Below are 72,089 nucleotides of genomic sequence, written 5' to 3'. Positions count from 1 at the left end.
GTAATATCATTTATATATAACAAAAATAAGAGAGGCCCCAAAACTGAACCCTGGGGCACTCCAAAGGTCACCGCAGCAAGATCAGACGAGATGCCGTTGAGAACCACAGACTGTTGTCTAATTTGAAAGGTATTCAAATATCCTTGTAATTACCTTTTTGTTCAATTTGTAGGCGTGTAATTTCCTAATAAGTAGACCATGAGCCACAGCGTCAAAAGCTTTTCGGTAATCTAGAAGATGCAATCAATTATCTGCCTTTTGTCAATTGCTAGTACCAAGTCGTGTGTGAATTCCACAAGTTGTGTGGAACAAGAAAAACGTTGCCAACAGCCCTTCTGGTTTATATTTCATAGGTTAAGTTTAACAAGATGTGGCATAATACAACCGTATATAACGTGCTCCATTACTTTACATCTAATACTAGTCAAAGATACTGGTCTGTAGTTCTCAACACAATGTTTAGTGTCCACTCTTATATACAGGCACAACATTGGTTAATTTCCAGTCGGCAAGTAGGGCGCCCATATCTAAACACTTTTGGAAAAGGCGACAAAAATAGAGACATAAAGATTCAGAACAATTACTAATGATTGCTGCTGCTATATCATCTGGCCCATTTGCCTTTCTAGAAGAAATATTTGCTAATAGCTTCCGCACACCTGCCAAGCCAAACTTAACCTCGGGCATTTCTTCATTCCCCAAAGAAAAATCCACAGCTTGAGTACGAAATTGGCATTGACTAAATACGGAACAGAAGTAACTACCGAATAATTCAACTTTGCGCTTGTCATCACCTTTGACTTTGTCCAAGTATTGTAGAGGGGGGAAAGAATTTTCGTCCTTACCATTTCGCCGGATATACTTCCAAAATTCCTTTGGATCTTCTACTCAGCGTTCCCCAAGCCTAGAAAAATAGGATTGCTAACCTGATTTAGTTAAGTTCTGAAAATCACACTTCAGCCTCTTTAGTTCAGATGAGTTTTCTGGGGACCTGCGTTTTTTATACTTTAAGTACACCCTTCGCACCCTGCGCAGCAAGATGCGCAGTTGCTGATGAAACCACGGCTTATCTTTATCTCGTCCAGATGAAAGCATCCGCGTTGGCACGAACTTATCACGAAGATAGAAAAGCTTTTCTTTAAACTTTTCCCACAATTGTTCAGCGCTCAGATCATCCGCTAATGTGTCAAACGTTGAGAAATAGGATTCCAACGACAGATTTATGGAACCGTAATCAGCCTTAGAATACAAGAACACTTTCCATGGCGATTTCTTCGTCACGGAAGCATTTTTTTACACTAGCATCAGCAACAACAATATTATGGTCGCTCAAACCAGGTAAAGCATGCACATCTGATACAACACCAGGCTCATTACACAACAGCAAGTCCAAGACATGGCCCGTACCATCATCTCGCGACGCACTAAGAGCGTACTGTTGAAATGCATGAGCGTCCATTGGGTCAAAAAAGGCGGAGTATAAACAACCACTAACGATATTTCTGGGAATCTCACATGACCAGTCAATTTCAGGAAGGTTAAAATCACCTCCGATCAAGACACGGTAATTTTCTATACTCTCAAGAAACTCAGAAAGCCCAATGAACTGCTCATACGACGCGTTTGGCGGCCGATAGTACGAGCCAATCACCAAGCCCTTGCCGTTCGCCAGCCGCATCTTACAAAAAACCGTCTCGACGTCAAGAAGTGGGCATGCCAAGTGGACACAGGGTATGCTATTTTTCACAAGAATAAAGACACCTCCTCCGTGAGAATTTCGATCGCGTCGAAAACAGTGGTAGCCTGCCGGGAAAATTTCTGAATCAAAAATAGAAGAATCTAGCCATGACTCCGTCCCCAGAACAATCGCAGGCTGAAGAGTGCATAGAAAGTATTGAAAGTTGTCAATTTTATTCTTTATGCTTCGGAAATGTATCAACAAAACTCTGAGCGCCTGCTCTGTTTTACGCAACTGCGAAGGTCACAGCTGTGCTACATCTCCCGTTGCATTATCGAGTCAAAAGCGCTTTCCCCGTAGATAAAGCGTATCATACTTCAAGAGAGCCCTCTCACCTTCCTGCTTGTTTAGCCTCGCATAGTCCCATAGCTTCTTTCTTTTGTCCCTAATTGAGCGTGAAAAATCTTCAGATATGCTGTAACTGGTGCCTTTGAGTTTATAAGCTTTCAACAGCACCGATTGACGGGATTTGAAGGAACATAATTTTGCTATGACTGGACGTGGTTTGCCTGCCTTATATGCCCCTATACGGTGCGTATGTTCAATACACAGGCCTGTGATACCAAGCGTGCTTCTGCATAATTCCAAAATAACTTCTTCAGATTTGGCTGCTCTATCGTTTGCAGTAGAATCTTCTATACCGCAGAAGACCAAATTGTTCCTTCTTTGTCTGTTCTCGATATCGTCAATCTTTTCGGTGAGAGCCGTCAATGCGGCACGATCATCCCGTTGTTGGTCTGCAATTGTCGCGAGGGCGTTGCGTACGTCATCAACTTTGTCGAGCTTAGCTTCTAGTGCTAGAATACGACCCTTCAAGTCTGTAACGTCTAGAGTAAGTTGGTTTTGTTTTTCTTCAATCGAATTTAGCTTTGACATCATTTTACTCTGGCCGGCTAGAAGCTTTGAAAATTGCTCTTCAGTTGGCCCTGGGTTCATTTCGATATCCCCACCACACAGCAACAAAAGCAATAAATAAAGCGCTGAACTGCGAAAAATTACAATGCTATTCACTGTATTAAAGCTCTTAGACTGGGAAGGCTTGGGAGTGAGGATCAACGGCTAATACCTCAGCAACCTTCGGTTTGCAGAAGACATTGAATAACGGTGACGAATTACAGCAAATGATTGAGGACCTTAACCGAGAAAGTGTAAGAGTGGGGTTGAATATTAATATGCAAAAGAGAAACATTATGTTTAATAGCCTGCAAGAGAGCAAAAGTTCAGGATCACCAGCCAGCATCCAGAGTGTAAAGGAGTACATATATCTAGGTCAATTACCCACAGGGGACCCTGATCATGAGAAATAAATTTGCAGAAGAATAAAATTGGGTTGGGGTGCATACGGCAGGCATTGCCAAATCCTGACTGGGAGCTTACCACTGTCGTTGAAAGGAAAAGTGTGCAATCATTGCATTCTACCGGTGCTAACATATGGGGCAAAAACTTGGAGGTTAACAAGGAAGCTCCAGAACAAGTTAAGGACCGCACAAAGAGCTATGGAACGAAACATCTTAGGACTAGCGTTAAGAGACAGGAAGAGAGCGGTGTGGATCAGAGAACAAACGGGGATTGGCGATATTCTACTTGACATTAAGCGGAAGAAATAGAGCTGGGCAGGCCATGTAATGCGTAGGATGGATAACCGGTGGACTATTAGGGTTACAGAATGGATACCAAGAGAAGGCAAGCACAGTCGAGGACGGCAGAAAACTAGGTGGGGTGATGAAGTTAGGAAATTTGCAGGCGCAAGTTCGAATCAGCTAGCGCATGACAGGGGTAACTGGAGATCACAGGGAAAGGCCTTCGTCCTGCATTAGGCGTAAATATAGGCTGCTGCTGATGATGATGATTCTAAGCACACGAGCATTCGTGAATTTCGCCCCCATCAGAATGCTGCCGGGAACGCAAAACGCCAACTCCTGCTTAGCATGCTTAGCAGCGCAGCGCCATAGCCACTAATCCATCACGGCCGGCGATGTCGAAGTTACCTCTGACTCAGAAACAAGGGTCATCGCTATGCTCAGCCTTCTCTTCATGCCACCACTGAGCTTTCTCGGCAAGCTTGAGACCTTGTCTTCCAGCCCGACCAAACGCAGAGTTTTCACGCAGGATTTCACGAGCCCCTCGGACGACTTTGGTCCCTTGAGCTGCAAGAAAATGGAATATAAAGTGTGGGCGATCTACATTCTTATCGTTTGAAATACTACAGTGACAGTAAGCAACAATTATAAATCCATTCGATTATGTGGACTCCCATCCAGTTGATACCTACGTAATGCGAATTATGGTTGGTGTCGAAGATAATGCTTGCTATGAGTCATATAAATGTCTTGATGGATGTATAGATTTATAAGCCCATACCCAGCGGGTACTGGGTATGCGCGTCTCCAGGTATTCTCAAGGCGCCTAGGGTGTACCGAGTGCAATGTAGTGCCTCTACAAAGGGAAGATACCAATCATAAATGGCGGGACACGTCTCTAAATGATCTCATCAACCGCTTGCAGTCTGGCTGGTCGGACCGGTCACTGCGCCTGTTCGTCATTCTAAATGGCACATTATATTCTGTTACATATTCTGTTGTGTCTGCGATATAGCAGTTTCGGAAACGCTGCCTGTCGGCTCTGCCCTTCAAGCCCAATGCGGCTTTGACAGGCCTATTATGTACTGATGCCAATGAAAGTCTGCTAATCAATTATTATTATTGTAGTGAAGAAGAGGGACGATGCAGTGGGGCATCCTTACCAGCGCTGTCTAGTGGGTCAGTCTCTCCAGCGCATCGCTCGGACTACGCCGCTCGCGCTCGCGGTTCCCTGAACTGATCGAACGGTCAGCCCTAACGCTTGCGTGCAATAAACGCCTTTACAAGTGGTGGAGGTGCTGGGTAATACGTCGGCGATTTCTTGCTCGATGGCGCGGCGGAGCGGAGGCACGATAGTCGAGGCGGGCTGTGGGACATGCGGCGGCGGAGCGAAGGTTACCAAGGAGAGTTGGCGCGCTACTTCCTCCCGAATGAATGCCTTCATTTCCGCAAGCAGTGCGGTCTGGTCGAAGGTGGTAGCCAGACCAGCGATGTGTTCGTCGCGTGAGGAAGACCGACGAGTCATAGAGCGCTGCCTGCGTTGCTCCTCGTAACGTTGGCATAACGTAACAATCTCTGTGACGGATTGTGGGTTCTTGGCGAGCAGCATGTTGAAAGCGGCGTGCCTCGATTCCCTTCATAACGTTTCTGATTCTGTCTGATTCCGACATCGTCACGTCCACGCGCTTACACAAGTCCAGGATATCTTCGATATAGCTAGTGAAGGACTCTCATGACTGTTGGGCTCGTTCTCGCAAGCGGGATTCTGCTCGCACCTTGCGCGCAGCAGGACGACGAAACACAGCTATTAACGAGGTCCTGAACGCGGACCATGTAGGAATTTTTGTCTCGTGGTTGTTGTACCAGAGGATTGCCACGCCGGCGAGGTAAAAGAGCACGTTGCTTAGTTTCGCGGCATCGTCCCATTTATTGACGACGCTTACTCGCTCGTACGTGGACAGCCAGTCGTCCACGTCGTTATCGTCTGTGCCGCTGAAAACAGGAGGATCCTTGTGGCGAGGTAGACCAGAGCACACGACGGAGGGCGTAGGAGGCGTTTGCTGGGTCGTCGGCTGAGATGCGTCCTGAGACATGGTTGAAGAGAGGGTACGGGATCGAAGCTCCAGGATGCGTTCGAGCGTAGAACTCTCCACCACTTGTAAAGGCGTTTATTGCACGCAAGCGTTAGGGCTGACCGTTCGATCAGTTCAGGGAACCGCGAGCGCGAGCGGCGTAGTCCGAGCGATGCGCTGGAGAGACTGACCCACTAGACAGCGCTGGTAAGGATGCCCCACTGCATCGTCCCTCTTCTTCACTACAATTATTCACTATTATTATTATTATTATTATTATTATTATTATTATTATTATTATTATTATTATTATTATTATTATTATTATCACCGGAACATGCACCCCGAGGGGCAGGAACTACTGCTCGTCGTTCCCGCACATCTTCGGGCGACCGTACTCGAGCAACTGCGTGATGTCCCTACAGCCGGCTGATGAGGTCATTTAGCGACGTGTCCCGCGCTGCTCGTCACCTATGTGTCTGAAAGCGGAGAGCGAGAAAAGGCCTATGTATCCTGTGTGGTAGCCTCGAGGGCGTCAACGGGGTGCCTAGACAAGCTGTCGGGGTCCTGGTGTAGTCGGCCGGACTTGTACACCACAGTGTATACGGTTTGGTGATACTGGTATTGAAATAATGCGTGATCTCAGCAAAGGTGCCGGGTGCATACCGATCCAAAGTAGAAGAGGTTCTCGGCGCAAGTCATGTCTTCGAAAAAGATGTCTCTCTGCTGACAGAAGCTGACCCGCTGGCGCACCTGGTGGCGCTGGGTGGAAACATCGTAGCCGCAGACTGTGGCCGCACCACTAGTTGGAGCCTGCATTCCTACGCAATTTAAACAAATCGCGGAATAAACCATTACCCTAATAAGAACACGGCATACCAGCATTAAAAAACCAAGACAATTAGGCAAATTTTATTCGAAGAAGGCATTTACTGCTTTGGGCAGAATATAGGTCGAACCATGTTCAAGGTTTCAAAGTATATAAAGCTTAGCCTATCCCATCATTCAAGTAGTGCACCACCAGGTATGGAGCTGGAACAGATAATGGTTCCGGACTTCAATCCATGGAATATACTGTGGCGGTGTGTAATTAGGGTTAAAACTGAGGCTACAAGAACTAACTAATATAGGATTTGAACTATTGGGCGAACTCGTAGAAATTGTGCACGAGTAAGAGTGCCACACATCATAAGAGACAACGATGACGGAATGAAATAACACTGATAAAATCCTTGAGTTATTCAGTGCGCGTCATCGTACATTCCGGAGCAACTGCTAGTGCTCGCGTGGGTTCGAGATTGTACACCCCCATTTACTTCGCGCTACAAGAATCTTGTTCGACATGGCTGTTCCACTGTCGAGCTAGCGAAAATGTTCACGACTGGCCCAATTGATTACGCAGGTCTCACGCGAATGCAATAACTCGAAAACAGTGAATACTGGGAAAAAAGGTCTCTGGCAAAAACATCATTTCAAGAAGCTCTGTTGAGTGAACCAACGGCATATATAGCGGCAGTCCATCTGGGACGTCGGCGACCTCACCGTTACATCTTTGTCGCCCCGCAGGTACGCTAAATTGCTAAATATTTTTAAAAATAGCGCGGTGATAGATCTAAAGGAGAAGGTGTCAATGAGGCGCTGTAACAGCGACACTAAAAGGTGTTTGTAGTGGGCGAACCGAAGCAAGAAGTGGTAGCAGCGCTCTCGCCAGCGAAGGTAGCTCAAGCCAGCGTTTTCGAAAGAGCATTTCCCACCGTGAGGGCGGTAATTGCCCTGACGACGAAAACTTTCCTTGTCGAAACATTTTCAAATAATACTATGTCCTAATTTTACCGTTGATCTATCGAAAGACCAATGCCATGAAATTGTGCTCCTGATGCAGTCTTTAAATTTTAGAAATGGCATATCCGAACACACGCGTTTCTCGGAACGTTCTGCGACACTTATCGAACACATGCTGTGTGGTTTCGATACAAATGTAGAAGCTGGGGTCTACGATTGTGCTATAGCTGATCACAGCCCGACTTTTCTTGGAAGGATGGGAGTTTGGGCTAGTTGGTATTCCATAGTCTAATAAGTGTAAAAGCGCAAATGAAGACGGGAAAAGAATCACAGACAAGTGCTTACTCCTCTACGACGTCGAGGCAAAACAATCTGAGAAGGTAGGACAGCGCTAAATGAGTATTAAAAATCATGTGATTGTGTATTGAAGTAGCTCTTTCTATTTAAAAATGTAATTGATGTACTGTAAAATATAGAGCAGTGGAGCTGTGGCTATGAGAGAGAACGACGACGAGGGAGATAAGCCTTGCTTCGGTGCTCGATCGGCTGTGCTACCTTCGCTGCTATATGGTTCTTGTCGCGAACGCTTACTTCCAAGTGCTTCGCGACATTTGGTGGAAGGGGCTGGACCTTTTGCAAACCTGGAACTCTGAAGCCAGATGATCTCTGTCACATCTCCCATGCCTGAGGAGGCTGGTCCTCCAGATCCACCCCAGGCACCGCCTCCGGTCGTCTGTCCTGGTGCGCCACGCCAACGGGATCCTCCCACTATTGAATGGCACTGACGATCATAACGTAGAGGACTGGCTGTCATTGTACAACCGAGTGAGTGCCCACAACAAATGGACTGAAGTTGACAAGTTTGGTTACGTACCATTCTACCTTTCCGGGGTCCGCCATCTTTGCTTCCGGAACCATGAGGCTGACTTTTCCACCTGGACAGCTTTCCGAACGACACTTCGAGAGGTCTTCGGTCACCCTTCTGTGCGCAAACTTCGGGCTGAACAATAGCTTCGCTGTCATGCCCAACAAAAGGGCGAAACCTTAACCAGCTACATTGAAGATGTAGTTGACATTTGCCGGCGTATCAACCCAGATATGACCGAAGACGACAAGATCAAGAACATCTCGAAAGGCATAGAAGATGACACCTTCCAAATGCTCTTGGTAAAGAATCCTCAGACGGTCAACGACCTCATAACGCTTTGCCAGAGCTATGAAAATCTACGCAAACAACGGCTTTCTACCCGCCGAGTTCTCGCTCCGGACGTCGCGCTTTCAGCTCTGAGAGACGGTGTCAGTGCTCCTTCATGCAGTTCAGCCATCTTCGACCAAATCAAGCAATTTCTACGAGAAGAAGTGGCACGTCAACTCTCTGTTCTGCCAGCCAGTCAAGCGTCAGAGTCGCCCTTGTCTCCCGATCTCCGTCAGGTGATACAGGAACAAGTCGCTAACGCCGTACCCACTTGCTCATCAACCGCCTCCTACACCTGTTCCACTTACGTACGCTGCCGTTGTCGCGAATCCAAGGCCCCCGTCTGCAGCTATTCAGTCCAGACCAACCAGCGCCTTTCCCTCACCTTCGCACTTAGCTGCAACGTCTGCCCTACAAGCACCTACTGGCCGCCACAGCAGCCCGTGCGCTCAACTCGCCAGTATTTCCATCAGTCTCAGCCCACTGCTCTCAATCCATGGCGCACCCATGACAACAGCCCTATCTGTTATTCGTGCGGCCTGCCTGGGCATGTAGCACGGTATTGCCGCCGGCGCGGATGGTATCCTTCGGAATTCTCCGAGTGCACAAAGCAACAGTTTCGACTCTCCATTCCGTTCCGCTCCTCACTTCCTGCTTCCCGAACCTTCAATACCCGTCGGTCTGCGTCGCCACATCGGCGTTCTCTGTCGCTGCTTGTCCGTCGCCCTGAAGCTATCCGAGAGGAAAACTAGGGAACGCCGTTCCGGACGCAAGCACTGCAATCTCAACGAACTCCTCAAGACCTGATTTATTTCCTGCGACTGCCGTTCCGCACGCAAGCACTGCAATCTCAACGAACTCCTCAAGACCTCATTTATTTCCTGGGAACGTCCTTGAAGTTTATGCAGAAGACATTGCCGTTCATGCGCTTGTATACACGGGAGCAGCAATATCAGTGCATTCGGACCAGCTTCGTCTTCAACTTAGAAAAGTCTCGACGCCATATTCTGCCGTTTCATTACGTACAGCAAGCGCTGCGCCGATTGAACCCTTAGGGAAGTGTACCGTGCGTGTTGTTATAACTGGCACTTTATACCGGGTTGAGTTCGTTATTCTGCCTCGCTGCTCCCATGCCATGATTTTAGGACGGGACTTTCTGTCATCTCATCATGCCGTTATAGATTGTGCCCGTATGGAACTCGCTCTGTCGCCATTCGACAACAACGTTCTTGAATATACTGACGACGCTTCCGGTCGTGTGTTCGTCATCGCCATCACCGAGATTCCTCCATACTCTGCCGCACTTGTACCCGTTTCCTGCGTCGGGTTTTCCGACTCCACAGTTCTTTTCACGCCGTCTAAACTTGTTGCTCGCCGTCATCCCTTCATGCTTCCTTTTGCCCTTCTTGCCATTCGACAAGGCTCCAGCGCACTTTATGTCTCGAACCTGTTTCCTTGCCCTGCTAGCCGGATCCACGATGAGTGTCTTGGTTATGCTGACGAAATCAAACCAAACTTCATTTATGATGTGCCTGACGACCCGGCTTTGCCTCAGGTAGGCGCTATATTTCTCCTCCGACGCCGCCGTGTGACCCACCATTTTCCCTGTGTATGGATCCCAACCTCACTCCCGGTCAGCACGCCCAAATCGTCGATCTCCTTGACCACTTTCGCACGTCATTCGACCTACAACAATCTCGCTTAGGCCGTACTTCCACTGTTGTCCATCACATCGACACCGGCTACCATGCGCCCTTACGCCACAGGCCGTATCATGTATCCGCCACGGAGCGTAGTGTCATCGCTGAGCACGTTGGAGACAACATGCTCCAGCGCGGTGTCATGCAACCTTCGCACGGTCCCTGGGTTTCTCCTGTAGTGTTTATCAAAAAGAAAGATGGCACAATTCGCTTTTGCGTGGACTACCAGCGCCTCAATAAGATCACCAGCAAGGACGTTTATCCACTACCCCGTATTGACGACGCGCTAGACTGCCTCCAAGGCACCGAATTCTTCTCATCTTTAGACTTACGATCCGGGTACTGGCAAGTGCCAGTGGCTGAATCATACCGTCCAAAAGCGGCCTTCATCACACCTGACGGTTTATTTGATTTCGCAGTGATGCCATTTAGTCTGTGTAACGCGCCTGCCACATTTGAAAGACTGAAGCACGACATCTTGCGCGGCCTCAAATTGCAGATGCCTGTGTTATCTGGACGACATCGTTATCTTTTCACCGGACTTTCTTTCCCACTTCGAGTTGAACGCGTTCTCAAATGCATCGCCGATGCTGGCCTCCAGCTTAACTTGAAGAAGTGTCACTTCGCCGCCCGGCAGCTGATCACCCTCGGCCATGTCGTGTCGAAAGAAGGTGTACTTCCTGATCCGGCGAAACTACAAGCTGTTGCCCAGTTTTCACGACCGCAGACCTTGAAAGAACTGCGCAGCTTCATTGGGTTAGCGTCATACTTCCGCCGTTTCATCCGCAATTTCGCCAGCATCATAGCATCTTTAACGCAGCTTCTTCGTGGTGGCCACAACCTTTCGACCTGGTCACCGGATTGCGGTGCCGCATTCACAAAGCTGCGTCGCCTCTTGACATCTCCACCAATCCTGCATAATTTCGACCCAAGCGCTCCAACTGAAATCCACACGGATGCCAATGGCGTCGGTCTTGATGCTGTTCTCGCTCAGAGAAAGGCTAGCTTCGATGAGTACGTCGTCACCTTCGCCAGTCGTGCACTCACTAAACCTGAATCGAACTATTCTGTAACAGAAAAAGAATGCCTCGTTATAATTTGGACCATAACCAAATTCTGTCCGTATCTGTATGGCCGCCCATTTGAAGTGATAACTGATCACCATTCGCTGCGCTGGCTGTCGTCCTTAAAAGAACCATGCGGTCGCCTCTCTCGATGGGCGCTTCGACTGCAGGAGTATGACATTTGAGTGCTGTACCGTTCTGGCCGAAAACACTCGGATGCGGATACCTTGTCTCGTTCGCCACTAACAGGCGAGGTTAGCTCCCGAAGGCCTAATTGTCCGAGTCTTCCCTTGCTGCCACGGATATTCTTCTGGAGCAGAAGAAATACCCATGGATTGTGTCCATGCTGAGTTTCTTGTCCAACCCATCGCCACCCACTTCCAATCGCGCAATACGTCGCCAAGCACATCACTTCTCCATTCGCGACGGGCTTTTGTACCGTCGTAACTACCTCCCGGACGGCCGCAAATGGTTGCTTGTCATCCCTCGGCATCTACGTTCGGATATTTGTGCAGCGTTCCACGACGACCCCCAGTGTGCGCATGCAGGTGTACTGAAGACATACGCGCGTCTACGCCTTCATTACTACTGGCGGGAGATGTATCGATTCATCCGTCATTATGTCCGCTCCTGTCTCATTTGCCAACGGCGCAAAGATCCCCCTCGTCGTTCCACCGCTCCACTGCCGCCTTTGCCTGCCCAGCACGTGCTTTCGATCGAGTAGGCATCGACATTTATGGACATCTGCCAATCACATCAGACGGCAACCGCTGGGCAATCGTGGCCATCGACCATCTTACGCGCTATGCGGAAACTTCCCCATTACACAGCGCTTCTGCACGTGACGTCACCTGGTTTCTCCTGTGCCACATCATCCTTCGCCACGGAACTCCCAGGGAATTACTCAGTGACAGAGGCCGCGTCGTCCTCTCCGACGTCATCGAGGCTCTCCTCAAAGAATGCCGCATCATTCATCGCACCACTACTGCATACCGTCCGCAGACTAATGGCATGACCGAGCGCTTTAATCGCACTCTTGGTGACATGCTGGCCACGTACGTTGCAACCGACCAAAGCAAATGGGACCACGTTATACTATTTCTGATCTACGCTTATAATACCACTGCGCAGACTACCACGTGGTTTTCGCCCTTCTTTCTCCTGTACGGACGCGAACCTTTTTCCACAATGGAAACTATCCTTCCGTACCGCCCTGACACCCCGGAAGCCACTACCTTGTCTGAAGCTGCTGCACACGCAGAAGAGTGTCGCAAGCTATCTCGTATATTTACGTCAGAAGGCCAGCAACGCCAGAAGCGCCATCGAGAAACTTCCCATGCTCCTGGCTCGCTAGTGTGGCTTCGGGTTCCAGTCCCTACCCCTGGACTGTCACCGAAACTCGCGTCGAAGTACCAGGGCCCATACCACGTGATCAACCAATCGTCTCCAGTCAACTATATCGTGGAACCTAGGGAGCCTACATGCAAGCGCTGTTTTGTGAACTGCATTAAGCATTGTTGTTGCCTTCCAGTTGTACATAATATATAAAGGGTGTTTTTCAAAGTGTGCTGCAATAAAGACTGTCCTTACTGATCTGTTTAACTAAAACGTAGACGTTCCGTGGACGGCGCTCAGACGTGCCATTTGTCTCTGGTTGCTGAGGCCAAAGTTTATTGAAAGAAGTTAACTTCACGTCAACAAGGGTTGCGGTAAATGTGGTCTGTCAGCTGGTCTTTCGCCATTTTGTGCCCCAGATTTAACCCGCCAACTTAGCTGGCGGCGGCCAGTGCCCTTACAAAGGCTGTCACCACCCTAAAACAGCGCTTGCATGTAGGCTCCCTAGTGGAAACCCTCGAGCTACCTTTGGATCATCGCCGTCGAGGACGCGAAATTGTGCATGTCCAGCGTCTCAAGCCGTACTATGATCCGCCTGTGTTGTCGTACCCATAGGTCGCCGGGACGGCTTCCTTTTCCGCGGGGGGGGGGGGGGGGGGGATAACTGTACTGTGAAATAAGGAGCAGTGGGGCTGTGGCTATGAGAGAGTGAACGACGACGAGGGACATAAACCTTGTTTCGGTGCTCGATCGGCTGTGCTACCTCTCGCTGCTGTATCGTTCTAGTCGCGAACGCTTACTTCCAAAGTGATTCTCGACATTAAGAACAAGTTACTGCATAGTGTATTAATGTTTACGTCGGTTTCCATGTTACACTCACATGCCTCTGTGCAGCAACACAATGTTGGACATACGCAATAATCACGCATGCCTCCCACCAAAGAGTGCTTTTTGTGAATTGAAACCGTGAATCAAATGGCATGGGGTTTACTTCTAGTTGCAGGTAAACTTGCTGGCTGCTAGCACTAAGGGCATGAAATAAGAAAAAAAAGATGACATTGGCTAGGTGCTTTTTTTAATGCAGTGAAACATAACTAATCTCCGAGTACGCATTCACAAGACATCTGCGCATGAACACGCCACTGAAATACTTCAAAGGCTGACCAAGCAGAAAATGTGAACATATTTTTTAATTCATTTTATTTGTCGCCTGGAGCACTGGTCAAACTTATGCAATACAAAAGACTACGAATATGCAGTTAGTGTGTCAATACAGAAGAAACATTGTACGCTGTGACTACCTGAAACTTGTTAAACCAAATAACATGATTGCTAATGCGCAACCTTCTGAATGTATAGACAATTTGATACAAGTAAGTGCGGGTGCAGATTTACCAATGAAAATGCATGCAGTTTGAAGTTTATTTCACAGTACTGATAAAATGAACATAATTGTATGCATACGCTGTGTCTCCATTTAACATAGAAACAGGCTGTTCTCATTGTTCACGTTACATTTGTCGCCTTAAACATTATGTTGTGACACAAATCGTTCTTCGGGTGTCTTTTATACAACCTATATCGACACTTAGGGCCAAAGGGTGAGACACACTGATGACCAAATCCAACACTCGTTGACCCGTCATGCTTGCTTTGGCGTTGTACTTAGTACTAAGCACGAGGTCGCAGGATCAAATCCCGGCCCTGCACTTCGAGGGGGGAGAAATGCAAGAAAGCCCGTGTGCCGTGCATTGGGTGCACGTTGAAGAAGCCCAGGTGGTCAATATTCATCCGAAGTCCCCCACTACGGCGTGCCTCATAAACAGGTCGTGGTTTTGGCATGTAAAACACCACCAACAAAAGACCCTCTTTGACTAAAGCTTGGCTGAGGTTCAACTCTCGTAAACCTAGTTATCCGGTGGAAAAGGTCTGTTTGGCTTAATTTTGCAGACTATACATAGTGTTTCATTAATGCACGCTTCCGCGCTTTCTCTTTGCTGTACATCGGATCTATACATGATAGTCCGAAAATAAACAAACTTCAAACTTCAAACTTCAAACTCGGGTGTTTCAGCAGCCAACTTTGCTTAGATTTCGCAGCCTGTCGTCTAGCTATATTTACTGGACGATTGGATACTGCCTGTCGCTTGCGCTGAAGCACCCGCACAGACGGCCCAGCTGACGCGCCATCCATAGCGAGAGTGAGCGATCAAGCGCCGGCGAACCGGCCGTTAAACCCTCGCCTAGCCACGTGGTACCGCAGCGGTGAGGCTCCGAGCGAGCGCAGCTGCAACGCCCCTCCGCAGCGGATCACGTGGCGTGACGTCACACCTGCCACACTTGCCCTCCGGCGGCTCAGGGTCATTGCGACGCGATGAATGACCTTGCGAGACATGGCGTAGTAGAGCTTTCGCTCTAAAAGATAGCGGAAACCACTAATGGCTGCACTAAGATCTGTGTGGCAACAGTTCCTTTTATCCGAACAGTCTGAGACAGCAGCGGACCAATGGGTCTCAACATGCGTCATAAAAGATTTCAGCATTACGCGCATAGCGCATTGGGTGCACGCCATACGCGAACACTCACCATCACAGCAGAAAAAAAAGGCCGAGTAAAATAAAAGGGAAGGTAATTGGGTTAGTGGTAATCCGAAACGCGCTGTTTCCAAAGCAGTCGACGCCATACACGCTCCGAAATTGGAAAGACTGTGGGCGAGGTTTCACTAGCCGCTTGCATTTCGTGGCGCAGTGGGGAATGCTCCGAGCACGGCCGCGCGGAGAAGCTCCGAAGTGTATTGCAGTACCAGCTGGTAGTACAGAGCTCACGAAAAGGCGAATGGCTTCTTGGCGGCCGATCACCGGCGTGCTTTGCACCGGTGCAGCTAGGTAGTTCTTTTGTGTGGCATAAAGATACCACAGTATACAAAAAAGCTTTCCGACGGTCGCCGAAGTTCTTTCGCAAGCACACATACAAACACACACGCGTAACCACGAAGAGCAAGACGGGTGCCGTCACCAGTGCCGACGACAGTGGCTCTTCGCGGGCGCCATTTCAGTTTAACCTTTCAGCTGATGTAACGAGGGCATTCTGCGGCCGAAGCCGTCGCAGTGCTGCATGGTCCCACTTCCGAAGTCAGATGTGGGGGGCGTTCCTGCAGCGCGACAGGACGTTGTGATCGACGAGATTAACAAATCGGCTATTATATCGCCTTGAGGAACCTCACCTGCACTCTGGATCTGTCTAATTTTGCAGGAAAGCAAATACCATTTCGGCAATGCATTTCTCATTACTCGTTTTCTTCTCACACCATGTGTAAAATAAAATAAGACAGAGAATGAGAAATGAACTGCGTTTGCGCGAATGGGAGCCTTCTCTCTTGTACAGCTCCTCATAAAAAGAATGTAAGATTGCGGCTCTCCCTGCTTCTCTCACGCCCATTTTGCGAGGGAGCTAAATGTAAGACGCTGAACATTTTTACACCACTGTAGAGGAGCACGGTTTTCAGGCATGTAGTCTCAAGGGAGGGATTTTCGGCTTATTTCCGTTCACTGTGTAAAGCCCGGATTTACTAGAGAAGGGGGGGGGGGGAAGCAGAGAGTAAAGCGATACCACAAAAACCAGCACCGCTTGGGCAAGTGAGAAATTTCTGCATCACGCAGATGGAGCACCCAGTTGATACTACAGCAGTGACGAGGCACTGTGCGTTCTTGGCGCGTTGGATTGCTCTTTTTGCACGTACTGCTAGTGCGGTGAATGTCGCGCTAATTCTTTTCCGTACCTTGTACGTCGCACATTTTTTTTTCATAGAACCACAGCCAGTTTTTATCGCTTACCTGTCAAAATGTTCATGAGAGTCGTCTTCCCGGCTCCATTGTGGCCTAGGAGCACCGTGATTTTCTTTGCGCACACTTTCAAATTAAGGCCGTTCAACGCTGGCTTCAGGCCAAATACCTGTTCAAAGGGTATAAGACCGATATTTAGGATTTTTTTTTCATTGCTACACTCTGCGAGGTGCACGTTAGAATTTATGTGTGCTGTAGGCAACGTCCAGAATTTGGGCTTTCTTCATCTGCTGATTTAATAAACGTCACAGGTCTTGAAACACAGAATGACCTACACAGCGACGCCCTGACAGTGGCGTGCGGTTGCACGAGCAGAATAACCAAAACAGCAAAACTAGAGAACAAAAGAAAACAAAATATAAAATATATGTGCTTCACGAAATATAAAACACTGTCGCATCTGTCCATTTGAGCAACTCTGTTGCTAGTACAAAGCAAGGTGCTGTCCGGCAGGTCCGATTTTGGGGGCTTTCATGCGCCCAAATGAAGGGCTGCTGCTGTTTTTTTTTGTCGTATACTGCAGTTGCCGTCACTGACTCAGCCGGGAAGCAATTTTATTTACACTGCCGGCACCACAGTAGCTAACATCGAACAGTGGCGTAAACCGCATTGCAAGATCAAAAATGTATTCACTGTTGAATAAATCGGAGGGCCAGCTATAGCAAACCTCGCTATAATGAAATGAGATATAAAGGAATAATCATTATAACGATGTTAAGGATATTCCTCTGGAGCACTGGAGTGGAAAGTACTTATTAATGCGAAAACATTATATGGCTCATGAGGCGGAAAATTTGGCGTTGGCGTTGTTTGCGCGACCAGCCATGGTCCAAAAAGGCAACGAATCCTCGACTTTGGTGGGAGTCGAGGACCACCAAAGTCGATGATTCGTTGACCTCACAACGTTTGGTGTTAATGAAGGCAAAACTAACTAAGGTACAGTTAATTAAGGTCGAGTTAATTAAATCTCAACCATGACCTTTGGTGCGAGTCGAAACCACGACCTTTGTGTAAATTAAGGCGAAGTTAATTGGGGCACGGTTAATTAAGGTAGAATAGTAAGTCAAACCCGCTACCTTTGATGTTAATTTAGGCAAAGTTAATTAAGGCACAGGTAATTAGGGTATAGTAAAATAAGGCACTAGGAACCACAACCCTTCGTGGGAGTCGAACCCTCGACATTTGATGGGAGTTGATGACTCGACCTTTACTGTTATTAAGGAGAAGGTAATTAAGGCACGGTTAGCTAGGGTAGAGTTACTTAGGGCAATCGAACCCACTTCCTTTGGTGGGAGTGGAACCCACGACCTTGCGTTTGGCGCAACTTGTGACAAACACCGTTAGGCACGTCACTGCGCTTCTGCTGACGTGCCGCTCCAGTCACGTGACTCCGCCAGTGGCGCCACCGGGTGTAACCGCGCTTCTGCTGAAGTGATCGCAATGCTTTCGCATTCATCCATGTGCGGATAACTAAGTGCCCCTCGAGTTATTGTAACGGCAATAGCGTCGCCAGCCAAGAAGTGTGTTGTGAACGCCCTATATTTTTTGCTCTCTTATTAAAATGTCATCGCATACGCAGCCATTCCAGGAACCGCAAAGGCTTATTCTTCTATGCATGTTTAAAGTTGGGCACCCTACGGGCATATCTTGCAGTAAAGAGCAATATTGGATGTAGCTAAGTAATCGATATACCAAACTAATGGGATGTCTACCTTCGATTTCGTCATAAAGTGGTTTTACAGTACAGGACACGTTCGGCTAATCTGTTGGCTCGTTCGCGCTCAAACATTTTCACAGAGGTAGCATTTGGCAGTGAGTTTAGTTTACTACCACGTTTTGTGGCAATAATTACAAGTTTCCCCCACAATCATTCCGAAGTGGGCGTCCCCTGGAACGACGCCATTCACATTTCGATTCCATTGCAGCGGCAGGACGGCGCCAACTGTCATGACTGCGCTGAACACAGTGATTTTTCTGCAGTCGCGACTCATGGTGCGAAACTTTCGTTGCAGCAGAAAAAAAAGTTCAGTAGCACCTGCACACACGACAACCACTGTGTGTGTGTGTGTGTGTGTTTTTTTTTTTTTTTACGGTGAACGAAAGTTGCTATGTTGTTGCTAGGCAATCACCCTTCTTCGTTGATAGGAAGCACGGATTTCCGGACGATAATTAGTGCATGCCAGAAGGACAGGACGAAAAAGCAGTAACAGTTTCAACCGAGATTACGATGTGCGTCCTTGCTTGGTGGTGAATCTTTCCATTACATCGCTTATCTCCGTACCTTGGTCAGATTGTCGGTGGCGATGATCACCTCGTCGTCTGGTTGTAGTTGCTGAAATCGATTGGCGTTTTGCTTGACTGTCAGTTCTTCGGCTGCAACTTCTGCGGGTTTCTCTCTCCAATAGCTGGGCTGGGAGGGCGAAACACAGAACAGACACACAAATTCCAAGCGTTCAGAAAAATAGAGCAAAGCTTATTTTTACTCCCTCTGTATACCAGCAAAACACAGACACTCGAAATATAGAGTCTCGTACAGAACACTGTGCTACTTATATTATTACGCAAACCTATATGCAGCTGAGAGGTTGTCTGATAACAACCCTACTTTTTATTTGTTCGGTGACACTATCTTTTTCGACTGTGATAACGGCAAGTGCCGTTGTCACGTAGTAGTGACGTTGAAGAAAACGGTCGCAAAACTGTGAATGACGAAACGGACGTTTTATTGGGCGAACCTGTGCCCACAAAAGCAAGCTGCACTCGAAGCACAACGATAGCGGCGAACACAGTCGGCCATCGTCGAAATCTGATCAGCAGCGAAACGCGTCGGGTTTAATACATGAGTCATTGAAGGTTCCAGATTAATCCTTGGTGCCCACGTGTCTTCCAGAAAGTACTAGACAATTCGCGTCGCTCATACAATCAGATTACGTAAGCGTCGGTGACAACGGACCCCGGATAGAAGCATCGATAACGTATGAGAAACATCCGATACGTGCAGGCGCGTCCTGTGCCTAGCGATAACGTTTAACATTTGTTAGCCGGTGAAAAGCGGTAACCGGTGAAAGATAAACATAAAGGTACACGTGTCAATACCCTCCCCGAAAAAGCACCGTCCCGATGCTACAAACACGAAAACAAAACCACGCATAATAAAGAAAAAAAAGCAATAACAAAGCAACAAAGTACCCAAGTTTGTCCGCTGGCGTAGAAAGGCTTAACGTGCACCACGTGGATGACTTCAGGTCGTGCGTGGCGTCACTGTGATTGCGAAATGCCGTCTGGCACGACCTCATAGTCCAGTGCGCCAATACGTCGGATGGTCTGATAGGGTCCGCAGTAGCGTCGTAACAGTTACTCGCTAAGTCCTCCTCGGCGTATCGGAGTCCAGACACAAACACGGTCGCCGGCCTGGTACTCGGCGTAGCGTCGTCGAAGATTATAGTGCCGGCTGTCGGTCCTCTGCTGGTTCTTGATGCGCAGGCGGGCGAGCTGTCGACCTTCTTTGGCGCGCTGCAAGTAGGTGGCAACGTCGAGATTATCTTCGTCGGTGACGCCCGGTAGCATGACATCAAGCGTCGTTGCCGGATTCCTTCCGTAGACCAGGTTGAACGATGCCACGTGCTTCGTGTTTTACGAGAAGGTCACATGTGGAAGGATGGCATCCCAGGTCTTATGTTCGACGTCGACGTACATTGCCAGCATGTCGGTGATGGTCTTATTCAGGCGCTCGGTGAGGCCATTCGTCTGCGGGTGGTAGGCGGTGGTCCGGCGATGGCTTGTGTGGCTGTACCGCAGGATGGCTTGAGTTAGTTCTGCCGTAAAGGCCGTAGGCCTCTGTCGGCGATGAGGGCTTCTGGGGCACCGTGACGTAGCAGGATGTTCTCATCAAACGATCTGGCTACCTCGGCGGCAGTGCCTTTGGGCAAGGCTTTTGTTTCGGCGTAGCGGGTGAGGTACTCCGTAGCTACGACGATCCATTTATTTCCGGACGTCGACGTCGCGCAAGGCCCCAGTAAGTCCATCCCGATCACCTGGAACGGTCGGCGAGGTGGCTCGATCGGCTGTAGAAGTCCGACTGGCCTTGTTAGCAGTGTTTCGCGTCGCTGACATTCTCGACACGTCTTTACGTAATGGGCGATGTCGGCAGTGACCCGAGGACAGTAGTATTTTCTTGTATTCTCACGAGCGTGCGGGAAAAACCGAGGTGTACAGCCGTTAGATCGTCATGGAGATCTTCGAGAACCTCTGGGCGCAATGCTGAAGGTACCACGAGGAGGTAGTTGGCTCAGAGTGGCGAGACTTTAGGAGAATGTCGTTTTTCGAGAAAAACGACGCCAATCTTCGCCTGAATATCTTCGGCACAACGACAGTCTTGCCTTCTAGGTAGTCTACAAGGCTCGTTAGCTTCGGGTCGGTTCGTTGTTGCTCGGCGAATTTGTCGACACTGATGGGTCCCAAGAAACTGTCGTAATCGGCCTCAGAGTGCTTGCGCCCGGACTTGTAAACGACGGTGATGTCGAACGCCTGAAGTCTCAGACTCCATCATGCGAGGTGACCTGAAGGATCCTTCAAGTTAGCTAGCCAACACAAGGCGTAGTGGTCACTGACAACATTGAAGGGCCTGCCATAGAGGTAGGGGCGAAACTATGATGTAGCCCAGATGATGGCGAGGCACTCCTTTTCTGTTGTGGAATAATTTGCTTCCGCCTTCGACAGTGACCGGCCAGCGTAACTTACAACCCTTTCTAGTCCGTCAGTCCTCTGCACAAGCACGGTGTCGAGTCCTACGCTGCTTGCGTCGATGTGGACTTCGGTATCAGCGTTTTCGTCGAAATGCGCAGGTATTGGCGGCGATTGCAGTCGCCGCTTCAGTTCTTCAAATGCTTCGACTTGCGGCGTCTACCACTTGAACTCGACGTCGGCCTTCGTGAGGTACGTCAATGGCTCGGCGATCCGTGAAAAGTCCTTCACGAAGCGTCTGTAATAGGCGCACAGTCTAAGGAATATACGCACTGCCTTCTTGTCGGTGTGCGGAGGAAAGTCAGTGATGGCCGCAGTTTTCTGTGGGTCAGGGCGCACTCCTGACTTGTTGATGACATGGCCCCAAAACAAGAGCTCCTCGTATGCGAAGCGGCACTTTTCTGGCTAACACAACGACGTCGTACAAGTAGACGAGGCAAATCTGCCACTTCAAGCCTGCCAGCACTGTATCCATGACGTGTTGGAAAGTCGCAGGTGCCGAGCAAAGACCAAACAGCATGACCTTGAACTCGAACAGTCCGTCTGGTGTTATATAGGCAGTCTTCTCCCGGTCCCTGTCGTCGACTTCGATTTGCCAGTAGCCGGTTTTGATGTCCATCGAGGAAAAATACTTTGCGTTGTAGAGTCTATCCAAGGCGTCGTCTATCCGTGGGAGAGGGTATAAGTCTGCTTTCGTGATTTTGCTGAGGCGACGATAATCGACGCAGAAACGTAGGGTTCCACCCTTCTTCTTCACTAACACCCCGGGGGACGCCCATGGACTCTTGGATGAATGGGTGATGTCGCGTAGCATTTCGTCGACTTGTTGCCTTACGGCCTCGCGTTCGCGTACCGAAACTCGGTATGGGCATTGACGGAGTGGGCGGACATATTCGTCGGTTATGATGATGCGGAGCTTGGCGACAGGGGTTTGTCGAATTTTTGATGACGACGAGAATCAGTCCATGTATTTGAGGAGCAGGGCTTTTAGCTGTTCTCTCTTATGCATGGGAAGGTTCTGATTGACGTCGAAAGCTGGTTGAGGTACTACAGTCGTCTTTGCAGGTGCTCTAGAATTCGTGAAGGCGAAAGCACTACTGGCTTGTACTACTTCGTCGATGTAGGCGACCGCAGTGCATTTGTTAATGTGCTTGTATTCGTGGCTGAAGTTCGTGAGCATAACTTTTGCTTTCCCTTCGCGTAGCTCAGCTATAGCTCTAGCGACGCAAATTTCACGGTCGAGCAGTAAGTGATGATCGCCCTCGATGACGCCCTCCATGTCTGAAGGCACTTCGGTACTGACGGAAATTATTACGCTGGAGCGAGGCGTAATGGTGACTTCTTCAAGCATATTCGAGGCATGGTAACTCGTGTTTGTATCCGGTGGTATCACTTTGTGCGTTGAAAGCGTTATGTACTTGGACCTTAAGTCGATGACGGCTCCATGTTGGTTTAGAAAGTCCACGCCTAGGATGAGATCGCAGGAGCAGTGCTGCAGGATTATGAAGTTCGCCTGGTAATTGCGGTTGTTAACCTTGACTCGCGCTGCGCAGATTCCAGCTGGCGTTATTAGATGGCCTCCCACTGTCCGGATATCGGGTCCTTGCCAGGCCGTTTTCACGTTCTTCAACTTGACGGGGCCCGGGCCACTGAAAATGGAATAATCGGCTCCAGTGTTAAAGAGAGCGGTGGCTATGGCCATCGATTAGCACGTCTAGGTCAGTAAACCGTCCTCTGGCATTGCGGTTAAGTCGTGGCGTCTGATCACGGCTACGTCGGCTTGCTCCGCTTCTGGTACGTCGCTTCGGCAGGTCTTTTTGCGGCGGCGAATTGTTGTCGTCATGGCTCTTGCCAGGCGGCGTGCTGATATCGCGTCGTTATGATTCGCGAATCATCGTCGTCGGCGGAGGATCTTTGGCATTGCGTCGTACAGCAGCCGCAGCTTCATCAGTTGCTACTTTTAGTTTCCCTGGGAAGGGCTGGGAGACGACGACGAGAAGCAGTCCTTGTATTGCAGGAGAATAACTTGTAGCCGTTCTCTCGTATGCCTGGGATGGTTTACTGGACTGCTGTACTGACGGCGATGCGGCGAGATGTGGCCTGGTGACGGCGAGCGTGAGGGTCGTCGTGGTTGCCACTGGGCTCCGGCGAGGTAGTCGGCGATGTCGCGCGGTCGTTCACCTCGCACTGGATGCTGCGCGATGACGGCGAATCCCCGCAGACTCCTCGTGCGGCACTGGCAGCGGCGGTAGGTGTGGCCGGCCTCTCCACAGTGGTAGCAGAGTGGGCGGTGGTCGGGGGTGCGCCAAAGGTCGGTCTTCCTCGGACCGTAGCGCTGACCGACAGGTGGGCACGAAGGCGTCGGCGGCGGTGGTGGGGGTGGGCGAAGGAATGGCGGCGGCGTAGGGTCCTGGCGCTGGCGCCGAGGAGCAATAGCCTGGCGTGCAGCAGCAGCGTAGCTCATTGCTTCCGGCAGAGGCTGCGGTGGTTCGGGAAGTGCTAGCGATTGCTGGATTTCCTACCGCACGGTATCGGCGATGGAAGCAACTTGAGGCTGCGACGACGGTAGCAATTTCTGGAGCTCTTCGCGCACGATCGCCCGGATGGTGTCTCGCTGGTCGTCGGAGGAGAGTCTTTGGACTTCGGTGTAGTGTGGCGTCGAACGATGATTGCATTGCCGATTGCGCATGCGCAATGTTTTCTGGATCGTCGTAGCCTCCGAGAGAAAGTCTTGGACAGTCGTTGGTGGATTCCGTATCAGTCCGGCGAATAGCTCCTGCTTAACTCACCGCATGAGCAAGCGAACTTTCTTGCCTTCGGGCATAGCGGGGCGGCGTTCCGGAACAATCGAGTCATTTCCTCGATGCACATACCGATACTCTCATTCGGGAGCTGTAAACGGCTCTGCAACAAGGCTTCAGCTCTTTCTTTACGGACGACGCTCGTGAAGGTGACCAGAAATACACCTCGAACGAGGTCGCAGGTTGTTAGTGTACGCTCTCTATTCTATAACCAGGTTCTAGCGCCGTCTTCAAGAGAGAAGTAGACATGACGCAGCTTTTCGTCGCTGTCCCACCTGTTGAACGTAGCGACCCGGTCGTATGCCTCCAGCCAGCTTTCGGGGTCTTCACATGGCGAACCACGGAAAGTCGGCGGCTCCGTGGGTTGTTGCATCACGATGGCAGATGTTGGCACAGGGGCTGTTTTGTTAGCTGCTGCCGAGCTCATGACATTTGTCCTCTTGGTGTTGCCGGGTAGGGGTTCGTGCTCCGGCGGCAGGCTTAGTAGCCTGCGGCTAGCTCGCTGGTCGGGGTAGGTGTCGACGTCTTCTGGACGGTGTGGGCTTGGCTCACGGCTTGACGGAGAAGTCCGGTACGAGGACATGAAAGCACCTCCACCAGATGTCGCGCAGTAGTGACGTTGAAGAAAACGGTCGCAAAACTGTGAATGACGAAACGGACGTTTTATTGGGCGAACCTGTGCCCACAAAAGCAAGCTTCACTCGAAGCACAACGATAGCGGCGAACACAGTCGGCCATCGTCGAAATCTGATCAGCAGCGAAACGCGTCGGGTTTAATACATGAGTCATTGAAGGTTCCAGATTAATCCTTGGTGCCCACGTGTCTTCCAGAAAGTACTAGACAATTCGCGTCGCTCATACAATCAGATTACGTAAGCGTCGGTGACAACGGACCCCGGATAGAAGCATCGATAACGTATGAGAAACATCCGATACGTGCAGGCGCGTCCTGTGCCTAGCGATAACGTTTAACATTTGTTAGCCGGTGAAAAGCGGTAACCGGTGAAAGATAAACATAAAGGTACACGTGTCAATACCCTCCACGAAAAAGCACCGTCCCGATGCTACAAACACGAAAACAAAACCACGCATAATAAAGAAAAAAAAGCAATAACAAAGCAACAAAGTAGCCAAGTTTGTCCGCTGGCGTAGAAAGGCTTAACGTGCACCACGTGGATGACTTCAGGTCGTGCGTGGCGTCACTGTGATTGCGAAATGCCGTCTGGCACGACCTCATAGTCCAGTGCGCCAATACGTCGGATGGTCTGATAGGGTCCGCAGTAGCGTCGTAACAGTTACTCGCTAAGTCCTCCTCGGCGTATCGGAGTCCAGAGACAAACACGGTCGCCGGCCTGGTACTCGGCGTAGCGTCGTCGAAGATTATAGTGCCGGCTGTCGGTCCTCTGCTGGTTCTTGATGCGCAGGCGGGCGAGCTGTCGACCTTCTTTGGCGCGCTGCAAGTAGGTGGCAACGTCGAGATTATCTTCGTCGGTGACGCCCGGTAGCATGACATCAAGCGTCGTTGCCGGATTCCTTCCGTAGACCAGGTTGAACGATGCCACGTGCTTCGTGTTTTACGAGAAGGTCACATGTGGAAGGATGGCATCCCAGGTCTTATGTTCGACGTCGACGTACATTGCCAGCATGTCGGTGATGGTCTTATTCAGGCGCTCGGTGAGGCCATTCGTCTGCGGGTGGTAGGTGGTGGTCCGGCGATGGCTTGTGTGGCTGTACCGCAGGATGGCTTGAGTTAGTTCTGCCGTAAAGGCCGTAGGCCTCTGTCGGCGATGAGGGCTTCTGGGGCACCGTGACGTAGCAGGATGTTCTCATCAAACGATCTGGCTACCTCGGCGGCAGTGCCTTTGGGCAAGGCTTTTGTTTCGGCGTAGCGGGTGAGGTACTCCGTAGCTACGACGATCCATTTATTTCCGGACGTCGACGTCGCGCAAGGCCCCAGTAAGTCCATCCCGATCACCTGGAACGGTCGGCGAGGTGGCTCGATCGGCTGTAGAAGTCCGACTGGCCTTGTTAGCAGTGTTTCGCGTCGCTGACATTCTCGACACGTCTTTACGTAATGGGCGATGTCGGCAGTGACCCGAGGACAGTAGTATTTTCTTGTATTCTCACGAGCGTGCGGGAAAAACCGAGGTGTACAGCCGTTAGATCGTCATGGAGATCTTCGAGAACCTCTGGGCGCAATGCTGAAGGTACCACGAGGAGGTAGTTGGCCAATCTTCGCCTGAATATCTTCGGCACAACGACAGTCTTGCCTTCTAGGTAGTCTACAAGGCTCGTTAGCTTCGGGTCGGTTCGTTGTTGCTCGGCGAATTCGTCGACACTGATGGGTCCCAAGAAACTGTCGTAATCGGCCTCAGAGTGCTTGCGCCCGGACTTGTAAACGACGGTGATGTCGAACGCCTGAAGTCTCAGACTCCATCATGCGAGGTGACCTGAAGGATCCTTCAAGTTAGCTAGCCAACACAAGGCGTAGTGGTCACTGACAACATTGAAGGGCCTGCCATAGAGGTAGGGGCGAAACTATGATGTAGCCCAGATGATGGCGAGGCACTCCTTTTCTGTTGTGGAATAATTTGCTTCCGCCTTCGACAGTGACCGGCCAGCGTAACTTACAACCCTTTCTAGTCCGTCAGTCCTCTGCACAAGCACGGTGTCGAGTCCTACGCTGCTTGCGTCGATGTGGACTTCGGTATCAGCGTTTTCGTCGAAATGCGCAGGTATTGGCGGCGATTGCAGTCGCCGCTTCAGTTCTTCAAATGCTTCGACTTGCGGCGTCTACCACTTGAACTCGACGTCGGCCTTCGTGAGGTACGTCAATGGCTCGGCGATCCGTGAAAAGTCCTTCACGAAGCGCCTGTAATAGGCGCACAGTCTAAGGAATATACGCACTGCCTTCTTGTCGGTGTGCGGAGGAAAGTCAGTGATGGCCGCAGTTTTCTGTGGGTCAGGGCGCACTCCTGACTTGTTGATGACATGGCCCCAAAACAAGAGCTCCTCGTATGCGAAGCGGCACTTTTCTGGCTAACACAACGACGTCGTACAAGTAGACGAGGCAAATCTGCCACTTCAAGCCTGCCAGCACTGTATCCATGACGTGTTGGAAAGTCGCAGGTGCCGAGCAAAGACCAAACAGCATGACCTTGAACTCGAACAGTCCGTCTGGTGTTATATAGGCAGTCTTCTCCCGGTCCCTGTCGTGGACTTCGATTTGCCAGTAGCCGGTTTTGATGTCCATCGAGGAAAAATACTTTGCGTTGTAGAGTCTATCCAAGGCGTCGTCTATCCGTGGGAGAGGGTATAAGTCTGCTTTCGTGATTTTGCTGAGGCGACGATAATCGACGCAGAAACGTAGGGTTCCACCCTTCTTCTTCACTAACACCCCGGGGGACGCCCATGGACTCTTGGATGAATGGGTGATGTCGCGTAGCATTTCGTCGACTTGTTGCCTTACGGCCTCGCGTTCGCGTACCGAAACTCGGTATGGGCATTGACGGAGTGGGCGGACATATTCGTCGGTTATGATGATGCGGAGCTTGGCGACAGGGGTTTGTCGAATTTTTGATGACGACGAGAATCAGTCCATGTATTTGAGGAGCAGGGCTTTTAGCTGTTCTCTCTTATGCATGGGAAGGTTCTGATTGGCGTCGAAAGCTGGTTGAGGTACTACAGTCGTCTTTGCAGGTGCTCTAGAATTCGTGAAGGCGAAAGCACTACTGGCTTGTACTACTTCGTCGATGTAGGCGACCGCAGTGCATTTGTTAATGTGCTTGTATTCGTGGCTGAAGTTCGTGAGCATAACTTTTGCTTTCCCTTCGCGTAGCTCAGCTATAGCTCTAGCGACGCAAATTTCACGGTCGAGCAGTAAGTGATGATCGCCCTCGATGACGCCCTCCATGTCTGAAGGCACTTCGGTACTGACGGAAATTATTACGCTGGAGCGAGGCGTAATGGTGACTTCTTCAAGCATATTCGAGGCATGGTAACTCGTGTTTGTATCCGGTGGTATCACTTTGTGCGTTGAAAGCGTTATGTACTTGGACCTTAAGTCGATGACGGCTCCATGTTGGTTTAGAAAGTCCACGCCTAGGATGAGATCGCAGGAGCAGTGCTGCAGGATTATGAAGTTCGCCTGGTAATTGCGGTTGTTAACCTTGACTCGCGCTGCGCAGATTCCAGCTGGCGTTATTAGATGACCTCCCACTGTCCGGATATCGGGTCCTTGCCAGGCCGTTTTCACGTTCTTCAACTTGACGGCGCCCGGGCCACTGAAAATGGAATAATCGGCTCCAGTGTTAAAGAGAGCGGTGGCTATGGCCATCGATTAGCACGTCTAGGTCAGTAAACCGTCCTCTGGCATTGCGGTTAAGTCGTGGCGTCTGATCACGGCTACGTCGGCTTGCTCCGCTTCTGGTACGTCGCTTCGGCAGGTCTTTTTGCGGCGGCGAATGGTTGTCGTCATGGCTCTTGCCAGGCGGCGTGCTGATATCGCGTCGTTATGATTCGCGAATCATCGTCGTCGGCGGAGGATCTTTGGCATTGCGTCGTACAGCAACCGCAGCTTCATCAGTTGCTACTTTTAGTTTCCCTGGGAAGGGCTGGGAGACGACGACGAGAAGCAGTCCTTGTATTGCAGGAGAATAACTTGTAGCCGTTCTCTCGTATGCCTGGGATGGTTTACTGGACTGCTGTACTGACGGCGATGCGGCGAGATGTGGCCTGGTGACGGCGAGCGTGAGGGTCGTCGTGGTTGCCACTGGGCTCCGGCGAGGTAGTCGGCGATGTCGCGCGGTCGTTCACCTCGCACTGGATGCTGCGCGATGACGGCGAATCCCCGCAGACTCCTCGTGCGGCACTGGCAGCGGCGGTAGGTGTGGCCGGCCTCTCCACAGTGGTAGCAGAGTGGGCGGTGGTCGGGGGTGCGCCAAAGGTCGGTCTTCCTCGGACCGTAGCGCTGACCGACAGGTGGGCACGAAGGCGTCGGCGGCGGTGGTGGGGGTGGGCGAAGGAATGGCGGCGGCGTAGGGTCCTGGCGCTGGCGCCGAGGAGCAATAGCCTGGCGTGCAGCAGCAGCGTAGCTCATTGCTTCCGGCAGAGGCTGCGGTGGTTCGGGAAGTACTAGCGATTGCTGGATTTCCTACCGCACGGTATCGGCGATGGAAGCAACTTGAGGCTGCGACGACGGTAGCAATTTCTGGAGCTCTTCGCGCACGATCGCCCGGATGGTGTCTCGCTGGTCGTCGGAGGAGAGTCTTTGGACTTCGGTGTAGTGTGGCGTCGAACGATGATTGCATTGCCGATTGCGCATGGGCAATGTTTTCTGGATCGTCGTAGCCTCCGAGAGAAAGTCTTGGACAGTCGTTGGTGGATTCCGTATCAGTCCGGCGAATAGCTCCTGCTTAACTCACCGCATGAGCAAGCGAACTTTCTTGCCTTCGGGCATAGCGGGGCGGCGTTCCGGAACAATCGAGTCATTTCCTCGATGCACATACCGATACTCTCATTCGGGAGCTGTAAACGGCTCTGCAACAAGGCTTCAGCTCTTTCTTTACGGACGACGCTCGTGAAGGTGACCAGAAATACACCTCGAACGAGGTCGCAGGTTGTTAGTGTACGCTCTCTATTCTATAACCAGGTTCTAGCGCCGTCTTCAAGAGAGAAGTAGACATGACGCAGCTTTTCGTCGCTGTCCCACCTGTTGAACGTAGCGACCCGGTCGTATGCCTCCAGCCAGCTTTCGGGGTCTTCACATGGCGAACCACGGAAAGTCGGCGGCTCCGTGGGTTGTTGCATCACGATGGCAGATGTTGGCACAGGGGCTGTTTTGTTAGCTGCTGCCGAGCTCATGACATTTGTCCTCTTGGTGTTGCCGGGTAGGGGTTCGTGCTCCGGCGGCAGGCTTAGTAGCCTGCGGCTAGCTCGCTGGTCGGGGTAGGTGTCGACGTCTTCTGGACGGTGTGGGCTTGGCTCACGGCTTGACGGAGAAGTCCGGTACAAGGACATGAAAGCACCTCCACCAGATGTCGCGTAGTAGTGACGTTGAAGAAAACAGTCGCAAATCTGTGAATGGTGAAATGGGCTTTTTATTGGGCCAACCTGTGCCCACAAAAGCAAGTTGCACTCGGAGCACAACGATAGCCGCGAACACGGTCGGCGATCGGCGAAATTCGATCAACAGCGAAATGCGTCGGTTTTTATACATCAGTCATCGAAGGTTCCAGATTAATCCCTGGTGCCCACGTGTCTTCCAGAAAGTACTAGACAATTCGCGTCGCTCATACGATCACATTACGTAAGCGTTGGTGACATTAGAGAACGGATAGAATCATCGATAACGTTCGAGAAACTTCCGATACATGCTGGCGCGTCCTGTGTCTAGCGATAACTTATCATTTCTTACCCGGTAAAAAGCAGTCACCGGGGAAAGATAAACATGTACACGTGTAAATATCTACCTTGTACTGCATTGTTTTCCTCCATGTTTATTTCGTTTTACATTGCTGATTTGAACCGTGTACTCTCAAAAACAAAAGCCACGCTAAACCTTGTACTGCATTGTTTTCTTCCATATTTATTTCCTTTTACATTGCTGGTTTGCACTATGTATCCCTAAAACAAAAGACACGCCTAAGGGATGCATTATGCAAAAAATAAATGAATTAATCCCTCATTGTTTTATGCCAATCGGCGCGCGGCTCTTGGAAGCCCCTTAAACTGCTGGTTTTTAGGTAAGCCTTCATTAAAGGGTTACATTAGGCACTTCATAAACTATTACTGGCACCTTATGTTGCTCGGCAGCATATTATGCAGGATGTCCCAGCTACTACGCAGCAAATTAAAAAAAAAAGTGGAACGGCGTTACGCGAAGCAAACCTAGTCCGGATTGTTTTCAGTGCAGTGGAGTCGCCGCCAGTAATTTTTTCGTTACTGAGATTTAATTAGGTTATTGTAATTAATTATCTAACTCAAGAAGTACGGTCCTAACTATCAAAGTGTCAATGAAAAAATTGTAGGGCAACATGAAAAACTACCGATATACTCTTTCTGTTGCTCAATACGTACTACATAAATGTGTTTTTCCGAGCGTGAAAGAAGCCCGCGAGTACACGCAAAGTGGTTCGAGCGGCCAGTCGCGCGGCAACTGTGCGTGTATTCGCGGGCTTCTTTCACACTGGGAAAAACACTTTTATGTAGTACGTATTCAGCAACATAAAGCTGTATCGGTAGTTTTGCACGTTGCTCTACAATTTTATCATTGACACTTTGAAAATTAGGACAGTACGTCTCGAGTTACATAATTGAAACCTTAATGAAATCTCAGTAACAAGAAAATTACTGGCGGCTACTCCACTGCACTGGAAACAAATACGCACTGGGTATGCTTCGCATAACGCCGTTCCTATTTTTTTTAAATCGTGCTGCGTGATAGCTGGGACACCCTGTACATGAACGCGTTTTCATGGCAAACAGAAGACAGGTTTGTAATAACGCCAGCATCGCTGCATCAGCCGCATGTTCCCTAAATGCGTCGGGAAGTTCTTCAGGGGAAATAAAAAAAGACATATTAAGGACGTATTCAAAACTCGAGGGACATACGCAACATTCTTTTCTAACCTCGCCACACTCTCGCACAACTTACTGCTCTATACTAAATGAAAGCACAGAAGCCCTGTAAGTATACTTCAAGGAAAAAATTACCAGTATTATTCACAATGCGATCTCGGTGGAAATTAGAATTTAATGAAATTTTCAAGACCACGGCAGTCGCTTCAATGACTGTTCCTGGCACTGGGAGCAATTCATAGCAGAATATTACACGTCATGTCCTTGTAATTATGAGTGAGCTGAGAATGAATTTTTACAGTGGAATGCAGACTTCAGTGCAAAAACTAATGGAGGCTGCGGTAATATTCCGAACTTGAAGTTATTAAGTAGGTTTCCCAAATAGAATTACCTTTTCAGTGCTTACGCAACTTTATCATAGATGCACCACTGCGCAGTCGAAAAGGGATTAAAGTATACGTGCGTAAACATGGTTGGCAAGAAATATAACAAGCGCCACAGTTATTTAAGCAACTGACATTGAATTTTGGCGTCATCTCTCAAAATATGCAGTGATACGTACCAGAAGGCAGAATATTGGGCTTTGTTGATTATTAGTACTCCAGGGAAGGACTTTCGACAGGTACCATGCCAAGAACGCCATGACAACATCGCAAATAAGCATCACTCCCCAAAGTTCCCCAATAGTGACATTGTCTCTGCCAAGCACTCTCCTGGTTACGAGTGACCATGATGCATCTCCTGCAACGTCGAATGTTTTGAAAGAAAATTGATCTCTTTTTCAAACAACGCGCCTGCATAGGTAAAATTTCATGCTTTTACGTATTCCTTCTCTATATGAGGCGTTCTTCAAAAAAGAAAAAGAAATATTGCTTTCTATAGGTCACTCTTGAGCAATATGGCACACAGGGAGTTTTTTTTAGGCCGCGCTATTTTTTAACAAAATGACTGTGAGCGCAGAGTTGTCTGCGCTCACAGTCACAGTCACAATCCGTTGTCTCAACGGATTGCGCTCTTTGCGCGTTCGTTTGCGGTATTACTTAGATTGAGTGTTGAAATTCGATGATCAATTTCTGAAATTAGTTGCGATTTTCATCATTAAAAGAAAATGGGGGTGCAATGAAATGCAACCACCTCAAAATCTGCGATTTAAACTGCTGCTCTTCAGTTTCTAATAAAAAGGCAATAAAATATGTTTTTGTTGGTGTTCTAAAAATGATGGGCCAGATTCACAAATCTTTTCTTAGCGTAAGTTCACTTTGCCATTGGCTGACCGCCTTTGCTAATGATATGTCTGGCATCCAGATTGGCTAATATTTTTTTTTTGTTACGAAAAATTCTAGCATAAGAAGTTTTTGTGAAGTCGGACCCATGTTGTTGGCGGCAAAGTGCGCCAGCCTCGTCTTGGAAATAATCTACGCTACTAATGTTTTTTTTTGTAAAATACCTGTATTTTGCATAAAAGCAACCTGTATTTCATGCCAAACAACAGCCTTTCGCCTGGAACAACTCTTGTGCTTTATGGTATTCGAACAGAACTGATATTAAACTGCGAATAATGAATTCCGGAATCGAATACCAGATGAAAAGCAAGAACTACATAATCCACATTCAAAGTTTTGAATAAATCCGCAGCTATAGTAAACACATTTAAGAGGAAGCTCTAGCTGGGAAGCTGCTATGTAAATATACAAAAATCGAGAAACGATTTTTCGCAACAATCTTGTGCGGAGGAATGTGTGCAGTGAATGCGATTACTGTATTTCATCCACTCTCTATTGCCGAAGCATCATATAGGGCAGTGGAAATACAGGAATAATACATGCAAAGAAATCAGAAATCGCGGTAAAATACAATACTAAGAGAAGAAACATGAAGGCAAATGATGATGAAAAAACAACCGCGATCAAACCATGGTTCCCTGCTTAGAAGTATAGTTTGAAAACCATCGAGGCACCGTCTGCCAATGGCCGCGTAAAACAGAATCGAGGAAATACAAACCTTCGTAATCTCGGGCGATGCAGATAATCCTCATTACAGAGTAAAAGGCTGTGTGGGGCAGTACACCTGCGATGAGCTTCGACTTCCTTGGTTCTAGGAAATAAATGGGCAACGGTAGTGGCTGCGCCGTTTCTGAGATGATGACAGGAGCAGAAAATACTAGAAGGATGCCTATGACTACTGACAGCCAGCCTGAAAGCAATATTTAGAATCAGTGCGCTATTATTAGCACAAAACTAGTGGCCCCACTGTGAATGTACGTGAGTTTCTACTTGAATCACAATGCCCCCAAAACGAACTCCAGCTATGGCCAGAAGCAACGTGCGCACCGTCGCGAGCGACAGTTTGGACACCATGGTATGATAAAACAAATTGATATTTATTCTGGTACTGTTTCGTAATATGTAAATGATTCGTTACATTGCTTTGTGCACGCGCCGTAGGCTGTACCATTTCGTTTCGCATACTTGGTTACCACTTAGGACTTAGAGAGTGACTCCAATAAATAATAGAATATATTAGCCCGACGTTTCGGAGCCCTTGGCTAACACATACTACAGATATAACTACCTGCAAGATGTATTACCTACTGGTGTATCCAGAGCGGGCGAGAAGTAAGGCACCTGGCACCGCGCGAATCTTCCCAATTCCAGCAGCATCAGACGCTATCGATGCATTCGATATGCATTCATCCGTAGCCATACATCATCAGCACAACACACAAACAGTAAAGCCTTGGGTCTATGGAGCGAAGTTTCATGACAAGCTTCGCGCGGCGCCGGTGGCGACACGGTACGGCGCGCATTGTGCGATGGCCTGTCTTACATGCAGCGAGAAAAAGGTGGACGTCGCGGGGCGCCGATTCTCCGCGTTGCTGCGAGCGTATATGCAATCTGCAAACTATGAAGTAGATGTTCGTGGTGGTACTTTGGGTTGTTGCCCGCTGTGGTTGCTCAATGGCGATGGTACTGAGTGGCTAAGCAGCAGGACGCTGGATCAAATGCCGGCCGGGTGGCCGAATTTCAATGAAGGCGAAATGCGAAAAGACCCGTGTACTTAGATAGTAGGTGAACGTTAAGGAACACCAGGTGGTCCAAATTATTACGGAGACTACGATGTGGCTCCCAATCAGATCGTGGTTTTGGCTCGTAAAGCCCCATAATAGTTTTTATTTTGGCTTAATAAGGGCACTATAAGACGTAAGTATCTTATACGTACGTTTACCATAGTCTATATTACGCTAGCAAGATTTCTTTGCAGCTGTCAGCGGGGAAAGCAAGTGCTACCACCTCCACAGCTAAGCTAGAGCTGCCACGAACTTTAATCAGTCCTAGTACGAAAGTATCTGGTTAAACAAGCTGATTACTAACGCTTCTTCTATTGCAAAAATAGGAAGAAACACTCAACCTTTGAAATCGAAGCCCCGCTTACTTCGCGACAGGCGGCGGCCGTATTAGACGAACTAAATCGGCGTTTTGGTTCGCGGACTTTTTTTTACAGCATAAGCTGTATGGGCTCCTTACAATAGCCGTTTCGGTTCGCCGTTTCGGTTCGGTCGCTATCGGGCAACGAAAGAATGCCCTAAAACGCTCCCAAGTGCGCAGGGGCAGACGACCCGAGCCTCTGCCAGTATGGTGGCGCTATCTAGGTAAGGCACCTGTAAATGCAGCGTGCGCAGGCGCAGACGACGCGATGTGAATGAGACGAGCCGCGCAATCAACGCGATACCGATCTGCCCGAGCTGCCGAGCCTCCGCCAGTATGGTGGTGCCATCTAGGTAAGGTGCCTACAAACGCAGCGTGCCCGACATGTAAGTTGCAGTTGCAGTTGTGAGGCTTGATCGGGCTCAGCAGACTGCTGTGGCACAGAGAAAAGTGCCACAGAGTTCGAGTATGTGGCGTATAGCCCGAGTAACAAAAGTCTCAGAATTACTACCATACGTGGTAAATAAATGTTACTCAAAGAATTCGATCTGTCAATACATTGCTCAAATGCTAGTTCCTATTTCCGTTGACAGTCATATATAGTCAGATGAGTTCTTCGGTAACTCTTTTCTGACCTCGGATTCTACTATTCTAGGCAAACTATGCATACAACCTGGCTCTCTTACAAATACGGAACTTGCGGTTGCTTTATCTTTGACATGTTCCTCAGCGCTTTGTAATAAATTTATGTACCTTTTACACATTTACGCACAGTACACAAAAAATTGTGACAGAAAAGCTGAAAAAAATTACTGGCAAATATCCAATCAAACGGACGAAACTACCTTTCGGAATCACAATCGTAGTAAAATTTTGTGAAGTTGGTGAAACGGCTAAATGAAGGGTTGAAATGGGCTCACTCTCACGGAAGCGTGTACGAAGTTATTTTTTGTTCGTCTAGAATGAAATCTAGTTTAGCTTAAAATAACAGGACGCCCGTGGCAGGTATGCGATGTTAGAAACTAGGCCTTCATTTTTTAGCAATTTCTAAATGAAGCTAGAATGCCAGACCTTCACTGCAGGAACAATTGCGCAGATATATTGGGAAATTGTCTGCACTGCTCACCGATATGGACTCAACAACGTTACAAAGCGCGAACTGAACATGGACGAAAAATGCAAATGAACACAGACAAGCACAGAAAGGCGGCCGTGAATCTGTGCAGATGTGCCTTTTTTGTGAATTACAAACGTGCCTAAGCTGCCACTTTGTCGGCATAAAGAGTTTGCAGAAAATTCGGCGCAAAAAAAAGAAAAAAAAAACACCGCATATCCACGGGGTGAATGATGATGAGTGGGCGAAGCTCCGGAGGGAATCATCGGTAAACCGTGAATCTTCCGTGTAATTCGCCCAGTCTCGCCGCACTAAATCGAACGATTGACTTCCACCAATGACACGCGCCATATGTGACGTCATTCCTATTTTATAACAGAGCCCTTCATTATAATTGCACCATCTCCCGCTTAAGGGGACGCTAGCACAAACGCGTTAGAAACGTGCAGTACTCTCTAGTAAGGGGGAGAGGCCACAGCGTCTTACGCAGCCGTTTACACATGCCGGAACGTGCACCGCGTTTGCCGACGCCATCACACGACTGCTGAGAGAGTATAACCCCCGTATTCATAAACGCTCCTCGACTTGAACTTGACTTGCCACCGCCTTCAACGCGTTTCGAACGCGCTGCCCAAGGCGGCGGCAAGTCAAGTTCAAGTCGAGGAGCGTTTATGAATACGGGGGTAAGGCGGAGAGGCCACAGCGTCTTACACCAGCTTCTTACACGAGCCGTAACGCGCTAGCACAAACGCGTTAGAAACGCGCAGTCTTTCGTTAATGTTGGGTATTTATTGTCATCGTGGTGCGTGTGTCCATGTGCGCTTCAATAGGCAAGCTTTGGTACATAATGCAGGTAATTCATTTTTCACGCGTGAATGTGCAAAAGTTGCATAGAGTTATTGCCGTTTTCATTTGGGGATCTACGTGGGAGCGCACACGGCGAACCAACCTGTTTCGACGTGTGCGCTACGGAGGATTGAGTCTAGTCACACCTTTATGTAAGGCAGCTAGTAAACCGATTCATGTCGCGATGTACCAGACCCCTTTTTACGAACTGTTTGTCAAGTTAGACTAGGAAGAGCATTACCAAACTTTGTAGTCACGTCGGATAGTATGCCGAGAGGCCTGGGTGGATACCTAAAAGAGGTCTACCTGTCATGTATTTTCTTGCAGGCTCGTTTTTCATTGGACTATCTTTGGACTGTGTCGCGGAAAAGACTATACAAGGATTTGTGTGACATTGTCTTACCAGTTCCTCTGTATAGATCACAATATTGTGCCGGACCACGGGCAAACGTTCTCAAACGAGTGAAAAGCATGAGTGTACCAGGAGGAGGTAAAACATTTTTCTTCAAATTGCATACAAATACATTAGATGTGAAGACTTATTTGGAAGAAAAGGGATTTTTTGTACCTTGGGGTACTCACTGTTTCATTTGTCGGAAGCCAGAAACGATCGTGCACGTATTCCTAGACTGTAGGTAGAGTGTACTAGAAGGGGGAGTGGGTCCAGCGAACGCCTTGGCAAGCGGCGAGGGTGAAGCAAAAAACACAGAAAATGTGGCGGCGCTGCCGTCGCCTTCTTCTGAATCTCCGGCCAGTAAACGTTGGGAGGAGGAAACAACTTTATGAAAAAAATTTTTTTCAGGGCGTTGTAGGTGGCCGCTTGTCTGCGGCGACCTCTTCCGCCCAGGCAACGATTCCTTTTTGTAGCTTTTCTTCAGGAGACCGTATTAGGGTCTCCCATGTCGTTTCAGAGGGAGCTGGCGGAAGCTCTCTGGGTGGGGGAAGACCCTCGCATTCCCAGAGGATGTGTCTTTGGTTTGCTATGCTCCGGCTGTTTCGGCAGCGCTCATTGGCTGAGGCGAGCTCGCGGGCTGAGTAGCTGTCGTCTACTCGACGCACCGTCCTTGTTGCGTCGTTTGCGTTCTTTCCGCCACTCTTTTTCTATTTTATTTGCAATAGATCGGTGGGGAATAATCTCAGTGTTACCGCCACCGAGTATCCGCCTGTAAAAGCTCCATGCAGCTGCGGTAGGGTCTCCAACGCGACAAGCGTCCGGCCGGCGAACAGGGCCGCTCATTCGGAAGAAAGTGACGGTGGCGCCACCTGGATTTTCAATAAAAAATGCCTCAGCGTAGAGGCCTCGTTGGACCCACTCCCCCAATCTAGTACACTCTACTGTAGGGAACCATTTTTCTTCTGGGACATCTTACAACGTACTCTCAAGAAAGACCTACCTGTGGACTCGTTCGGTATACGATTTTTGCCAGTTGAACATGAGGATGGTATTCCATTTGACCTCATTATGCTCTTGGGTCTCCACAGCATTTGGCGATCTAGGATGGCAGTGCGGAACGCTGACATAGACGCGAAACCGATACGGCTATATTTCAAGGAAAGCATTAATAGAATTATTACTCTGTACCAGTTTCAAACCCCTGAGCCTGAATGGCTCCCAAGAGTTGATGTAATAGTTCAGCGGAAATCCGCTAGGTGGAGATAAGTAATTAAAGAGAAACTGAGACTTCCACCCAAATGTAGCAATTCGCTACTATGGAAACCCAACTGGGTTCCTCGAAAGAAAGCCTCGCAGTTGAAGAAAAATTCGTCCTGGTCCGGGACTCGAACCCGGGACCACCGCCTTTCCGGGGCAGCCGCTCTACCATCTGAGCTAACCAGGCGGCTAGCAGATGGCAGGGCGAAGTCGAATTTGTCGACAACTCGAAGCAAAGGCAAGTATATGATGTAATAGTTCAGCGGAAATCCGCTAGGTGGAGATAACTGCTAGCCGCCTGGTTAGCTCAGATGGTAGAGCGGCTGCCCCGGAAAGGCGGTGGTCCCGGGTTCGAGTCCCGGACCAGGACGAATTTTTCTTCAACTGCGAGGCTTTCTTTCGAGGAACCCAGTTGGGTTTCCATAGTAGCGAATTGCTACATTTGGGTGGAAGTCTCAGTTTCTCTTTAATTACTTATCTCCACCTAGCGGATTTCCGCTGAACTATTACATCATATACTTGCCTTTGCTTCGAGTTGTCGACAAATTCGACTTCGCCCTGCCATCTGCTAGCCGCCTGGTTAGCTCAGATGGTAGAGCGGCTGCCCCGGAAAGGCGGTGGTCCCGGGTTCGAGTCCCGGACCAGGACGAATTTTTCTTCAACTGCGAGGCTTTCTTTCGAGGAACCCAGTTGGGTTTCCATAGTAGCGAATTGCTACATTTGGGTGGAAGTCTCAGTTTCTCTTTAATTACTTATCTCCACCTAGCGGATTTCCGCTGAACTATTACATCATATACTTGCCTTTGCTTCGAGTTGTCGACAAATTCGACTTCGCCCTGCCATCTGCTAGCCGCCTGGTTAGCTCAGATGGTAGAGCGGCTGCCCCGGAAAGGCGGTGGTCCCGGGTTCGAGTCCCGGACCAGGACGAATTTTTCTTCAACTGCGAGGCTTTCTTTCGAGGAACCCAGTTGGGTTTCCATAGTAGCGAATTGCTACATTTGGGTGGAAGTCTCAGTTTCTCTTTAACTCCCAAGAGTTGAAACATTGTTAAACATGCCCGAATATTAACGGGATAGCGCAAAGCCAGTTCCGGGTGTCTGTTCCCTCGAATGTATGTTTTTGTGTAATTGTGCTGTTCAACGTGACAATAAAGAAAAAAAAAAGCTTCGTGGCGTAGTGGTTAGCGCCGCGTGTTTGGAAGCGAGGGGTCCCTGGTTCGATTCCGCGCTACGGACACAACTTTCGGAATTTTTTTTTCATAAAAGTAGACGTGGCTACGTCTACTACTACTACATACTACAGAGGAGGGACAGACCCACACCCTAAGGAGCTTCGCCCCTAAAAAAATTGTTGAATGTCAGAAGCAAAATACGCACAAAAACACCTTCAAAATGTACGTTTGATGCAACTAACGCAATCAATGGATAGACCTGCAAACGCAAACGCCATGTAATAGAAGAATAAGTTTGCGCAGCCATTGACTGTGATGTAGCTGTACCAAGCGTCTTCTATAAACTGTTCACTTTCTAGGATATTGACGCAGAACTGACGCAGAAGCGGCAGAAGTCGGGAATTAGCCGGATGGCCGTCCAAGTGTTTGCCGCAGAATACATAAGAGGGTAGACAAGAGCTGAGTGTCGGATGCTCTTTACTGGAGGACTGTTAGCAAACATTTATCAGAAAATTGCGTCAACATCTGAATGCCTAGCATCGCTCAAATAACTAGCGTGGCTGGTCATCTAGTGTAAAACAAGCGTGGACAATCATGGATTGTGTGCATAGTTAATCAGTGGCAGTGGCTATAGGTTCTAATCACTTCCGCCATCAGTGATCAGCAGACGGTCGCAATTCCCGACGGCACCAAAATGACGTCGTAGTTTTATGAAATTGCGCTCACCCGTAGGGAACACCCATGTCAGGAGTATGGTGAGCAGACAATACCCAATCAGAAAGATGACGAATGACACGGTCACTAGGCTCAGGTCCATTCCCTCGCTGTATGGGTGTACCTCATTTCCAGTCAGAAAAATGACGGCGATAGCAACGGCACTCAGGATCAGGCCATAGATCAGAGCCGTTAGGTAGTGGCCCAGGAAGAACTCGGCATCAGATAGCCCCATTACGCACTGGTGGTCCTGGAAAAGACAATGCAAGCGATTAGAGATGCCAGTGAAGGATTGTATACAGTGCGAACTGTTTATTTGCGGCTCATCCCTCTCCAGATGAGTCTGTCCAATGTAAAGCTTTTGCATCCTGATTTATTCGTAAATACACTTAAAGAGTGCGCGAATAATGATAAAGAAACTGGAATCAAGAGAGGATTTCGAAGAAATAGATAGCATTGGTACTTGTCCTCCCGAAAAAGACACCGTAACCTTTCAGTGCTTGAACAAAGTTGTAGTTTAAAGCTTTGACATTCTACGAATGTCTTGAGTGAGCGACGGGCTTTTAAGAAGATGTCCGAAGTAATAAAACACGATTAAATAATGTTATGTGCGAAGTTCTTCAAAACGGCAGATTCAGTGATGGCATAAAAAGCCGAAAGAAACACGTGAAAAGTTTTGCTTAGGCAAGCAGCACAATCCCGATCTAGTTCACGATTGTATCGGTAACTAAGGGGTCCAACCAACTTTAGTCCTCGGCTCCTCGCAAAGAAAAACAGTCGTATTTTGTCGGGTGTAAGCACTACATGGAAATCTATTGCAGGAGCAAGCTAGGCAACGGCGCTTTTATTCCAAGCATTATGCAATGACCTTACCATGCCTTATTAGTACTTATGGGTTAATTTTTAACTTTAAGGAAGGCTGCATAAGAACAAGCCGCGTGGCGTTATGAATGCCTAGGAATTCTTTCTTTCGCATTTCAGACTCCTTCGCCCAGACAATACTGATAATTTGCATTCAGAAAGATTGGTAACATGGTGATTACTATTGCTGGGACAACATTTGCACTAGGGTAGGATAGGTGGTGGGCCATTGGCTTGTGGTAACTGATTAGAGCCTTTCCGTTAGTCTTTTTTGATTAAACGTTTTCTGGTGATACTCGCTTGACCTTTCAATCTTTTTACATGAACACACATTCCGGGCTTTCGTAGAAACGATTTATCTTGACTTTGAGAAGACATCGAATTTAGAAACTAGAAATGAAGTGAAGGCACTCATATGCAGGAGTACCAGTTGCAGCAATGAAATGCGTTTTTCGTTGGGTTGTTTTATGTTCTTTTATCTTTTGACGTGAAAGCGTTGGCTAGTTGGTTGAAGATAATGAGGCCGGAACAGCGCTTAGGAAATGGACAACGTGAAGGCACAGTGTAGTGTGTCGTCTTCTATGTGCCTTCATTTTCTCCGCGTTCTTATCGCTGTCCTCACGTGAATTATTTGAACTTGCCTTACGTTCGCTATGTACATTTTGTTTAGACGGGTTAAACAATACGGGTCCCCATATTAAATTACGTTTATGTGTACACCCATGGAAAAATGTTGCGGGGTACGCCATAGGGGGCAGCCGAAATGCATTACTGCGTCTCAGAGCAGATCGCTCACGCTACCCCAAGACTCGCGCACGTGCACGCACGTTTTTTCGTGCTTGCAGCCGTGCTACATGGTCTAAATTCGAGCAAGGAATGGTGGAAATAATCCGATGGCGTCGAAACGCTGCTTATGAGTTGGAAATGCGTGTGATAATATATTGCACGCGGGAGTGGCAAAAAAACATATGAAAACAGTGTGCCGTGCGGTGGCGAAGAGGACACCGACTCTTGGCCAATACCCATAAGTGGGTATGTACTTTAAGGTCGTCATCACCATCATCGACACCCATTGGTGAGCGTCGACAGTGACGCCTCGAAAAGCGTGGCTCGAGAGAGCGTGGCCCATGGCGTGAGCAGTGCGCGAGGTTCGGCGTTCGATGGCGGAGCTTCCTCGCTGGGCGCCCGGCCCATAGGAGCTATCGCCACCCGCGTCACTACGTCTGCACCACAATCAAAGCTGTCACCAGCTGGGGGGCTACCTCGTCCAGTTCTTCCGCTGGGCAACTGGTCCAGGAGGGCTGGCGGTCCTGAGCCTGGCTGATCGAGCGTTCGGGTGAGCGGCCACAGGGCTACCTCGCCAGCTCTGGACGTGATCCGGTGGGCTGCTGCAGTGTGCTCCGGGGCGCAAACCCCGCCATCGGGTAACCGGGCACGCGGAGGCTCCGATACATCGACTGTGGCGCAGGGCCACCTGAGTTCCACGAGGCGATCCAACCCTGTTGTCCGACACTGCTGTCCGACACCGGCTCCTCGACGTCTCCGACATGGCGACACCTGGTTCTACGTGAACTGTAGGGAGACTGCATTTAACTAGCCTATATATATCTGCATGTCTTCTAGAGCGTATTTTGGGGAACTGTTACGTGTGTGCCGTTTCAATGTATTACGTGTCCAATACAAGTCTGATGTGTGTTTGTACTTATGCGTGCTGCTTCTATCTCTTTCTGGAGTGATCCTGCACCCAATAACATCACAATGCGAAATCATTATTGCCCACTTGAACGCCGCTAAGTGTTCCTTCGAGTTATGAACTCCTCGCAGACATGCGAGTGTGTTGACACGCTTGGCAGTTTTAACGCAAGGGGTGAAACACTCCACTTCTGAGCAAGCGGTTGTAGCTTCGAAACTGACTGCCCACTACGTTTTTCCTTTCAAATTTATTCTTTTATTTATGCTTTAATTTCCTTACAGCTATTACCGAGGCTAAGCTACAACGCAGGCTACAACGCAGGCACGTAACGTGGTGTCGCAGCCAATGGGAATTTGTGTGCCGTTTGACTGTTACAGACGCCGGCTTTCTCTCTGAATGGTCCATTTGATGCTTCCGCATGAATATGTGGGGACAGGAGCGAGATGCGTGTAGGACACCAATTTCAATGCGTTTAGCATTCTTTGGGAACTAACTGCGATTTCTGCAGACTGTGTTTGGTGAATGTCGTCCGACTGTACTGTCGCGGGCCTTTGCTATAAATAGTAGTGCGGTGGCACCGGTTGTAACAGGAGCGTTCTCACATTCTCCTCTCCCGGCAGCTAGCGTTTTGAGACGGTGCCGTTGAGACGTTGCGCCTGTCTTCGAAGACGCAAACGCTGTCGTTCTAGACGCTGCGCCGCCCAGAGGTTGTTGCACACGCTGCATGGGGTCAAGAACTGGTCCTTGCGTCATATGTATGTGTCATTTCCGCTATGGGAAGCATTATCGCTAGCAATTCCGCGTCTTCTGACGTTGGAATTATCGAGTAACTTTTCACTTGAAGCGGAATAATTCGGCAGCGAGTGGCATTAATTAGGTTTATTGTGCGACACTGTACAAATGATAATAAAGACAAGTGTCACCTACAGCAAAGACGCAAAATTTACTTATGTGAGGGAATGTTACTAAACACTGTATGCCCATGCGGCTGGTTGAGCCAAAATAGTGTTCTGATACAGCGTTACAAAAGAAATCTGCTGAAGTGTTTCATTTCTAATCTCATTTCGTGTACATAACTCAGCAGTGTGTCTGTGCAGTCGGTTTTTCGAGCCTAAAGCTACTTCTGGTACAACAGTGAGCCCAAGAAAAGCTGCTGTAGTGTTTCATTTCTAATTTAATTTTGTTAACGCTCTATCTGGCTTTCTGTATTTTAATACAGAAATTAGGACAAAGTAACATGTTTTAACCTACTGTATAATCCTCTCGATAAAATCTAGAAGCATGTTGTTAATAAAAACGATACCCCGAGGATTTGGATAAGACAAACTTGATATTGGTGTCAATGTGTGTTCACACATGCAATTAATTTCACGCAGGGAATCTTTGACAAGATAAACAATTTCTTCCCAAACATATGCCCCGATTCTGGCTCACGTGAAAACAAAAGAACAATGGACATTGAACAATCACAAAAGTGTGCGCCTGTTTCAAGGCTGACAAATTTAAAATGAACCAGGCGTTCCAGGACCGCCTAGTGGCAGCAAATATATGTAGTTTACCAGACATCCGCTTATTTTCCACATCTAATACCTCAATTAAAGCACATAATTTTTTATAGCGGGCCCTCTCGACAAACTCAATTGCCTGTTCTACAAAACGGGCATCAGTTTGTGCGTTCACATTGTGATATACGCTCCCGGCATACTTGAAGACATATTAAAACACACAATGCGTCATCTTGCTCCCCTGATATACTACTGTGAAATTTGGTGTGGTAGGAAAGGGCAGGTTGATTGATATATTATTCCGTTCAGTTGAGACGCGAATTATGAGAAACGGTTGTTTCGTTTGGAATAATGGTGCATATTTACCGACAATGCATAAGTGCATAAGAAATATTATTACTAGAGACCGGATTTTAGGCAAATGCCTTTTTTGTTCCTTGCGCTCCTATCGCCCCACTTTGATATATGAGCATGAATTAGAGGTTAAGAAGGGCTTTTATAGGGTTTTTATAGTGCCTATAAATGCCTATTTTGGCGTTTGTGCCTAAATGCCTATAAATGCCTATAAATCCCTATTTTCAATATCGGCGCCTATATGAACACTATTTAGCCTCAAGTTTCGCTTTCGAGTGCAGTTAGAGACCGTTATTCATGTTACCGGGCAATATTGACTGTTCATAGAGTTCAACCTAACTCCTTTAGTTCAACCAACTCCCGGAAAACAACTGCTAGCAGCATTGAAATGGGACGCGCCGGCCAGCATACGCCGCCGCGCTGACATTGCGCGAGCGGTTCGCGAATGCGAAACCGCGGAGAGCCGTCAGGGGAAGGGAGAGTGAAGAGCAAAAGAAGAAAGAAAATGTGATGCGCACGCGGCTTTTGTTTTGTTTGTAACTTACTTTTGAAGGTGTTCACCGCCGTCGGGCATTACTTCTCAGCGTACGAGATCATTTTCAGTGACAAGAGGCACACTTTTGAATCCAAAAATCTGGAGATGGTGGTAGCTTGCTATTGTTTCCACAATCTTCACAGTGATTCTTAGACTACGTTCCGCGTGCTCTCCAAACAGATTTCTTCAAACATGTGCACTTCAAATGGGCGGAAGTGTATTTGGCAGTGTTGGGACGTCTGGCCTGTACAATTCGGATAATGTCATTGTATATGAGGAAATTGCGAAAAGTTGTACCTAACAGTCCTCATGTAAGAACATGCTAATTTCTTAATAAATCGTAGTCTCTCTTGCATTTGTTATTTGTATGTTTTTGTTGTGTTTCAATTTAATTGCGTCAGGCAGGCATAAAGTAACGGTTTTTTTAATCAGTATTCCCAGCTTTCAAGTATTCTTTTTCATGCCTGTTTTACTATATGCGACGCTCGATTACAGTGGCCATTGAACATGAATATAAACAGTGTGCTTATTGAATGAAGCCAATTGATCGTCATTAGTCTAGCAGTTTTATGGGACAATTGTACGGCTATGTTCCACTGTTGGCGCCTTTGTGCCATCATAGAAAATAACATTTCTTGTTTTTCTATCGTAGATATGCGGCGCGCACGTCTTCGTTTGAAATTATTTGCATTTACGTAAAAATTTATTGTGCCTATATTTACGACGTTGGAGGCCTAAAACGTTGTTTTGCCTGCCTGTTTTTGGCGCCTAAAACGCGCTTTTTAATGCCTGAACATCCGGCCTCTAATTATTACCATACTGAATGTGCATGAATACAGGCCACTTTCTATCCCAAGAACCAAATTTACACCTACTACTGGTTTGGAAAGATTTTGTAACATGTCTGCAGCTCTACAGTCTAACCTAAAAATTGGCCCCCTACAATTTAAAACAAAGCCGAACCCTTTCCCGACTTATTCCGGTCCGTCTATCCCGGAGAAGGCTCCGGATTCAGATCGCCAACCAGCACGGGTTTATTCACCCAAGATACAGCACAGTGCGACAGTCACGGCGCTTACGGGCCAAGGCTCACCGCAAGACCGACCGAGTACGCGCGCTCGCTGCGCTAGGGCTAACCGGGTAGCGGTCCGCCAAGCGCGAGAACGATCGAGGAGTCGCGAGAACAAAGGTCTCATGTAACCACCTCGTTGCGGGCCTGTGAGCATCTGCCGCGGTGAGGAAGCGCTCAGCGGACGAGAGCTCGGGTGGAGAGGGTGCCCGTGGGTCGCCGCGCGGGAGGCCAGTCAGGGCGCGTCCCGGTGACGTGTTCTCGCGGGCCAAGTCCAATCCCGGGGGGGGGGGAGGAGAAGCACGGTTTGCGCGGGAAAGTAGGTCCGGCGCGCTCGCCATGTCCGCCATGTTGCCGTTACGGCGGCGGTTCCTGGAGATCGGGCTATGCGCCACGCACGAGCTGGGGTACGAGGCGGGGGAAGGCACCTCGATCCCCACACATGCTAAACACTGCAATCTAGCTTCATAGCGTGAGTTCATGCAGCTAGCTGCCCCAGCAACTAATTCAGACACAACAGTGAGAATGGGTGAAATGCTGAGAAGTTATCTACCCTGAAGGCTGTGTATAGCTTCATAGGGCGTGCAGCAAATGCAGATGACCATTCCAGCGGCAGCGTCTTATTTCATGAGCTACTCATATACGCGATACAAACAACAGGAAAGCACGGCCTATACCACTGAAATAGAGCACATCTCACGTGCAGATAATTTCATTTGGTGCATAATATTGTTACAGAGCGATGAAGAAGACGTTTTGAGATGACTTGAAGAAGACGACGCTCTGGACTTCGTGAGCTAACTATGATCTTGTCAGGTACTGCCATTTTTGTAAATACAGTGTAAATATATTTCTTACCTCTTTTCCCCGTAAAATTTTTGATGGAGTTTGCGGGCGCTCATTGGCTGAATCTACCATGCCAGATCAAGGCGAGGATGCTTCGGGCTCGTCGGCCCCCACGCCAACCGTCATTCTTGCCTAAGCGTGCGACCCCGGCATCTTTTCCGGGACCGACAACACTGATGTTGAAGATTGCCTTCAACTTTATGAGCGGGTGAGTGCGAGCAACCACTCGAACCAGACAGTCATGCTGGCTAGTTTGATATTCTATCTCGCGGGAACGGCACTTGTCTGGTTTCCGACCCACGAGGAGGAACTTACCACTTGGGACATTTGTAAACAGAAGCTCAAGGATTTGTTTGGCAAGCCTGTTGGACGTCAGGGCGCTGCTCAAAAAGAGCTCGCTTCGCGCGTCCAGACGTGCAATGAGTCCTACCTCACATACATTCATTACGTGCTCGCTCTGTGCCGCAAAGTGGATCCCAGAATGTCCGAAGCTGATAAAGTCGCACATGTCATTGAGGGCATAGCCGATGATGCCTTTCATCTTGTGTTTAAGATTTCTCCCACTGTAGAAGCCATCATTACCGAATGCCGGCGTTTTGAAGAAGCCAAGAGCCGCCGTATTGTCCACCCATTTCCCCGCCTCCCCAACACGGCTGCTACGTCCAACTGTGAAGACCTCCGCAGTCTGCCCACGCCCAATCGCTCTGATGACATCATCATCATCCGGCGTGAAATCGAAGCCGCATCTCCTATCCTAACCCCACCCCTTGGCTCCTACAATTGCCAGGCCACCGTTTCCCTCATCCAGACCGTCATACGCAAGGAATTGGCCAACGTTGGCTTGACCAACGTCTGCTCCAATAATCGGCCTGACTACGCTCAATAATCGGCCACCTCTGCCATGCGCCCCAGAAACGTGAATGCCCCTCCGCGGTATCGCAACCTGGCTGAATGGCGCACTCCAGACGACAGGCCAATATGCTTCACTTGTGGCCGTATCGGCCATATAACAAGTCACTGCCGCTCTTCGTGGAATTCGACCCCTTGGCCCTATCTCCCATCCGACCATCCGCCTCATGCTGCTTCTCGTTTCCAACCGCACACGCAACTAGTAACTCCTGGCAACACTCCTCGGCGCACCCGCTCTAGACGATCTCCTTCGCTACATCGCCGCTTCTCCCGCTCGCCCCCATCGCGTCGGTCACCGTCCCCCAGCTCCTTTCGGCGCACGCTTTAGGAAAACTAATGGGTGCAGTACCTAGAGGTGATGCTGCTCAACCGACCCGACGCCAAAATCCTCTTCTGACCCTGCCCACACATCGGAACCTCATCAAAGTGAACGTGGATGGTGTACCTGTTACGGCTCTGATTGATACTGTCGTGCACGTATCTGTGATGAATGCTCAGCTTCGCCATCGTCTCAAGAAAGTCGTCACTCCTGCCCCGTCGCCTGTGCTCCGAGTCGCCGACGGAGGAATGCCGGCCGTTATTGGCATTTATTTCTATTTTATTCTATGTACTAGAACCTAATCCTGCGACTTGACTTTCTCTCAGCCCATTCCGCCTTGATAGACTGTTCTGCTGGTGTTGTGCAACTCGCTCTGCCTGTTGCTATTGATCTCCCCGATAGTGCTCCGATCCGGCTATGTTCCACAGAACATATTCACATCCCTCAGCTTGCCGTTACCTACATAGGTGTTTCACCCGTTCCGCCCATTCCAGACGTTGACTACATCTTATCCCCTAATCCGGATGTCCTGCTTTCGCACAACGTCGCATTTCCTCACACCGTCATTACCATTAGGGATAACACGTCCTGTCTTCCGCTAGTGAACTTTGGACTTTGTGCACAGGTTCTCCCGCGCGGTTCCTACACGGTTTCAAGTGGTCCATCTGCCTTTGTTACTTAGACGATGTGATTGTTTTTTCTCCGACTTCTGCGACGCACCTCGAACGCCTATCACTGGTCCTATCTGTTTTTCGTCGGACGGTGCTACAACTAAATTCATACAAATGCCACTTTGGTCGTCGTAAAATTTTTGTGCTAGGACATCTCGTCGATGCTTCTGGTGTACGTACTGATCAAGATAAAATGAGGGCAGTGAAGGACAATCCCGTGCCGCATATCGGCACTGAAATCAGAATCAGGTTTAACATTGCTTGCATCTCGTCGCCGTATTGCTAGTCTTCGTCTTTTTCACAAGTTTTTTTACAGCTCGCTCGGCAAGCCACCATATATTCTCCCCCCGGCACGCATCTCCAGTAGCACCGGTCACCCGCAACAAGTTGCGCGCCCGCGTACGCGCACCGTCACTTTTTCGTCTTCATTCTTTTTTCGTGCAGCAACAGACTGGAATGGTCTTTCTAATGAAATCACAGTCATAACCTGTCCGTCCACATTTTTGAACACCATAACAAATTGCCTTGCATTGTAATAAAATATGGCTTTCAAATTTTTTTTATGTATGTACCCACCCCTTATGTAATGCCCCTTCAATGGGGTCTTTAAGGTAACAAAATGAAATGAAATGAAATGAACATGTGCCAAGGAAGTTCGCAGCTTCTTGGGCCTCTCCTCCTAGTTTCTTCGGTTTGACCGCAATTGTGCGGACGTTGCACGTCCTCTTACTCAGCTCCTCAAGAAAGGCGCTGCCTTCATTTGGAGCCGTGAACAAGCTAGTGCTTTCACTGAGCTGATCCGGCTGCTTACTTCCCCTCCCATTCTCGCTCCCTTTGATGCATCAAATTCCGCCCATATTTGTACGACCGGCAATTCACCGTCATCACTGATCACCACGCTCTGTGTTGGCTTTCTTCCCTGAAAGATCCTTCTGGGTACCTTGGCCGCTGGGCTCTGTGCCTTCACGAATACAACTACTCAGTTGTATACAAGACCGGCCGGTTACACCAAGATGCGGACTGCTTGTCGCGCCATCCTGTCGACCCACCTGACGTTTCTACGGACCGGCATACCTGTCACCGTTCTCTCTTTGAGTGCTTTTCACGATATCGGAGCGGAACAACGCCGTGACTTCTTAAAAGACCTTATTCACCGGCTGACTTCAACGACGCCCGGCCCTTCCCTTCGAATGTTTGAACTCCACGAGGACATATTGTACCGCTGTAACATGCGCCCTGACGGCCCTGACCGACTCTTAGTTGTCCCTTCGCATCTGCGCCGGACTGTTCTCGCCCAGCTTCATGAAGTGCCGACTGCTGGTCACCTTGGCGTGTCGCGGACTTATGACCGTGTTCATAAGTGATCATAAGCGGTCTTCGTGCGCGGTCACGAAATAAATATTGATTTCTTGACCGCCCACTCTGCCCTCATCGATGATGTCATTCTTGGTATTTACCAAGAATGACATCATGTGGGCAAGCGTCAACAACAGCGAAGAGAACTGATGCGTGGTGGCCCGCAACAGTAACGCGGGCAGTGCACATACCAAGAACCGGTGTGTTCTTGGTATGTGCACTGGTTTGAGAGCCCTCGACTCAGCTTGCAGTTGAGCCGCCCCTCTCACCTTTTCATCCATAGCGGGCGCGCCGTTATCAGAAGCGTTATCAGAAGCGTTATCATCCATGGCTGCAGAGAGTAAGAGAGCGCGCGTCGGGAACGAACGCCCTTGAGCACCGCCGCGCCCCTAGCGGACTCCATGCAAACCAGCGCTACGGACTAGAGAGAAAGAGAGCGCGCGTCGGGAACGAACGCCCTTGTGCACCGCAGCGCCCCTAGCGCACTCCATGCAAACTAGAGCTACGGACGACGACGAGGAACAAGGCTCGGCCCTAAGGTGCTCCGCCCCTAAAACAGATAGGTGGATCGTCTGGCGTCCTCCACTGAGATACGTTTCAGTAGCGGGGTGTGAACCGGAGAGCGGAAGCGGCAGCAGCAACAATTCAGGTGTTGTGGTGTTCAGTGGGAGGACCGGAAGCGCACATGGGCGGAGGTGCGTGACTGGTGGCTTGTGGAAATAGGACGCCTATATTTGCCACCTCTTGACGGACGACGGCTTGAATGAGGGAAAGGGTGACATAAGGTCGCCAAATGGTCGCCAAATGGTCGTGAGCAGGTGCGTGATAAGCGGCTGGAGCCATGGCTTCGAGCTCCTGGCGAACAATCCTGGCCAGGTGATTAGGCGTCGAAAACGGAGGAGGCGTCACCGGACCTTCGCAGGAGGATGTCGCAGCTGTGTTCGGGAGTATGTTAAAGCTTTGAATAATCCACCTGCTTTTTGCTTGTTCAAACCGCCGGCATACTGTTATGATGGAGTCGACCGTGCTGTTGAAATATGTCGAAGGCATCGTCAGCTACGCCTTTCAACACGTGGCCAACCTTGTCCGCCTCTGTCATGTCTTTGTGAATTGTGCGGCACAACGCTAGCACGTCTTGGATGTATGCGAAGTACGATTCCGTTGGCGTCTGAGCTCTGGCCTCGAGCTCGTGCCGGGCTGTCATTTGTCGTGCGACCGATCGGCCAAACATTTCGCGCGTCTTCCCCTTGCATGCGTCCTAACTAGTCAGCTCTTCTTCGTGCGTGTTAAACCACACGCGAGCTGTGCCCCGTAGGTAGAAAATGGTGTTGGCGAGCATAAGCATCTCATCCTACCTGTGGTGCTTGCTGACGCGCTCGTGCAATCGGAGCCAATCGTCGACGTGATTGTTGTCCGTGCCGCAAAATGTGCCGGGGTCGAGGGGATGCGAAAGGACCACGGTTGCCGGAGCCGCGGGCGCGGGGTGCGATGACTGCGGACTTCTTTTCTCCCGCCAAGGAGGCGGGAGAAACGTGGCGTCCGCTCCGAAGATCTACGGCAGGGTGGAATAGAGCCCGCTACCTCCACCAAAAAGCTGCTATGGTGATTATTTACTCTACAGTAAACGGTGAGCACTTGTCTAGTCAAGACTGCATAGAAGGCACAGGGTTCAGAAGGTTTGTCAGTCCGACGGGAGAGCGTCTGAACCAGACCCACCACAACGTCTTTGTCTTCGCCATTGCTTGTCACAATATGTATGAGTTCGGCGGCGTGTATATAACATTTCATTCTCGGGCTGTCACCGATTAGAGTGGCGCCAGCGTGGGCGTAACGTGCCGACTGACAGTTCTACGGGACGTATGCCTAGAACACACTATAAGAATATTTGCTTACCGAAGTGCCGTCCTCGTTCTCTTTCTTTATTTTGTCAATCTGAGTAATCAGCAAACCATAGAATCCCACAATAATCGCACTTGAGAGTAAGCTTTCGTATGGCTCCGCAATGCCCTTAAACACCCAGCCGGGCATGGCGCCAACGCTAACCTAGAAGAGAGAGAAACGAACCGTGGTTAGTGCGGCATTGGACGCAAGAATTGTCACTAACCTTTAAATGGTGCTGCTGTCATTGCGCTTCTTATACAAGGTGTCCAAACGAAATATAAAGATCCCCCTCCTGCCTCTAAAATATCTCTGACATCCAATTATCTCCTTGCGGAATGACACTTCAGTACTTTCTTATTCATCGGGTGCGGTGAACAGGATGCTGAAACTTCTTTCTTTCAAGCCTCAGAGACGCCTTGGAACAAGGGAGGTGCCTCCCAAAGAATATACTACGTGAAGAAATGTTTCAAAAAAGCCTGTTGTGAATGGATATACTTCGGCAGGACTGACTGTTGGCCTAGTTGGTCTCGCCGGCCGACATGATGTGCGTCTGGTCTTCCGAGCCCCTGATCGAGTGCATTCACGTTGTTAAGCCGCTGTTTATGAATGGTTATATTCAGTAACATCCAGCGCCGCTTAAGGAAGATTCCGCTGGTTAGCAATACAACCACTTTCTTGCTTGTTTCACGCTGACAAGGCGGAGAGCCAGTAACAAGCGCGAATTTGTATCGAAGCGGGTGGTCGGCGCTGTATGACCGCTGCCATATTGTCTCGGTCAGGGTGGCTATTACGGTTACCGGTGGTAACTGCCACAATAACTCACGGTAGATGACGCGCATGCGCAAAGGTCGTCACATGACACGTATCGCTGTCCGTCTCATGTAGTCTCATGTGGCAAAAATAACACCCTCTAGTTAAGCAATAATCAGGCAGTTACGCCTGGAACTGTATGCCGCTGTGCATGTATATTGCTTGTGTACTCCTTGTACCTTCGCTAGTGCTGCAACGAGCTTGTGAGATGGAGTATATTTAGCGTTTGCTCGCCACCACCATCACGCACCACACTAGTGCGGCGTAGTAAATTATTGATGCAGTGAACAATTAGACTTTTAGACCGTTTCGCATCGTCAATGCCTCACCAGTGCTGGTGGTGTGGCGCCATCTAATAACTGTAAATGAAACCACTTCAATGGCTCGGCACCATAGAGTTTCATACAATAACTACTAGAGGGAACTCTGTCGCTAGTCTCTATGGGAGGTGCAGTCGGGGCGGTTCAGCGCCAGCATGGTAAGTAGATGGAGTTGCCTAAAATTCGTCCTTCTGGTTTCAAATGGTTTCTTGACTTTGTAAACTCATAATTTGCAACAATGCACTGTGTAAGAACTAATGAAATATACATTATTAACACAGGACCTCTAAGTACAGAAGCCCGAGTTTGAAACCATTATGCTACGGACGCATGCATCGACAAGCTTCATAGAACGCCCTTATGAATTTCTAGCGGGTGTCAGCGCGTTGGGATGCTTGGCGCATTTAAATTTGGCCACCTCGACAGGCTTGACTGCTGGCATTAGTAGCAATTGTGTGTGTTCGCAGAGTTTTCTGGACTTAGACAAGTATACATTGCTCTGAAATTTAGGACAATGAAGGCTGATAAAACGTATAATAAACAAAGCCACAGGTGCGTCCGAGCCCGAAGATCAGACAAATCCACGTACTTCCCATCATTCCCATGGCGGCTGAACGATTGCCGCGTAAGATTTCCCTCTAGTAATTATTGTATGAAACTATATGCTCGGTGCCACCTCTGCAGTACTAGCGGGAGCAAAACAAATAGCTGATCTCAATAATAACGACAAAACATAGCTCACATAATTAGCCCTCAGCGTGCGATGACAATAAGCGATGATAAGCAATTTACAATTTACGATAAGCGATTTTACAATTTATTTCTTGCTCTGAGGACAGGCACGCAGTAAGAAGCTCGAATTCGAATCGAAGTGGGTGGTCCGAGTTGTATGGGTACTCCCATGCTGCTACGTCATCACGGTTAGGGCGACTATTACAGCTACGAGTGGTAAACGCAACAGTTAATTCACCATGAGCGAAGTGCATGAGCAAAGGGCTGAACATTTTACGTATCACTAGAATGTATCATGCATCTCACGAGCTCTAATCCCGCCAATAATCAGGCAGTTAGGCCGGGATCTATATTACGCTGCGCAACGATATTGCCTGTGCACACCTCGTACCTTCGGTAGTGCGGAAAGGTACTTGTACGATACAGTATAGTTGGTCGGCATTTTTCTTGTCCGTGTCCACGAGTAAAAATGCGCGCCGATCCCAGCGGCAGTACAGGGAAATAGGAGCATACAACCGGCGCAGACTTCAAGCTCTCAGCAAAGTGGAGCGAAATGTGCGTGCATTCTTTGGAATCACGCATACAACATACAAAACAGCATACGTTTCAGTAAAGAACAAGCACAGAAGAAGCATCCGAATGACATAATTGATGATAAGGCGGTCTTGATGCCAATGCGAAGCACGTTGCACTCCCCGCAAACGTTTCCCGTGAAGATTACTATGGGGATTACGTGAGGGGGGGGGGGGGGGATGTCCCTTGCCTTTCGTATACAAAAGAACCAGCCTAGCAACTGATTTCAATGTTGCAGCAGCAGAGCTATGGGCAGTGGCGTGCTGTCAAAATTATCATTACTCCATTGCTAACATTACATTAAATTACCAATACTCTTATCCTAATACAATAAAACATTGCATACTTGTTCTACAACACTACAACCCCCTCAGTGGTTGTAGTGTTGGCTTTCAACAGCTTCACTGAACATTCACTTTCGCATGACTGGATGGCGAGTAAATTTCTTTATGGTTAACTTAATTTCATTGTAGCTTCAGGATAGTATCCTTGCGGTAAAGCGCTTTCTAAACAAATGTGGCGTTGATGTGACTGAAAAAGTTTGCGTAGCAACAAGAGAGATCAGAAAAAAATTGTTTGATTACCCCATATATTGTACAAATCAATTTTCAATTAGGTATACTAAGTTCTACATCGTGCAAAAGTGTTACGTTTACTGTTAAGCTACTGACTGTGTTAGCGGCCTTGAAACTGGTTACGTTCTGTGGGATGCACCGCTGGGGTCTATGTCAGCTTATCACAATCACACGTTATCCTAACTAAATGCTCCGCTACTCACCGTGACGCATCGTTGTTATTTGCCAATATTAGAAGCATTGTTACTAATCGTGAAGCACTGTCATCAGTCTCGGACGCGTGCTCTGCCGATGTTTTTCAACTAACTAAAACCTGGGGAGGTATTCTGTAAGTGCCCACCTCGTGGACATGTCAATTTCGTTCGGTCTTGAAGTGCTGATAGGCTGGGGGTGCCTGCCTCTTCTGACGCATACCCAGCCCAGCCAAGCAGAACTTCGTCAGTGGACAAAACGGACATGTCCACTAGATGGACACTTACAGAACACCCGTAAATCCCCTTTATCTCCCCGCCCCCCTGGTTATCATCCGAAATTGACAGCTCTGAACTTTTTGTATGTGAAAATAACTCGGGAGACGCTTAAGCTCCGCCTTTAGGAGTACGACGCGACAGCGTTCAAAAATCCCTGACGGCTTCTTATCCTTACCCGGAAACTGCAGCTTATCTAACCGTATTATTTTACCGGGAAACGTTGGCGGTGAACGCTACGGCGAGAGTTAATTGCGGCTGCTTTTTTTTTTCTTTGCCCTGTACGGCTGATTGACAGTGCAGGCCAGGGCATGGATGTTTAAAACGAATGAAAAGGATGCAAGTTAGCCACGGAGCAAGATATTTTTCTTTCTTCTTTCTGGGGTTTTACGTTCCAAAGCCATTTACGGTTATAATGCACGCCATAGTGAAGGGCTCCGGAGTAATTTTAGCACCTGTGGTTCTTTAACGTGCACTACAACGCAAGCACACGGGCGTTTTTGCATTTCGCCTCCATCGAAATGCGGTTGCCGCGACCGGGATTCGAACCCGCGATCTCGTGTTCAGCAACGCAGCGCCTTAGCTGACTGAGCCACCGCGGCTGGTTGCTTGCATTGAACAAAAGAATTGTGCCCGTAACGGCCAGGCGGGTTGGCCTTATGCTCTTTCGCTAAAGCAGTCGGATTTTTCTTCGAAGTATGTGAAGTAATGAGTACAGCATACTATGAAATGTATTTAGGTTACAGCAAAAGTACTCCTTTCTGAAAGTATCCCCAAGATACTCAAATACTCTGAAATGTACTTAAACAATTTTCCTGTTACATGTTTAGCAAGAGACCTCCCAAGTTGTATGGGACTATGCTCACATTTCTGCCGCTTGGTTAAGACATTTGCCGCTTTCGCTCGTCCGCTCACGAATCTTCCCAAGAACGACGCCCCCTTTTCTAGGGCACCACAGGAGGCCAAAGCCTTCTCTGACCATGTAGAGTGGCTTGCTAATTCGCCGATGCTGTCTCTTTTAATCCCTCAGCTACTACTCAAGCACACACAAACCCGAGTGGTCATGGCACAGCCGCATTAATCGCACAGCGTCAGCAGGGTCGAGACTGCGTCATCCCTTACGCCAGCCGCTTCTTTTTCTGCACCATAACGAAATTACTCTATCCCTGAGCATGAATGTCTTGCGCTTGTATGGATGGTCGCGAAATTTCGGCCGTATCTGTTCGGTAGCAGTATATGCGTCGTATCTGGATGCTTCGCTCGCTGGGCCTTGCGTCTGCAAGAATACACCTTCTCCATCGTGTATAACTTACTACGTGTTCATTAAGACGCTGGCTACCTGTTTCGCAATCTTATGGATGCACGGTACGTCGCAGATGCTGACTCAGACATCTGCACTCTACCGAACTCAGCCTTGCTTCATATCGGTGACGAACAATGCCACAATCCTATTCTTTTGCACAATAATGATGGACCACCTATGGTCTGCCCCCTGTGACCCTTCCTTCCGGATGGTCACCCGGCGCGATGGGGCTTTTTATCCTTGCAGCGTTCAACCTGATGGTCCCGAGCTCCTTCCAGTCGCCCCAAGGCACTTCCTACTCCCCGTACTCCAGCAGCTACACGACGATACTACCGCTGGACACCTGGGCATAACTCGTACATATGACTGCGGAATACGTTGCTTTTTTTGACCCGGCATTTATCGCCCTGTGCGCCGTCATATCGCTGCTTGCGATCTGTACCAGCACCAGAATTGAATTCGTTATGGGATGTTTTCTTGCCAAACCGTGCTCTGATTGTGAGGCACCTCGTAGCAGGGGGCTCCGGATTTTTATTGACCAGCTGTGATTCTTAAAGTACGCCTAAATCTAAGCACACGAGTGTTCTTGTTATTTGCCCACATCAAAATTCGGCCACCGTGGCAGGGATTAAATCCAGAGATCTGGTGCTTAGCTGCGTAACACGAAAGCCACTAAGCAACCATAGTAGCTGTCAGCACCAGAAGACGGTTTGATTGCCTCCGGCTGGTTTCCTTCAAACGCGACATCTCGATGAGGGCAGTAACCAGCAATGTGGCCCGGTTCTCCACAGTAGAAGTTGATTGGTCGACGGTCGGGAGTGAGGCATTAGTCAGTTCGGCGAGTTGGTTGCTCGTCTCCCAAGCTCCCGCTGCCACGGTGGCGTGGAAATAGCTCAGTTTTCTATCCTAGCACAGAAATTCACCATGGTAATAGGTCGCGGATGGAACGTCGTTGTCGGTGGTGCAGGTGGAGCACGACGAACTACATCGGCATATCTCAACGGGCGTGTTTCAGGGCGCGGCGTGGTTGGTGAAAACGATTGCCACAGTTCCTGGCGGCGCAGAAGCGACTGCAGACTCGTTAGATGGAGCAACCAAGGCTCGTAACTCCTCACGGAGTATTTTGCGAATCATCTCTCGCAGAGAGCTTTCGCTAGTGGTGTATTGTGAGCGGTGGTGCTCATCGGTGTGTTACTGGGCTGGCGGTCAAAGTGCCGACGACGTTGCTGAAGTGCCCGCTCGTTATAGTGGCCTCACCGATCAATTTGTTTACCTTGGTTGGAGGCTTTCGTATGAGCACTGCAAACAATTGTTCCTTAATTCCTCGCATGAGATGACGTACTTTCTTAGTCTCGGGCATATACGGGTAATCTCGGCGAAATAAACCGGGCATATCCTCAGCACACGCAGCGACGCCTCTGTTGGGTTTCTGAAAGCATGCTTCAATATGCTGTTGCGTGTAACCCCGCCGATCAGAACTGGAGAATGTATCCAGATACTGGCATCGAAAGTCGTTCAACGTTTAGCAGCACGCCTTCCTGCTCTGGAACCACGTGCGAGTGCTGTCTTGTAGTGCGAAATAAACGTGCACAACTTTTTGCTCTGTGCCTCAGTCGTTGACCTTAGCAACCCTTTCATACTGATCAAACCAGTCCTGAACGTCTTCAAGAGCATCGCCGGACGAAGATTGCCGATGTAGGAATTTCCATGCTGGTCTGATCTGGAACGGTGGTGAAGCAGGTTTGACCATATACACGGCCGCCAATTTCATAACACTGAAAACTGCGCAGTGCATGTGGGAGTATGACATAGTGGACGTGGTATGACGTGGTAATGAAATAATCGAAGTTTCATAATGAATATGTGAGTTCGAATAATGTAAATCAGGGAGGAGCAATGCAGTTACCTATAGGAATTATGAAAACAAAGTTAGTGAATTCTTTTTAGATACCTAAAGGGCGGTTTTTGTGTGCACCAAATTTTTAATAATTGGCTATGGCAAGTACAACAAATCTAATGCTTGATCCAAGTTACACAATGAGGCCTCCATTAATTCTACGACAAACCGAAATGCTTAATAGAATAAATAGTATAGCTATGCTAATTAATTCCTTCATTTATTACTTGACAGCACATATTTCAATCTACGAATTGCAGCTAGTGAGCTTGCAGAGCACAAGGATTTCGTATGAATTCTCAGGATGGTACTGGTTGTGAGATACGTGCCGTGAAACTTGCAGTTATAATGCATTGTTATTGCACTTATATAGAAACTGCTGTTTTTCGCATTGAAACACAGAGGTAGCTTAAACGCCATTGTATTTTGCCAAACACTTTGAAAATAGACATCTCGAAACTGCCATTGCCCTAGCCATTCGTTCCAAGTGGTTATGAAAAGCAAGCTCACCCGCTGCAATTGATAGATTGAAATGTCTGGCACAAAGCAACAGACCAAAAAAGTCATTAAATAGTAATTATTCAATCAATGATTTTGATTTCTCGTGGAAGTACTGGTCGCCTCATCATGTTATTTATATAAAGGGTTAGAATTGTGCTAATTGGTACAGGTAATTCAAAAATGATGCAGCTAAGAAAAAAACCCGTACACACAATTACCAACAAACTCTCCTATGCCTGTGCTTTAGTAACGGGTGGCAGCACAGGCCAATTCAGGTGGCTCATTTCGTCACGTTTGACCTCAGCACTGTGGCAATCATGAACTTAGTTCTTTATCTGACAATCATCAACTTAGTTCATCATTGTCAGATAAATGTCAGATAAACGTATTCAGATAAACGGTCAGATAAGGTCAGATATAAATTCCCGACGCTTACGATGCTAATTAGAAATTTGAGTGCCGCTCTACACACGTTTTCATTTCGCGATATATTGGCTGGCCTACAATATGTCTGGTGCGGCACGTTGCAAACGAAGCGAAGTGTGACACGGCTTCCACGCTAATAGGGAGATTGCGAGAGGCAGTGCGTGGGCGATGCGGGGGCGCGATTCGCAGCAGCTGCCGCAGACAGACCTCTGCTCATGCAGCGTTTTGTTTCCATATATGTTATCGGTGTACGCCCTCGCTGCATGCCTTAAGGGTGGCGTCATCAGCGATCAATGACGCACACTACTCTGACGCCATCTCGTCACGGCGTTTTGCGCGGCACTCCGCATTCCACCTCATCCGTTCGCCATACTCTCCTCTTCTGCTTCCCTCCTCACACTCTCTTCGCTTTAGCTGCCTTTCATCTGTCACTGTGCTCGTTTGTTCGCTTACTCCGAGGGACGCCGCCTAAAGAGGAAGTGGCGCCTAAGGGCCAAACTACACGGACGCGTGCCGGCGCTCGAAAGTTCGCGCCCACGCGCCCTGAGTTTGCCCAGCCTGGCGAGTAATAGTGGTTTGCACCTAGAAGATGCGCGCCAGCGCGCCCACTTAGCCTACATTTTCGCCTTGGTAGACGTCGTTGCGCTGGTGCCTCGTGCCAAACATACCCAATCCAAGACAATCCATTAGCAACCATCCTGTTGTGCTATGCGGACATTTCTCGTTAAGCCTACGGGCGCCGGAATCGCAGAGTGATCTCAGAAATCGGATGCTCTATGCGCTCATAACTAACGTTTCAGGTGGGTTTAGAGAAGGTGAATGCTCATTTCAATGGTCACTGGCGATCAACGCGAGTACCAACGTAGCCATCACGAGGAGTCACGCTGAAGCGGGAGACATGGGTGACGCCATGATGGGCAACGCTATTTCTTAGCGTGCATAATAAGCATTACATATCTGTGCTCCAGCCGCGCATCGGCGCATACGATGTCCTGCACCATCTGCGTATGCGTGAGGCGCGTGGGCGCGAGCTCTTGGCTGCCAGCATGCGCACGTGTAGTTTGGCCCTAGGAGCTGTGCACTAAAAAGTATGCAGAAACTCCACTGCAGTTTTCTAAGTACACGGGAGCTTACCGCCAAATTTCAGTTAGCCTACCCTCAAATTTCAAGCTGGCCCAACCACAAATTTCGAGTTGACCCAACCGTACACTTCAAGTTGGTCCATCCCCACATTTGAAGTTGGTCCGCTGGCAAGTTTCAGTTGGCCCACCGCAAAAATTCAGCTTAGTCCACCTCACATTTTAAGTTGACCCACCCCCAAATAATTTAGCCCACTTCTTAAATTAAGTTGGCCAAGACCAAATTTAAGTTTACCCACCCACATATTGTAGGTTAGCTCATTGCTAAATTCAAGTTGGGCCACCTCCATGTTTCAAGTTGGCTCACCTTAAAATTTCAAGTTGGGCCACGCGCAAGCTTAAATTGGCCCACCCCGTCCACATTTCACTTGGCCCACCTCTAAATTCCAAGTTTGGACCCCCCTCTGATTTCCACTTGGACTACCCCAAATTTCAAGCAAGTCCACTCTCCAATTTTCAAATGGCCCACCCTCAAATTTTATTTGGCCCTTTTGCAAACTTCAGGTTGGCCCATCCCCCAATTTCAAGTTGACACACCCCCAAATTTCGAGTAGGCCTACCCCAAAAACTTAAGCTGGGCAATTTCCAAATTATAAGTTTGTTCGTCCCAAAATTTTAAGTTGGCTGATCGCTAAACATCAGTTGGGCCACCCCTCATCCCTAAATATCAAGTTGGTCCAACCCTAAATTTGCGATGCCCCACGTACAAATTTCAAATAGGCCCACTCCAAAATTTTATGTTGGCCCACCCCAAAATTTTATGTTGGCTCACTCCTACTATGAGCTTCCCCACGGAATTTCTATGGAGTGCACTGTTTATTGGGTATTTTCTGTGGGTATTTTCAGTGCTGAATTTCTTTTAAGCTTTTCCTTATCGTTTATAAAGCTAGCAATCATCTACTTTTGCACAGGCTTCGAACTTAACCCTAGACAATCGCTTGCTAGAGCGAGTTGTTACATTGTTATACCTAGGCGTCATTTCAGACTGTCATTTACATTGGAAAGGGCAAATCAGCAGTTCGGAAAACCTTGCTTATAGTTGTTACACCCTTGCCCATGCTCGGTGATATTTCCCGGGGACTTACTTCAGACCTTGTATCTTTCTTTATTTCACTGTCGTTTAATCGCTAGACCCCTCACTAACCTTTTGAAGAAGCGCATAGAATTCTCGTGAGGTGCTTCAGAAGCCGCCGCCTTCTCGTCTCGTCACTTACTTCTTCACCCATCATCGCCCACTTCGACTCCGATGCTCCTACAGAATTGCATACAGATGCCAATGGTCATGGCGTAGGTGCTGTACTTACCCAGCTCCAGCGTGTCCAGGATCACCTCATTGCTAATGCAATCCACCTCCTATCACCATCGGAGGAGCACAACTACTCAATTACAGAAGGGGCATACTGTGTCTGGGCGCTTGCGAAGTTCAGTCCTTACCTCTACGGTCGTCTTTTCTCCATAGTACCTGATCGTGCTTTCTGCCGTTCGCATCCCTAAACGATCCTATGGGCCGATTGGTCGAAGGGCTTTGAGACTTCAAGAGCTTTAATATTACGTTGTTTACAAGTCTGTCCGCCTGCATCAAGACGCTGACAGCTTGCGGCATTACTCTGTTAATGACTCTGACCCCTCTAAGACTGACAGTTCTGCTTGCGTTTTCTCCGTATCACAGCTCCTCCATACCACCGACGAGCAATGCTGTGATGCCTACATCAAAGCACTCATCGACTGTTTTAAAGATTCTCCGGCCGATGCTACTCTACGCGTCTTCGTCCTCCTCGACGGTACTATCTACCACTGTTATCTTCATCCGGATGGCTCTGATTTTCAACGTGTAATTGCTAAACATCTCGGCTCAACCGTTCTCGAAGAACCAGCGGCGGGACACCTCAGCGATTTTCGAACCTACGAGCGAGTACGCCGCCCTTTTCCTGGCCGGGCCTTGCGGGTTCGTTGGTAGGACGTTACGTCACTGCTTATGACCTATGGTAACGACTCAAGAAGCCACCGTAGATGCCCGCTGGATACGTGCTGCCACACGACATCCTGGCCGAGGCCCTCCATTGTGTCGGCTTCGACCTTCTCGGCCCCTTTTCGGAATCTACATCGGGCCAAAAGTGGTTTGCTGTCGTTGCAGACTAAGCGACCCGCTGCACTATAAAACGTCCTCTGCCGACGAGTTACGCAGCTGATGTTGCAGACTTCCTCCTACACGATATCATTTTGATGCCTGGTGCTCCGCGTCAAATACTCACACACAGTGACGGTACGTTTTTTGTCTAGAGTCACTGACGACATAGCGCGTTTCTGCTCTAACAGCATGAAATTACCCCCTTCTACCAACCACAAACAAATGGCCTCGCTGAGTGTTTGAACCGAACCCTTATAGATATTTCTATTTAAATACATTTCAGCCAACTACCATGACTGGAACCTGTCTCTGCCTTACGTTCCCTTTGCTTACTCTTCCCTTTGCCTTACGTTCCGTTTGCTTTGGTTACGTTCCCGTGTCGAAAATGCTGGCTATTCCCTGTTCTACGTCTTGTACGGCCCAGAACTGATGCTACGAATAGACACTGTGCTTCCATCCACCACAGCTACAACTAGTGATTATGCCCGTGTTGCTAGCGTCCATGCTAACCATGCTCGTCAACTTGCATGCGCTCGTCTGTAAGTGTATTGAGACAAGCAGAAGTACCTCCACGACCCGCGTCACCGTGATGCACACTTTTCACCCAGCATCCTCATGCTGCTTTGCCTGCCATCTCATAAAGTTGACCCTTGTGAAAAACTACTCCCTAGCTGGTACAAGGCCTTTAGCGCATGTTCCGCCAAGTGACTGATGTCCCGTGTGAAATCGTACTAGCCATGCCCACTACACCCTACGCTGTGACAACCAGTGACATTGTTCACATTGTCAGAATGAAGTCCTACAACTGTCCACGCGCCTTAGATATTAACAGCGGAACTGTTCTTAGTCGAGCCTTCGCCGCCTGTCCAGCGTCACGTAGGTCACGTGCCCAGGAGAGGATGAGGGCCGCGCCGGGGGAGGGCAGGTCACGTGACCAGCAGAGGAGGAAAATCATGCTGGGGGAGGAGGCGACCAATGAGAGGCCACGCTAGGCTCAAGGAGGAGAGGTGATGGGTATAAGAGCGTGTTTCTGTGCGGCGCGTCCTTTCGGATAACGAACGCGATAAGACCACGATAAGACCACAAGTAGTGCGTACTCCTGAGGAAGAGGCTGCCTACCGCAAGCGTCAGCGAGAGTTGGCTCGTGATTGGGCTCGTTGCTTGCTCCAATTACTGGCGAGTGAAAAAGGGGTGGCGCAACTTGCACGCGCAAAAAAAGCACGCCAAAACGCAGAGAGAAATCTGACGTGAAGAAAACACACACTGAGGGAACCGCAAATATGTAGCAGCACAAACGAGGCATCGTGCAGAGGCTGTCCGCGTTTCCCCGCGTTGGCGCCAAATACACGCGCTGTCTGCGACTGCAGCTGATGCCTCTGGCGGCGGCTCGGCAGGCTTCGACCACAAAACAGGACACTCGTCAGTAGCGTCGGAAGTCACTGCTTCTTCTCACCTCACAACGTTTCAAAATGAGTTCCTGTTGTAGATCTGTCTTTACTTGCGTTTACGCAATTGCATTACGTGGAACACATGTACATGTAACGCTTGGTGTAACTAACACAGCTTCGCTGTTCCACTGTCTTGAGGGAGTGGAAGAGGCGATGATTTTTTTAACAGCTGCGGGACGGCGCCTTTGCCGCCGCGGGGTAATGTTACGATACCATTGACAGACGTTGAAGAGATGAGCCGCCCCGCGAACGTCGATAAAGTGTCGGAGCTCTTGGCGCGAGCGTGTCTGTCTTGGGGCCTGGCTCCGGTGTAAATACAGTGTTATACTCTCTTTTATGTGTGTTTTCCCACGCAGAGCAAAATAAACCAATCAGGCAAGAATGGCAGAGAAAGAGAACAGGAAATATTATATTTTAGAACATTACATGCTGAAAAACTATGGTGAAAGGAAAAGAAGGTAGGCTTAAAGAGACGTTGCCGCGTATGGGAGCCGAATCTACATATTACATGAAACTTTATGATTAGTGCTTTTCTGCAATCAACGAATCTATCACGGACAAATTCCTGTATCCGAATTTATAGGCAGCTTACGGGAATGCAAGGCACAGAGTTCTCTTAATAAATTGAACAAAGTATAATCACCGGTCTAACTACACAAATGCAACAATTTTCAATGTGACGCATTTAGTGTTAGATGCGGTCGTCGCTAAAAGGCTCCCAGGCCCATCACTTACGCGATGCCGCTCTTAAAAGACTGAATATTGTTCACTGTGATCACTCACCTGGTAATTCATTTCCGTCTCTGGATATTTTTCACTTTGTAGTTTTAAGTGTTCCTGTTCTATGATCTGCTGGTAAACCACAGATTCCTCTGAAAGTATAAGATAGTGCCTACTTATTACACGTTTGAACTGACGAGTATCTTCGTGTCACTTATTTCACTGAAATTGAAAAGAAACACGCACATATATTGTAGTGGCATATATGAGCACAGGCTAAAGACGTAAAAGAACATTGTTGTTGTTCATCGTGCTCACCCCGCCTGACTAATGACTGCATGACCGTTGAACGGACTGCATTTGTGTCTCTTGATCCCTGCAATAAATCACGACTACACCTAAGCGTGTGCTTGCGTTTGGTGGAGGTGCTGCTTTTTGTCTTCCCCCTGCAACTCCGTACCCGGACTCCACCTCCAGCTTCTATTGTGCCTAATGACGTGTCACCACAACAGACTACTCTTCACCCCCGTCTGTCATTTGTTCCGGCGTTCCAAGGCAGCGGGACGCTGTTGCATTCAGCTGCACCAAAGACCACGACATGGAGGATGGGCTGTTGGCTAAGGGACGAGTGAGTGCACAGAACAAGTGGGAAGACACCGCGTAACTAAATAATGTCATAGCACAACATATAAAAAAACACACAAAAGAAAATGGAGGCCTTTCGTACAGCAGTCTGGGAGAATACATATTTCGTCTACATCATGATGCAGAAGCTAAAACAAAGAAATCAACACATTTTCGGAATATACCGATGAAACAAATAAAATTGTGGAACAGGTGAATAAAGCAGGCTATATGAGAGCATAAACAGGCTTCCAGGTATCTCTGAGAAGCCAAAAAGCTAGGAATACACAAAAATAGACACAGCGTCGATGGAACGATCACCGGTAAATGGGCGGCGGACGAACTAGCACAAAAATTATATGTAGAAGAGAAACTTGGGTGCACAACATTAGCAAAAGAGTTAACACGCACCGAAAATTCCTTGGAACCATGTAAGAGCACTCTGACCTTCGCCTAAAAAAACCTCAAGTTGCTATAAGGGATGAAGACAGTAACATCATCGAAGAAAGTGCGATGCCCTACGGTGCATCAGATATGTTATTATAAATAAGTTTTGTAAGAAAGAAAGCGTAGTACAGACTCAAACGAATCCAGCAATACAGAAGCCTCAGAGATCAAATTATAACCAGAAAGTTTATTGGCAGAAAGCAGCAAACGTCCCTAGGAACACGGCTACAGGAGAATCAATAGAGCTAATCAAACAGCTGTGTCCAAGGAGCAAGGCACGGCTGACAAATGCCATTGAGCAAGTGATTGAAAAGACAAAAAACATTTCAATGGCATGAAGCAAGATCGATCTCATTTACAAAGCCAAAGATGACACCGATTAGCCGATACCATACAGTCGGCGTCACCCTTGTGTAGAGCGGGGGAACGGCAAACTCGGGGGCGCTCCGAAGGCCGGTAGCGACCTCTAATGCTAGCTGCTGGGTCCGACTTCTAATGGTAGCTGCTGGGCATGTTTGGGCCGAGCAGCTACCGTTAGACGTCGCTGGCTGGCTCCGGAGCACCCGGCAGCAGCCGTTCCAGCGCTCTACACAAGCGTGACACTGACTGTACCGTCAAGCTACAATAACATCCGTGATACACATAATGGACAATGCAAGCCATATAAGTAGAGCTCTCGAAGTGGCTGGAGAAAAACAATATACTGCGGGAAATAAAGAATGGCTTCTGTCCAGGCAGACGCTTGGTAGATAATATTGCCTTGGGATAACATAATGAAAAAATTAAGCAAGTGTTCTTCTTCTTTCGGGGGTTTTACGTGCCAAAACCAGTTATGATTATGAGGCATGGCGTAGTGGAGGGCTCTGGATGAATTTTGACCACCTGGGGTTCTTTAACGTGCACTACAACGCAAGCACACGGGCGTTCTCGCATTTCGCCTCCATCGAAATGTGGCCGCCGCGGCCTACATGTTTGTAAAACGTGAAGGCGAAAACCAGCCAGCTGTGGAAAAAGACGACGACGACGACGAACGCGCGAGCAGTGGCACGAGCGTGAGGGGCAATATGGGAACACTCGCTTCATCAGCAGCATCGGAGCCAGCTCGCGAAGACGACGACGATGAACGCGCGAGCAGTGGCACGAGCGTGTCTCTGGGGCCACGTGACGTGGGCAACCAGGCACGCACTAGGTACACCTTTAGTAAGCCAGCAACTAGGACTTCTGGATCACGTCCGGCGGGCGGGGGAGGCCATTAGAGCCCTGGACGGAAGGCCACCCCCATAACCCATCCCATATGACCCATTCCCTTTTACCTTTTGAATAAAGTCATTCATTCATTCATTCATTCATTACTATGGAGCAGCCATTGCTTCAGAGAAGCGTGCTCGTCTCAGACCATGGACGCCCGGGCTCGATTACCACCCAGACGAAAATTTACAAAATTTTCTTTTCAAAGCCATTAATTTAGTTTATTTACAGGAACCTCCTTGAGCAATGTGACATCGATCCGAGCATTTTAGACGTGTTTTTACTCTTTGCGGATTGAGTCATTTTTCGTCACTGCGCAGTTTCGCCACGGTCACCGGAAGGTCACCACCAACATAGCCATCTAAGAATTTTACCTTAAAAATATTTATAAACTATCTACAGCGAGCTGCAGCACTGCCAAGATGGCGCAAAGAGAATGTTTATAATCCTCGTTTCCTTCCCCCTTCGCAAACGTCTTCTTTGTCACATTAATTGCAGTCTCGTGATATTAGACAGTTTTAGTTTAGCGTGGTTACCGGAATAGCGGGCGTACCGGAATAGCGGGATGGAAGAGCGCATGCGCAGAACGCTAACCGACCCATACCGTTTACCGTGCGCACGCTATTTCTCAGAGTTAACGTTACCGTGTTAGCGTGGTGTACGTAGTGTACGTAAAACATGGCGGCGATCCCGGTCGCCCGCTTCGAACTGAATTTGCCGTTGTTTTTGTAGAATTCACTTCGTTCGTAGCAAATGACTGCGTAAACGGCTTTTGCTTAGTCTCATGCCGCTTCGCCGAGAGAGTGTTATGGCTAATCTTGAGGAATTTTCGAGATCGCTTCTCGTTTCGAACGCGTCTAAGCCTAACGAGAGACATTGATGATATGATGATGATGATGATTTATTGGCATCCCCTTTGAAACGGGGTGGCGACAAATAGTCACCTAGCCTGCTTGATTTAATCAGTTATACTACACATGTTCTTTATCTAGCATTTTTGTATACCTTTTTCAAAAATTTAGCTTGTACCGCTGCCTATGATTTTAAGTGATCAGGTCGTATCCATCTTTTCCCTGCTTTTTTTCCACCAGTACTCTAATCGTCTCTTGCTGATCTCTACGGCTGATCTGTTTATGTTTCCTTCCACTTTAAACCCAAGCGCTTCTGGGAGTTGCACGTTACCTACGGTTCTCGCTGGGTGGATCCCGTCGCATTCCATTAGGATGTGCTGAGTGGTCTCTGGATCTTTACTGCAGCATACACATGTCTCATCTAGTTCCGAATATTTGTTCCGATATGTTTTCGTCCTTAGGCAACCGGCTCGAGCCTCAAATAGCAAGGCACTGCCCTTTGTGTTATCGTACAGATTTTCCCTTCTAATTTCTTTCTTCTCATTCTTGTAAATCTCCATTGTCCTTTTCGTTTCCATTCTTTGCATCCAATTCACGGTCTCTATTTCTCTCACTTTCTTTCTGATGACCCCTGGTTGTCTATTTACAGTTTCGATTATCCTGTACTTGGTTGCCAACTTCCTTGACCTCTTCCTCCATTCTGTGTCCATTTTTTTGAGATGCGAGCGCCATCTGTCGCTAAAGTCGGGAGATAGGCGCGACGACGGCATATGGCCTCTGAGATGGGAGGATTTCGGAGGCTATGGTAGACAGCTTGTACTGCTTGTCTGTTTCGTTGCAGATCGACGGACATGTGAAGTAAAGATACAACGCGCTCCTGGCTTCCATTGCGCTGCCTATCGCACTTTCCGGACGCACACACAGATATAATTAGGTGCCCTGTGTATGCGAAATTCAAAACGTAATGGAATAGCGTCCCGCACGTAAACTACGCTATCACGCTATACTAAAACTCTCTTTCTGGAAAGTTCGTTTGTGGAACGATAACGCTTTTTCCCGTAACCCCGCTATTACGCTAACGCTAAACTAAAACTGTCTATTGACATCCGGCCGGGAACGCACCGACGCGGCGCCTAAGACAAGGGTGGTGGGCGCAAGGTATGGGTCGAGGCGGGCCACGTACATGACGTCTGAGGAAATACAAGACGTGGTAGGATAGAGCGAGGCCATTTCATAAGTAACATCTGTCACTTGTCGCAGGACACGATAAGGCCATAGTATCTCGAAAGTTTTCCAGAAAGGCCGACGTTCCGAGACGGGGACCAGAGAAGGACAAGGTCACCTGCACTGAAGTGGGCGTCCCGGTGATGGGTGTCGTACAACTTCTTTCGTGTCTGCGACAAAGAAAGGCGTTTCTGCTGTTGACAAGGCTCCTGTCACAGTAGTACATCCTGGAAACACCAAGGTGGCCAGCTGTAGGGACATCATGCAGTTGCTGGAGTACGGTTGCCCGGAGATGAGAGGGAACGACAAGTGGTAGTTCCTCCCCTTGGGTTGCATGTTCTGGTGATATAAGGTGCCATTTATAGTGACGAACAGGCGAAGCGATCGGTCTGACAAGGCTGAAAGCAGGTGATTGATGAGATCAGTGAGAAAATGCCGACTGGTGTGTCCTCCATGGAAGAGCCTGGGACATTCACGGGATGCCGAGACAAGCAGTCGGCGTCCTGGTGTAGTCGGCCGGGCTTGCACACCACAGTGTACGTGAATTCCTGGAGACGTAGAGCCCACTAACCTAGACGTCCATTGGGGTCCTTCAGGCTCGAAATCCAGCACAGAGCATGGTGGTCAGAGGTAACAATGAAAAACTGGCCGTATAAGCAGGGGAGAAATTTGCTGATTGTCCAAACAAATGAGAGGTACTCGCGCTCGGTAATAGAATAATTGCGCTCGGCAGGCGAAAGAAGCCGGCTGGCGTACGCAATAACTTGATCATAACCACGTTGGCATTGGGCTAAAACAGCACCAATGCCATAGCCATCAGAATCAGAATCAGAATCACGTCTATGCGTACTTCTGTTGGCGCATGCGCATCGAAGTTGGCGACAATCGGCTGGGTATTGAGCAGTGTTCTGAGGTGTGAAAAGAGTGTGGCTTGACTGAGAGCCGAGGAAAATGGATCGCCTTTCCTGAGAAGATTTGAAAGTTGGACGGCTATGTCTGTAATATATATCGGCAGAAATACGAGCACAATCCCACATAGCTCTGAACATCCTTGGCGCAGGTTGGTACCGGAAACTCGATGAAAGCGCGAACCTTGGCGGGATCGGGGCGGACGCCGGATGAGTCGACGCGATGCCCGAGGATAGTGATTTGGCGGCGACCGAAGTGGCATTTACAAGAATCAAGTTGTAGCCCAGCCACATGAAACACTGAAAGGATGGATTAAAGACGTGTATGGTGTATTTCAAATGTCGGAGACAACACGATTACGTCGTCCAGGCAACACAGGCAGATAGACTATTTAAAGCTGCGCAATAGCGTGTCCATCATTCGCTCGAACTGTGGGCGGGGCATTACGCAAGCCACATGGCATATCCATGAACTGACAGAGTCCGTAAGCTGTTAGAAATGCTGTATTTTCACGCTCTCTGTCGTCGACAGCGACCTGCGAGTAGCCAGAGCGCAGATCGATAAATGAAAAAAAAAAAGGTCGCGCCATAAAGACAATCCAGAGCGTCATCAACGCGTGAAAGAAGATATACATATTTCTTGGTAATCTTATTGAGATTCCGATAATCTACGCTGAATCGCGAACAGTTGCCCTTCTTGTTAACCTGCGACAACAGGGGAAGCCCACGGACTCCTGGACGGCCAAATAAGGCCTTTTGAAATCATTTTGTCAACCTCTTGCTGAATAACTTGGCACTCGGATAGTGACACGCGGTATGGTCGCTGGTGAATTGGAGGCGCATCGCCAGTACGTATGTGATGTTTGACAAGAGAGGTTTGGCCTCGGCTGTCAAATTCAAAGAGGTGAGAGTATGCGACGAGTAAATGACGGAGGTAGTCCACTTGTGAGGGCAAAATGTCCCGGGCAGTCATCTTTGTGATATCGTTATGTACCGACGGAGAACTGGGCGTGTCGGCGGAAAGAATTGCTGAGGGAGGATCATGCGACAGTGATGAAATCTAGCACTCATCTCAGGGTGACAGAGTGCCCGAAACTGTGGCTTGGGGAAGAACTTGAGGACAGAGTCCGAAGTTCAAGAGCGACAGACAAGTCTGGTTGGTCACAACAGTCCCAATAGTGCGGGGAAACAAAACGTTCTGCGACAAAAGGATACTCTGGTGACAGAGTAACCCCATAGTCACAATCCGGTACACTGGGATAGGGTAGAGCGGCAAAATAGGTCAGTGCTTGGGGCGGCAAACGAATTGTGCACATGATAGCTGACCCTGGACTGTGTCGGGAACGTCTCCTGACGCGACGAATCTAAGTTCAACGACACCAGCCGAGCAGTCAGTTA

General features: G+C 48.8%; 4 non-coding genes across 4 annotated transcripts; 3 read left to right on the top strand and 1 right to left on the bottom strand.

Moving 5' to 3' along the window:
• Positions 1-38,578: 38,578 nt before the first annotated feature.
• On the bottom strand, positions 38,579-38,653 carry Trnas-gga (transfer RNA serine (anticodon GGA)). The gene has a single exon. It is a non-coding gene; the product is annotated as a tRNA-Ser (tRNA).
• A 109-nt stretch (positions 38,654-38,762) lies between these two features.
• Trnas-gga (transfer RNA serine (anticodon GGA)) lies at positions 38,763-38,837 on the top strand. The gene has a single exon. It is a non-coding gene; the product is annotated as a tRNA-Ser (tRNA).
• Positions 38,838-39,040: 203 nt separating this feature from the next.
• On the top strand, positions 39,041-39,115 carry Trnas-gga (transfer RNA serine (anticodon GGA)). Its single transcript has one exon. It is a non-coding gene; the product is annotated as a tRNA-Ser (tRNA).
• A 203-nt stretch (positions 39,116-39,318) lies between these two features.
• On the top strand, positions 39,319-39,393 carry Trnas-gga (transfer RNA serine (anticodon GGA)). The gene has a single exon. It is a non-coding gene; the product is annotated as a tRNA-Ser (tRNA).
• Positions 39,394-72,089: the final 32,696 nt, after the last annotated feature.

This window comes from Dermacentor silvarum, chromosome 11, assembly GCF_013339745.2.
Source record: "Dermacentor silvarum isolate Dsil-2018 chromosome 11, BIME_Dsil_1.4, whole genome shotgun sequence".
Lineage (NCBI taxonomy): Eukaryota > Metazoa > Arthropoda > Arachnida > Ixodida > Ixodidae > Dermacentor > Dermacentor silvarum.
Note: the sequence above shows the minus strand (reverse complement) of the source record. Positions and strands in the feature narration are given on the sequence as shown.